Source organism: Semicossyphus pulcher, unplaced genomic scaffold, assembly GCF_022749685.1.
Source record: "Semicossyphus pulcher isolate SPU_LCO1_2020_fin unplaced genomic scaffold, fSemPul1.0.p SCAF_22, whole genome shotgun sequence".
NCBI classification, from domain to species: domain Eukaryota; kingdom Metazoa; phylum Chordata; class Actinopteri; order Labriformes; family Labridae; genus Semicossyphus; species Semicossyphus pulcher.
Genome location: NW_027211696.1, coordinates 17,785,502 through 17,856,995, shown reverse-complemented (window position 1 = coordinate 17,856,995; position 71,494 = coordinate 17,785,502). Strand labels below are relative to the sequence as shown.

The 71,494-nt window shown below is 42.0% G+C and overlaps 4 protein-coding genes across 5 annotated transcripts; all 4 read left to right on the top strand.

The window, feature by feature from the left end:
* The first annotated feature begins 3,058 nt into the window (after positions 1-3,058).
* On the top strand, positions 3,059-7,658 carry LOC138602033 (zinc finger protein 703-like). The gene is made up of 2 exons (XM_069673397.1): positions 3,059-3,614; positions 4,621-7,658. Exons 1-2 carry the CDS (start codon positions 3,381-3,383, stop codon positions 6,142-6,144), a joined length of 1,758 nt encoding a protein of 585 aa, XP_069529498.1. The 5' UTR covers positions 3,059-3,380; the 3' UTR covers positions 6,145-7,658.
* A 12,545-nt stretch (positions 7,659-20,203) lies between these two features.
* LOC138601952 (GRAM domain-containing protein 2B-like) lies at positions 20,204-30,335 on the top strand. Of its 2 annotated transcripts, XM_069673292.1 has the most exons (14): positions 20,204-20,382; positions 20,763-20,888; positions 22,281-22,368; positions 22,470-22,539; positions 22,613-22,716; positions 22,792-22,887; positions 22,966-23,037; positions 23,706-23,786; positions 23,933-24,044; positions 24,422-24,529; positions 26,760-26,841; positions 26,963-27,067; positions 28,091-28,175; positions 29,550-30,335. In XM_069673292.1, exons 1-14 carry the CDS (start codon positions 20,288-20,290, stop codon positions 29,586-29,588), a joined length of 1,263 nt encoding a protein of 420 aa, XP_069529393.1. In that variant the 5' UTR covers positions 20,204-20,287; the 3' UTR covers positions 29,589-30,335. The 2 variants fall into 2 exon arrangements, with proteins under 2 accessions (XP_069529393.1, XP_069529395.1); XM_069673294.1 differs by lacking the exon at positions 24,422-24,529.
* Positions 30,336-33,447: 3,112 nt separating this feature from the next.
* On the top strand, positions 33,448-44,941 carry LOC138601953 (TNF receptor-associated factor 2-like). Its single transcript, XM_069673295.1, has 10 exons — positions 33,448-33,638; positions 33,807-33,885; positions 36,455-36,553; positions 38,369-38,530; positions 38,642-38,716; positions 39,262-39,336; positions 39,831-40,400; positions 40,938-41,115; positions 41,372-41,520; positions 42,139-44,941. The coding sequence occupies exons 1-10, from the start codon at positions 33,451-33,453 to the stop codon at positions 42,355-42,357; spliced, it is 1,794 nt and encodes a 597-aa protein (XP_069529396.1). The 5' UTR covers positions 33,448-33,450; the 3' UTR covers positions 42,358-44,941.
* Positions 44,942-47,846: 2,905 nt separating this feature from the next.
* LOC138602411 (coiled-coil domain-containing protein 42 homolog) lies at positions 47,847-49,671 on the top strand. The gene is given in 5 exon segments (XM_069673884.1): positions 47,847-47,945; positions 48,052-48,243; positions 48,979-49,200; positions 49,305-49,463; positions 49,543-49,671. Coding segments are annotated over 5 exon segments (801 nt in total).
* Positions 49,672-71,494: the final 21,823 nt, after the last annotated feature.

Below are 71,494 nucleotides of genomic sequence, written 5' to 3'. Positions count from 1 at the left end.
CCGGCTTCCTCCCACAGTCCAAAGACATGCTTGAAAGGTTAACTGGTGACTCTAAATTGCCCATAGGTGTGAGTGCGAAAGGTTGTCTGTCTCTGTGTGTCAGCCCTGTGATTAACTGGCGACCAGTCCAGGGTGTTCTCCCGCCCTTCGCCCAATGACAGCTGGGACAGGCTCCAGCCCCCCGCGACCCTGAAGCGGTATAGATAATGGATGGATGGATTATGCTCTAACTTTTAGTTCCCTTCTTTTTGGGGGCTTTGGAGGATGTAAGCAGGAAGCAATGCTAAAGTAGTCAGCTAACTTTGGGCTACAGCTTGTGCCCTGTTTTTTAAGCCTGTGACTGAGTACGTGTTGCCCAGTTCGCACCATTAAAAGTATGCAGAATTAGCAGATATATATTTGCTAAGTGCCCATGAATGTACAGAAAACTTAACACTGGATTACTTTTATGATGAAGCAGTTCTGTACCATAAGAAGTTGAAATTATTTATGGTTTTGTTTGCGATGGATATTTGAGAAGATGATTATTTCCTATGAAAGTCACACTGAATCTATAAATAAATGCTCGATTTGATTTATTTGCATATCAAACCGTCAGAGCTGTTTGCTGCTCGAGGGGCATTTCTCTTTGTTCTCTATGAAAACAATCATGTGGACTTGAAAAACCCCTGATGAGTATTTGCCCTGCGTCTACTTATCTGCTTGTTGACTCGCGATCGTGTCTCCACTGCTCGCTGACTTTGTTCTCTGGGCTATTACGTTCACAAAAGTGCATTTTTAGTTTTTAATAAGGGGTTCATGCACCGCATCCCAGCACACTCATAGTATCCCTCTCTGTGGAGATGTCAGGGGACTCCTCTTTGGGGAAAGTTCCTCCTCATGTCTTAGATCTTTGTTTCATGAGCTGGAAATTATACGATTCAATCCATCATTCTGAGTATGGTTCAGTTTTCCACATTTTCATGATTGTGTGGTTTCATTTTAGACCAACCTTTGAGTTGAGTAACTGCCTGGTCATATGTCAAACTTTATGCGTCTGTCCTCATAAAACAGCAGTGTCCAGATTGAACCTTATGATTCAGTGCTCATGATTATTTTCTGATCCTGAAGGCAAAAACTGTGTGTGGTTAGACTTCTTCTTTTTATCATGGTTTACAATTTTGAGGGCAAAATACCCACAAATGTTATGCTTTCTGTTTGTGCACCCGCTTATCAACAAAGTACCAGACTGTACAATGGAACGATTTGGCTCGCAGATAAAACTGTTGACAATTTTAGGCTAAATAATTTTAAGAGTTTATAAATAAAAGATGCACATTGATAAATTTCTTGGAAATGTTTTGGACTGTTTTGTGTAAAATTAGATTAAAGAGATTATTTTTGAGCACTTCACGGTTAACATCAGACTCATTTATCTGCCACTGGGGCTTCAACTCAGCCTGTTTTATTCTGCGGTTCCGCCTCAGCGCGGACCACTCAAAGCTGCTTTTACACTACATATCACATTCACCCATTCACACACTGATGGCAGAGGCTGCTACGTAAAGTGCCCAACTGTCAATCAGATATCACATTCATACCCGTTGGCTATGCCACCGGGAGCAACTTGCCCAAGGACACTTCGACATGTAGCCTGAGGGAGCTGGGGATCAGACCTCCGACCTTCCGATTGAAAGACGACCGACTCTACCACTGAGCCACAGCCGCCCCAATAGCGTTCCGGCGTTCCCGAGGCAAAATGTGCGTGAGGTGTAAACAAATAGCACACACACAGCGCTGTTCCGCCCTGCCTCCGTTACTACCTCTGATGCCGGCTCACCGTAACGCCTCCGTGTGTTCTACATAGAAGACGGAACCTAACAGAGGCGTAATAATCCTCCAACACATACAGCTATGCATGTTGTTTCTCCCGTTCCAATATTGTGACGCACACAAGTGTTTTCAGAAATATGCACTCCAACCAACGGCGGGCAACACGTCGTCATAGCAACACAAAGCAGCGCTGGACAAACAAGTGGGACACGTGGTTAACCTCAGGAAAAGGTCGACATTTGGTTTGGTTTAGTCATAAAAACAACTCGGTTAAGTTTAGAAAAAAAGGTCATAGTTTGGATTAAACTAAGTACGCATGTTATGATACTTAAATGTACCACCTTGGTTACATTATTTAAGCCATGTAAGCGACAACACTTGTGTATCTTAAGAATAGTCAATGGCGACTTTTGGTAGTTGAATCCCCGTCTCCTGCGTGATAGTCTTGTGTTGGTTAAACCCATCCAACGGCCTCTACCATCACCAAAAAAACAAACTTTATTGTTGATACCGATTCCCTTGACTTCCTCCTGTCCTCCTGTAAGTCTTAACCGAGGTCACCATCTCACTACAGACTTAAATATTGGTCGTAATGAACTGTTGCTATTTTTTGTTAATGCATCAATAACTTTAATTCAATGATAAAATGAATCTGACATGTTTGTGCTGTTATTTCTGCTTTTTTATAATGTGCAATTTTCACCCACGATATATTAATAACAGCAAAATGCTACACACCATGTTTGTGTTAAAATGAACCGTGCTGTTTTCTGTGCATCCAGGTGTACATAATGGATGATTTATTATTAGCATTAATATCATTTTTGTATCTATGTATCACTAATTACCCCTTTTCCTTTCCTCTGACTATTTGAGCTGTTGTAATAGGTGAATTTCACCCAATAGGGGATCAATAAAGTTAATATAACTTTTCTTATCCCATCTTAAATGAGCCGTTCTTTTGGTACTTTGAAGTTTAGTTTGATGCAAGCCCTTTTGTGCTTTAACTCTACGTAAATGTATTACTTCTACACTGTGGTATACCTGCTTTTTCTCTTAATACTTCCTCCACCTCTAAATATATCAAAGTAGAGGAGGGCGTGTCTCTTGGAGGATGCCCCGCCTTCTTGCTCCTCCTCCCCGCCCACCTCATTACCCATGCGGCCACCCAGCGGACACTTTGAAGTCTGCCTGTTGTGATCAGTGAGCTGCTGAAGTCCGGAGCGAAGACACGCACTGGGACGTTTCCTCCTCTCATACTTGGGATCTACAAAGTACAATCTGGTCTTTCTTGCCTTTAAAAGAGGAGACTGAGTCCATTTTGCGCGCTGAATCTCACACTGTTGGACTTTTTGTGTTTAAAACTGGAGTAGGAGTCGTGTGTGAGAATGAAGATGCTTCACACGGACTGAGAGGCTTCTCCGTCCTTCGGGACATTTCAGGACGTCCAGCTGTGTTTTTTCTGGGGGACATGATTCATGTCTGCATGGATTACATTTAAACACCACCTGCGAAACATTTCGGACTAACAGTAACGCACGTCCTCAGAGCGCAGCGCCCTCTCTCCAATGAAATATCTCCCCGCTGCGGATCGACAAAGTACGCGGATCGAGCTCAGTGAGACCAGCAACGGTACAAAGTCTCGTCCCGGTGCCGTGGTCTCGTTGTTGACCCCTCTGGACCCTCTCCGGCAGGCAAAGCGGCTTCCTATCCGAGTGATCAAGATGTTGACTGCGCACACTGGACACTTGCTACACCCGGAATATTTACAGCCTTTGACGTCCGCACCAGTCAGCATCGAGGTATTTATTGACTTTTAAATATACTGCTCTTTATTAATTTGCAATGTAGTGTTTCTGATTTCACAGCAGTGCGGTGGAAATGTAAAGATAGCTCTAAATTTATCGCACTGTCATCCGGTGTGACAGCAGAGATAAATCTTTAAATTCCTAATTATAAAAGTATTATACTTTATTGACCGTCACTTTAAGGATATATAGGGCATACTCTCTTCCTCACTGTGTTATTATCACACTAAATTACATGGTAGGTTCTGGTGTGTCGTTAAGACGACAACGGAAACGAACGAAAGGGACAACTTAGTTATGTGTTTAAATTCGATCTGGAGATGTTAACGGTCAAATAATCGAATAGTCATTTTACGAGAAATGAACACTTTTACGAAAATCTATTAATTGTTAACTTGTGTTAGATGTTTTAACTCGACTTTATTGGTTGTCTACAGTTTGTTAGACATTACAGTCATAATAATATTTTTTTTACGTTATGAAATGTAGAATAATTACCCCTCACTTCGACAGCACAGAGCCTACGGGGATGTTGTCAAATGTCTCCTTTGTTTAACCAAAACTCTACATTCCCACTGACTGACTATATTGTTGAAATCCTCTTGTTTTAGAAGCTGGAAGCAAAGATTTTTTTTGCGATTTTTAATGTTTTCTTTTGCTTAGAAAATGATTGAAACCGTTGTTTTGCTGTGGATTCATCTGGACAATTCTGCAATCAATCATTTGAGCTAAAAAAAAACAGCCATTTGCAGACTATCCTTTTAATTCAGGGAACAAAATGTGGGCATTTTGGATTATTTTCATAGAAAATATATCATATTAATAGCTTAATAAACTAAAAGTTATGGGCAGCTCGTATTATATCTACACTTAACAGGCCTACAGATGACCTCATCCTATTGGTTCATGTTGTCAGGGACTTTTTGCCAAAAATGTCTCTGGGCAGAATACAGTATAGAGAATACTCACAAAGCTAATCAGAATCTCTATTTTCTTGCAGCTGGATGCCAAGAAGAGTCCACTGGCCCTGCTGGCTCAGACCTGCTCTCAGATCGGTAAACCAGACCCTCCATCCTCCTCCAAGCTGGGCTCCTCTAGCGGCCAAGGGGACAAGGAGGCCGGCAGTCGCTCATCCAGCCTGAAGCATGGCGAGCGCCGCCCCTCCCTGGATGATAAATGTAGCTTCAAGCCTTACAACAAAGGCAGCGGAGACTCTCGCAGAGACGGAGTAACCAGCAGCAGCAGCTCCAACAGCGATAAAGTCGGGTTTAGGGTGCCAAGCAATAATGTTAATTCCAGCACTAATGGAAATTCAACTACAGGCCAGCAGTCCTATCCGCCCCACGCTGCTTCACCCAGCTCTAGAGCCGGCAGCAGCACTCCGCCGGGACACTCTGAGCCCCACAAACAGAGCCAGTCTCCAGGTGGACAGCAGATTTCACACTCCCAGACTCAAAATGGAGACTCTGCACATGAGCAAGGCAGTCCTACGAGCACGAGCAGCAATAATAATCATCTGAAAAAGGATGGTGATGTAAGCAAGAGGAACTCAGACAGCCCGCATGATGCAAACTCCAGCCACACTCGAGCCAGCACAAACTGCAGTAACGGCAGCTCTGACGGTGGCTCCAACCATGACGGAGGTAAAGCAGATTCTTCCCAGCCTAACCTCGGCCCTGGACGCATTACTCCCATTTCTCCTTACAAGACGAGCACGCCTCTCTTCTCTCTGCCCTCCTCTAACATGGGCTACCACGGATCTGTAGTGGGGGCGTACGCAGGATACCCGTCTCAGTTTGTTCCTGGGCTTGATCCGACAAAATCCAGCCTCGGCGTGGGAAGCATGGGAGTCCCGGGAAAGCACCCTAGCTCCAGCCCTCTCACAGGTGCCTCCCCTCCCTCCTTCATGCAGGGTTTATGCAGGGACCCCTACTGTCTAAGCTATCCAAGTGTGTCCCATCTGGGAGGAAGCAACTGCAACTCCTGCATCCACGACCCCTCCTCCTCCCTCAAATCAAACTTCCCATTGGTTTATCCTTCCCATCCGCTCCACTCCCTCCACCAAAGCTCCAGCGTGTCCTCCTCCCTCTCACACCCCCTCTACACGTACGGCTTTATGCTCCCAAACGATCCCCTTCCCCACGCCTGTAACTGGGTCTCAGCCGCGGGGCCATGCGACAAACGCTTCACCACGTCAGACGAGCTCCTGGCTCACCTCCGCACACACACGGCCCTGCCTGTGGGGATGGACAGCAAGCTGCTCGCTGTTTCCTCCTCTGGACCTGCCTCCTGCCACCTTCACCTCCCACACCAGAGCAGTCCGGGCTCCATGCCCGGCTCCCTCTCTCTTAGGCCTCCTCCAAGCCTGGGATTAGCTCGCTATCACCCTTACAGTAAAGTCCATCTGCCCCCCGGACCTTCCTCACTCTCCCTGCACTCTCTGCCCACCACAGGCCCGTATTACCCGCACTATGCCCTCTACAGTCAAAGACTTGGATCTGCATCTGCTCTGGGCTACCAGTGATGCACTATTTACTGACATGTTTAAAGGACTGGTTTGATATTTTGTGAAATGAACTTGTAAGCTTTCCTCAGCAGAGACAGGCGAGAAGATTGATACCACACTCTTATATCTTTCTCTTAAATATAAAAAGTTAAACCAGCAGCCAGTTAGCTTAGCTTAGCACAAACACTAGCAACAAGGGGAAACAGCTAGCCTGGATTGATACAAAAGTAGCTAAATCTACCTGCCGGAACCTCTGAAGCTTTTTATTTACACAATATGCCTTTTTTGTGAAATACATACAAGTGCAGATTGTTTGTTACGACTTTGTTATTTTAAGAAGACAACAAGAATCCCGGCCAAAAAATATTTCAGCACAAATACTCCCGATAGTGTCATTGTTACCACCGACTATAGATAAGGCATGCTGTCGCCCATTGGTTTGTGAACCTTTTGAAGCCTTGAGTTTTGGCTGTTGCCATCTTGGTAGGTCTTGGTGACTTCTCTTTACAACTAGTGGTATCGCCCCCTGCTGGCCATTGGAAAAAATGCAGGTCTAAGGTTTTTCTGTTTCTCAGAGCCAGGCTAGCAGTATCCCCCTGTTTCAAGTCTTTGTGCCAAGCTAGGCTAACTGTCGTACCATTCCATCTTACTTTTTGCGGAAAAGGCCGATAAGCATATTTTCCAAAATGTCAAACCTTTCCTTTAAGCTTGAACTTAATTGTGGCAAGTTGCCGCCTCCTCTTGACTTGAGACTGGATTCAAGTGGAACTAGGATGAAAGTGCAAGTCCTGGATTTTGACTTGAGTGCATCTTCACCCTTTCTTTACACATTATATTTGAGAAGTGGTGTTTCTGAACAGGCTCCTCCTAAAGATCATAGGACTCTCGCATGTCTGCACATTGCTGGGATACTTTTGCAACAGACATGACTGGCCCTTCGGTGACTCCTGCCGCCCTGTGGGCTCGGCAAATTGACGGTTGGACGCTGAGTAATAGCACCTGGATGTTCAGGGTGTTCGCTGCAAATGATGATGATCCAGTGCAGGAAAATGTAGAGCTGTGGGGACGGCAATAAGCTACTGCCGTGGACCGATGTAAGTCCGGCCACAGTCGCTTTCTCCCTGCAAGAGATGCATGTAAGCTTGACACACCTAACTGTTTATTCAGCCCCATGGTTTGTGATGATTTGTTTTGGTTCCTTATGTTTTAGTATATTCCTACTGAGAAGTTGTATTTATTTTTCACTGGGAATCTGGCTTTTCCTGTTTACCATATAAATCTATTCTCATTTTACAATCCGCTCAGCTGACATGTGGGAAGCCGGATGACAGATGCTGAATGTGTCGTGTCTTAACTCTTCTTTCAAGAATGAATGTTGAAATCACGTCTCTCTCTCTCTGAACTCTTTGGCTTTTTGGAATTTTTTATTTCAACAGCGATGAAAACTGAGATGTGATATTTTATATGTAAATTGGAACACCCTGTGGTGGTGTCACGTTAAAGGGGAGGTCATATTTTGTTAAATAAATCAAACTGAAGATGTATTTTTCTGTTGTCTTCATTTCTTTTCTCCTTTGACGTCGTCAGTTTCTCCTCACGACGCCTCGATCCGAGTACATTATCAGCAACTAACTTTTTTGAGTGCTATGTTTCCGCTGTAAACATGATTTTGATTATCTAAGGGGAGTCTGTTGCTTTTAATTTGTCCACTTCTCATTGAAACCGGTGTGAAGAGAACTTTACCGTGATGGAAATACTCCAATCACAAGCTGGTATACTTCTTGATTCAGACATATTACTTGATTACTTGGTACAGAAACCAGGGAAGCAACTACCTACTTTCTGAGGGGCATGCAGACACATTACAGGCCACTTTTATTACAGACTTTAAGTTTAAGTTACATATTACAGCAGGTGATCAGTTACTGATTGGACACTGCATCTGATCAGACTTATCAGATACATCACAACAGCACTGTCGTGTTAAATCTGAGTGAAGACATTTAAACTCAAGTGTATCACTCCCAAGGTGAAGGAGCGGACGGGCGCCTAATCAGTGACGTGCCTCTGTTATTGATCTTATCATTTACACATGCACGAACAGCTGTTAAATACAGGAAATGCCCACTCGAAATAATTTTCCCACCATTGCTTTGGCGCCCCCTCTAGCGCAGCGCCCCTATGCGCCGCATATAGTGCATACCCACTTTTTGCGCCACTGACAGAAACTACACGTCGTTAGCTTGAGAACAAAACCTCTAAATAACAAATGCCTCTGATATCTGTTCTCTGCAACATCTGACATTCAACAAAGCTCTACCTTTGGGCTTAAAAGGTCTCTTTTTACACCATTATATCTGCTTCTTTAAACACATACAACCAATCACAAGACTAAGGGTGATCTCCAAAATCGTCCCCATCTCTATCTTGGCTTGCTTTTCTCTCCACTTTACCATTTACGCTGTTGGGTGAAATCGAACAAACCAAACAACATGTGAAAACTTCTGACGGTGGATTTGGGAGCTCTGTTATACTCTGGGCAGCCCTTTTGCTGGCATGGTTTGAGTCCAATGTCTGCCTCGAGGGTGGAGAGTCGGTGCAAATCAATACAAAGTTGTTCTGAGCAACAAACTTCTACAAACTATCTCTTCAGGGTGACAATGTCCCCATCCAGAGGCCACGAGGGGTCACTGATTGGTTTCATAAGTGTAATAATGATGTCAATCACACGCTTTGGCCGTCACGGTCTTCAGACCCCATCTTTTGGAGATTTTGGACCCACATTTCAGAGAGTGCATCATCAAAACACCAAATGAGGGAACATATTTTGGTGTTTCGTCTGCCCTCCGGCAAAAGCGGTGAGAGGAAGGTGTAAACTTTTGTCAGTAAACATGTCAGAGCAGCTCTGGTGCTTCGTGTATTCATAACAGAGGCTATTTTTACTGCAGAAGCTCATGATTGACCACTTTGGGTGTGCTTTACTTCGCCGTGTCGACAGGCGCTCATAAGCAGGCCACAGGGATACAGCAGCTCGCGTTTCTTTGTCCTGGAGTAATTTCAGCGTCAACTTAAAGAACATCATCCTTATTTAAAGCTCATAGATTTAGTGTCTTCTACAAACCAATCGGGACGTAACGTATACTTTCTGTAGGATCCTGATAAACATCGCAGCCAGTGTGCAGCTTCCCGTACGTGCTCAAGATGAAGACCTGACAGTCGCTCAAGTTACTGCGACTTGCCACATGATTGGCAGCGGTAATATGCCATTTCCTAGCAACATGACACTGTGACACCCTTGGCGAAGTATAGATGACCCACGCTGGTCAATCACAACTCTGACAAGGGAGCCACAGGGGTCAAAAACAGCCTGTCCCGGCTGTAACAGGAGAAAGCACTCCTGTTTCAGAGGTCTGAGATGCTGTGATGGGGTGTCCGAGTTCGGCAGGAGGGCATGAGATGGTGAAGGCCCTCTCCGGAGGTTTCAGGTTGCGAGATATGGCCCAGAAAACCGACACACTTAGTTTATTAAGCATAATAAATGAGTTGGCTGCTGTCACACAGATCATGCCAGCCTTAACTTAGAGATTCGATCGTGTATTTAAGTGCACTTTTGCTTTCAAGTATTCACAGTCAGCTGTGTTTACTGTACTAAAGGTGTAGTGGGAAGTACAGTGTTGGATTGGGATGCCACCTAATGGTGACTCACATTTCTGTTTGTCATCTTTGTTTAATCAGGTGGAAACATCATCTGATTATGGTCTTGGTTGTTTCTATTCATTTATAACAGCAACCTGCCGAGGTAGGTTTAAATCATACCGCCATTAATGATTGAGAGGAAGGATTATATCTTTAGTCTTTTTGCAGAAGGGAGGGAAGTATAGATTTATTGTTTCCATACTTCTTTCCTTCTGAAATTTGGCCAATTTGAGGATCTGGCTACAAAAATACGATGATTGAATTCACACGTTTGACGAGACAAAAGTTGCAGGTCCCTCAGCAGAAGCTAATTCAGTGACAGTGGCTAATTTTAAATGCACCATTTTTATATTTTTGTCAGAGGTTTGGTGATTTATAACTCCACTTTAACCGACAACTTGGTGACTTGGGAAAGTGATTATATGATCGCCATGTTAGCGTGTAAAATGGGACAATTTTTAGTCAACAACAGATTATATTATGTTGGGCCATGCTAGCCACATGTTGCGGCCAGTCTTCTCACCAACTGTCACTAGCTTCGGTGTCCAAACTAAAATATTTCGACAACAACTGAATTGACTCCCATCCAATTTTGTACAAACACAGTTCAAAGGCAATGATGCCGGTCGCCTCAGGATAACTGATGTTCCACAGACTTTTAATTTAGCACCAACATCAGGTCAGAATTTTCATTTGTTCAAGATAATTTATAAACAAATATCTGAAAAACGAATACATTTCACATCCGCCTTAGCTGTACTAGTTTCCAAATGTCAACATGCCAAAGATGGTAAACATAACCTGTTAAAATGCAGCATGTTAGCATTTAGCTCAAAAGTGCAGCCTCACAGAGCTGCTAGCATAGCAGTGCGCTTCCTGTCTTATTAAAAAGCGAAACATAAAGCTAAGCCTCCCTCCCCACAGCGACCATTTTCATACAGTCCCTTACTTTTGCTTTTGTTGTTCTGTGTAAAGCACTTTGAATTGTCTTGTTGCTGAAATGTGCTACATAAATAAACTTGCCTTGCCTTACTCATTGCTCATTGGTGCAGCCAATATCTACAATTTCCTTCTTTTCAGGCCTCAATTATTCCCTTCAATTCTTTCTGGTCTTTTTCACCCCGAAACCATTATTTACTTAAGTGTTAAACTGACTCATCATTCAAGCTGTTTTCCTTCAGTTAGATTAGTTACACTCCTCAGAGAGGCCCCGCACAACTTATAAAGAAACTGGGGGCTGAATATCCAGCTCAAAGGCGACTTAAGGGAGGGGGCGGAGGTTACTTAGTCACCATTCACACCCACGTTTCTCCCAGTTATCCTTCACAGAAAACAACCCTGCTTCCCTAATCTCTCCTTAACCACAGCTTTATTTTATTTACCGCTCTAAATGAAACCCAGAGCGTTGTGGAAATATTTTTGCTGTGATATTTAAAAAGTCCGAGGGTATTGTTCTTGGAGAGGAGAGCTCGTCTCCCCGGTTGGTCTGAGAGCGTCCTGGGTGCAGCTTGACAGCCCCGGTGATTAATGATGACAGACTGTGGAGCTGCTCTTTCATCACATGACAAGCCTTTAACCTCTCTATCAGGCTAAATCAGAGCGAAAAAGGGCCCGAAGAAAGAAGCAGAAATCTCTTTCTTTTTGCCCCCAGAGATACTGACATCGTCTTTTGCATTAAAATCATTAAACAAAGTCACAAATTAAGAACATCTGCTCCGATGCTTCCTCTGAATCGTCTTTAGATAGAAGACCGCTTCCCAGAAATAGACTCCTCTGCTTTCATTTTGCCTTCTCTCCAACTTTATCACTTCATCCATCATCCTACTATGTGGGCTTTTCAAGTGGTCCAAAAATAAAAAGGACACAGATGTCAGCCACGCTATACTGATGTTTCTCAACCGCCATAAAACCCCATAACTTACATCCACCCACAGACTGGGGGAGAATACCGAAAGTACGCTTTTCTCGCTTCCAGAAAAACACTCCAAACTTTCAAACGGAGAACATGTTGAGACATAACAGCGCTCATGTGCTAAATTACCCGAATCCAACATGAAATGAGTAAAATAGCACTTCTCTTTCCTCTGGTCCCAAACCCTGTCTGTTAAACAATAAAAAAAACGTCGACAGAGAGAGTTTAGCGGTGTACAAGAGGGCAAACGCAATTATGGTTTCCTTGCTAATGTTCATGGCCCCAGCTGGTTTTGATCTGGCTGTTCTCTGAGGGCTCCCAGCTAAGTTGTCAGCTCTCATGCATCACAGACCCGGTGCTTAACGGAAAAACGTGCTTTGGCAGCGACCAGCCAGAGGCCTGGAGGCCAGCGGGTGGATGGCGGGTTAGCCACATGCATGAGGCGGCGTAGGAGTCAGGGGGGGTGACACCATCCTCTGCCTTCCGCATCTGGATCCTCACGGTCACATTCTCTCATTCCTCATGGTTTTTCACCCTCTTCATGAATGTAACCGCTATAATTGGCCAACGTGACCCAGAGCAGACGCCACTCCACGCCACAGACTTGGGAGGTCACAGAAAAGGTTTCCAAAGTACACACACATGGATGGCAACAGAAAGAAATGGAGGGAGAGAAAGTACAAAGCAAGAATGAGAAAGAGATGCTTGCATGGAAATAAGCAGACATGATTACTCAAATACAGTCATTAAGGAGGAAATGTTGTTTTTCAGGCTGTCAGGATGATTAATGAGGGGCGGCAAATCCACTCAAACGCTGTTGTTTAGTCTAACCAGAAGACCTGATCTCTGCCACTAAGTTACAACAGACAGGATGTGTGTTTGTGTTCAGTGTGTGCATGTGTTGAACGGGTAAAAAAAATATGTTAAAAACTAAAAGAACATAAAAGGTTGCAGAGAAAAAGTGGAGAAGAAAAACTGACGTGTTGTAATGTGTCAGCTAGTCATGGAGCTAAAGCTAGCTTTATAAGCTAGCTAGCTACAGTAGATAAAACAGGAGCATACAGTTTCTATCCTCATTAAAAAGTTTTATGTTCTATCCAGTGTTTTCGGCTCAAATGATCAGTGCAGGTTTCCCTGGGTCAACATGTTTAATCCATCAAACTGCTCTTTATAGCTAACTGATGCTATTCTTAAGATAGTGTTCTTGACTTTAGACATTTATAGATCCACATTCTTTAGTGCTCAAGCTATATTTGAAACTCTCTTACAGTTCTAACAGCGGAGCAGCACTAACCAATCTTTTACAATGTAAGCAAACCTCTGGGAAAACTGTTATGGCTAACCTGGTAGCTAACAGTTGTATATTTAATGCTTGCATTGAATTGGAGTTGTGTTTCTGTTAAATTAAGTAAATGCGAGTCTTACACTGGGGCTATTTTGTGGCTGTTTTTAGCTTGTAGCTAGTCAGTAGTTAAATCTAAACTAGCTAAAACTTGTTGCTAACTTATCCGTCTGACATGTGTTGCTGGGCTGGTAGCGTACACTCGAGTCGAATAGCAGGGGCCTTCGGAGAAAAACAGCCTGTGTCTAGTTGTTATTCTGAGCTAAGCTAACACGCTGCTGGCAGTAGCTTTACATTAATATGCAAAACTTTAAACTGCATCTTTGTCTGGCCAACAAACAAAAGATATCCAATTTACTGTGATTGAAGTTGGAAAGATAGCCACCATAGCCATTATCAAGCTCTTATAAAAGTAGTTACGGTGACTATGACAACATAACGATAAGGCCTGCTAGAGATGGTTGTCATATCAGCTAACAATAGCTACAGTCTTTTTCCGTCTCCGTCTTAATACAAGGACCCATTGTCTCAAACAATCCAAGAACTTGGAGTGGGGAACCCATCACTATTATCATGGTAGATGGAAGCTTGACTGATATAGAACAGAAACTAAGGGGGTCAGGCTTTAACGAATGGTCAATATCAAAACTAATTTAATTTATATGCTCAATTAAAGTCAATAATGAGAAACATTTCCTGTATTTTTTAAAATGTCAGTTACAGATGAGAAGCAGTCTGAGACATCTTTTTCTGGTTTCCTTCGTTTGGACGGAAATCACTCCGTAACTAATTTAATGCTGCCGTAGATCACATGTCCAAGAGTGTGAGTGTCAGCACGTTCTAGAAAATTAGACCTCTTTGTGAGTTTTAAAGCCCGTACAGCGCCAAAGTCCTCAGAAACTCCAGATGTTCCCCACATCATGCTGGAAGGCCGATAAGGACTCGGCTCTCAGCAGATGTCTTGGACGAAGTGATTTAGTAGCTGAGAATGACAAAACAGTGTTTTAGTGTCTCAAGGCCTGACTGGCTTTAATCATTATGCAAGCAGCTGCAAATCTGGATAACATCAAGCTAGCTGATGGGAACCAGAATTAGACTGTATATTAGTTTTTACATTTTTGTGTCTTTTGAGTAATTGATATATTTGGATGTGTTTGCTAAAGCGTGACAAGCAAGAGATCTGTACCAAATTACATGACAATCAATCCAATATTTTTGGAGACCTTTCCCTCAAATCCAGCCCCTACAGTTAACCCCATAATGTTGCAAGATGAAAAGCCAGAGATTAATCGGGATTAATCTTCTGGGGAACGTGAATGTCTACACCAAATTTAGTAAATGTTGACATATTTTGCTGGACAAATGACAAACTTTGACCTGCTTGTTGTGTTAGATGAATAGTCAGGGGATCACCAAAGCCAATGTGGTTGATCTACTTGGCAACATGATTGTCAGCATACAATTTTATTGCAATCAAACTAATAGTTGTCATGAAATTACAGCCAAAACCACAACACGGTGGAGCTAGGTGGAAAGTCGAGGAGCACCAAATGATTGGGGGAAATGAATGTCTGTGTGTAATTGTGTTTCAATTCATTGAGTAGATGTTGAGATATTTTACCGGATAAAGAGAAATCTTTGACCTGCTGGTGATGTTAGACAAAAAGTCAGGAGAGTACCAAAGTCATTCGGGTTAATCTTCTGGGGGGCATGAAAGTTTTTAGGAGTTGTTTCAATGCATTTGGTAAATGTTGAGATATTTTCCTCGACAAAAGAATAACTTACACTTAATGGTGGTGTTAAAGTCGAGGTGAAACGGCATTTCGAGAGTATCTAGCTTCCGTATCGTGACGTATTTCCGAGTGAAACAGGACGTGCAGGCGGGACATATCATTAGAGGGATTTGATTTGATCGTTGAGAAGTGGGTGTAGACAGACGTTCTCCACAGCGCAGTAGCTAGCTAACTGACCGAGTGTTCTTGGTGCTCTGCGGCTAAATGTTGCAGATTGATTGGTTGAAATTGTTTGGTGCTAACTTACATAAGCACGCTAGAAATTTAGTTTTACAGGAAGAAAAAATGATCGGATTTTCATATAAGAAAAGAAGAAATGGATTTTCTGTATTTTTTTTGGCCTATATTGTCAAATAGATGCACAATATTACCGGGGATGTGATCTGAAAGGATTAAAATTACATGTTTCATTTCACCTCAACTTTAAATGAAAAGTCAGGCAATTCTGGGCACTAAATTCTAATACAAACCATCCAATATTTGTCAGGACGTTGTAATCAAAAGCTCAAAGTGTCATGAAAGTAAGAATCATGGGGTTACCAAAGTCATTGTGGTTATGATGAACCAAATTTCTTTGCAATGCATCCTAGTTGTCAAGACACTCTAAGCACCAAAGACAACCTAATAGTGGGGTTAGGAAAAAGTTCAGATGATCAGCAAAGTCATTAAGATTAATCTTCCGGGGAACATGTAAGTCTGTACCAGATTTGCTCCAACCATTTGCAAGATGTTCATATGTTTAACTGGACAATTGAAAAACACTTACCTGCCGCTGTTTTAGATTAAAATAAGGGGATTACCAAAATCCTTAGGATTAATCTTCTGGAGAAAATGATTGTCGGCACCAAATCTCATTGCAATCCTTCCAATAGTTATGGAGACAACTGCTCAAAACCATCAAAGTCAGTCAACCCAATAGTGGCACAAAAGGAAAAGCCAGAGAGATCGCCAAAGTCACTAGGATTTATCTTCTGGGGAACATGAATTTTAATCCCAAATTTCATTGGAATCTTCTGAGGAGCTAGAAAGTCTGTACTCAATCTGGTTCCAATAACCGTTGAGATATATCACTGGACGAATGAAAGCTTCTACCTGCTGGTGGTGTTTAAAAAGGAAGTCAAGGGATTACCATCCCATCAGGATTGATCCTGACATTTGGTGCATGAATATTGGCACCAAATCTAACTGCAATCCATCCAGTAGTTGTCACGTAATTTCCTTGAAAACCACCAAAGTCAATCTTTTGGTACCGCGAGGGGAAAAGTCAGAGCATCACCAAAGTCATTGGGTTTAATTTTCTGGGGTTACATGAAAGTCTGTACCAAACAGTGTTCCAATCCATTGAGTAGATGTTGACATATTTCACTGGACATTAAAAAACTTCTGGGGAACATGAATGTTTGTACCAAATGTCACTGCAATCAATCCAATAGTTTTGGAGACACTATCTGGACCAAAGTGGTGGACCTGCTTACATCCCTCGAGTCGGATAGCCTTGAGCTAGCGGTGCTTAAAATGTAATAAATCATCAGACTGTTTGTATTCACTCATAATCTAATCAGGGTGACACGAAAAGTAAAAACCTGTGAAAACACCGTCTGAGCTGTAAGAAGAGTCGGCATGAAGGGAGTTGCGGTTGGTCCGGAGGAGGAGGTGTCTGACAGCACACATGACTGACACAAACAGTGAGGGAGTTGGACAGATGAGAGCCACAGGCGCTGGGAGTAGGGTGGGGGGGGGGCGTTTGAGGGTCAACACATCGCCTGTGCATTGAGTGTGGCCCAGCAGCTGTATGCATAGGGGAGCCTTGGCCTCCTGCTCTGCATGTCAGGGGCCGTGATTAATGACCTGCAGGCCTTGCTCTTCAACCCCCCCTCCGCCCCACAGAAGTCGCTGCAGCCACCGCTCATTTAGCTAATGGACACAGGCGGCTAAGACAGGCAGGCTTGGGGCACGAGAGGGTTACACCGGAGGGCTCATACAAGTGAAATAAAGTAATTTCCCCTCTTACAAAACAGCACTTTTCCAGGCTTGTGTAATTCCAGGGCGATGATTTCTTAGATTACTGTGTGCACGGCTGTGTGCCTGTGCAGTGTCAAGGCAGAGAGTGGTGCCCGTGCCTCTGTACTGGTTCCCAGCTTGTCAGGCAGCTGTCGAGGAGTGATTTATGACCACTAGACTCCAACCTGTCTTCACTGCCAGCTCAGTATTGTTACAACTGACAGCTAATGAGGCCAGACATGCTTTCAAGCAGAGCACTTAACAGGACTTCAATCTTCCCCCGTCACAAGTACCATTTTTGCACTCTCGCACACAGCAGCCTCCTTTCTCTATGCCTTCCTTGTTCTCTCTCTTTCTGTTGCTGGAATATCTGACAGGCACTGAAAAGGCTTCTGCCAACCGGAGGAGATGTTTCTCAGAAGGCAAAGGCATCTTTCACGCACACACATATAATCTAATAATCAAAGCTTTTCACAAGACTTTAAAGAAACGGTTACAGAAATACGCCTTTTCGCTTTCTTACTTAAAGAGCGATACATCTCTCATGTCTAAAGCCAGCCAGGAGAAGGTTAGCTTAGCTTAGCATAAAGTGTGGAAACAGCTAGTCTAGCTTTGTCCAAAGGTGACAAAACTCACCTACCATCGCCTTCAAAGCTTTCCACATGTTACCCTTTTGATGCAGCTACATTTTTTTGACATCTATAGTTACTTTTCAGATTAAAATAGTTTCGTTTACAGCATGTCGTTTCCAAGGAACGGCCTTGCAAAGAAGTGTAATGTGGAAGTAAAAACAGCAATGTCCCTGAAAGAAAAGCTGAATTTAAACCCAGGTTATTATTCATCTTTAAACATTGTTCTAAAATATGTTGTTGCTCCAAATAGAGCATGTTGCCTGTAGATACATTTCACATTTCTACATGTTCATCTGACAGAAAGTTGAACTCTTCTAAATTACAATAAAGTATTGAACACAAAGTGTTGAATATAAAAATGCCCACCACATATAAAGTCCTACCAGTTTGGTCCAGATCAACCACCTGCAACAGCAACAAGCTACTCATGTTAATGCATCAATAATATGTGTTGTATTATGAACTAAACCTTTGAAAGGAGTCATACCGGGTACTTGAGATACATCACTGTTACATCTGTACTTCCATATGTAAGAATCAAACCTGTAACGCAGCATTATTTAAGAGTAGAATCACTACTTGGACTAATGTAAAATATATGTGTGCTCCTTCCACGACTGTTAATCGTAATCAAACACTGTCTCCACGTCTCCCAGCTCTCCTGCTCTGTGAACAAGCAGGCGGAATGAAAACAGAGTCTCTGGCAGCTCTACGACCTTTAACCCCTGGTTCCTTGTCAGCCATGATTAATGGCAGACTAACTAGCTGCTAGCTTACATTGGCGGCTGCAGCAGTATTGTCTCCTGGATACTTCATGAACTCTGACAAGTCTTTTCCTCCTGCAATGATGTTTGGATAAATGCTGCAGCAGCGCCTCCTGGTGGTGAATGAAGGGAGCTACAACAACAACAAGAGCTGTGATATTATAGAAGTGTCATTCAACTGCATAATAAAGGCACCTGTTCAAGTCTTAGTCTGGCTTGTTTAAGACATTTAAAACGTATTCTTCACGTCAACCTTTCCTTCTTTTAGCCAAGTCTTCTAGCTGTATACACGGATCAGCCATGACACTATGACCTGACAGGTGACGTGAACATCTTTTACATCATGTCGATGATCGGGGGTGTCTGCTGCTTGCAAGGTAAAGACATGGCGCCAGGATGCACTATGGGAAGAAGCAAGATAATGCGCCCTTCCATATTGCAGACATGATTCAGGAAAGGTTTGGGGAACACGACAAGTTCAAGGTGTGACTTGGCCTCCAAATTCCCCATGATCTCAATCCAATCGAGTTTTTCGTGACCTGAGAAGTCAGCAATGATGTAGCCTACTTAAAGGTATAATAGGAAGGATTTTCCTAGAAAAATCAAATATACACTTTTACAAATAAAATATATAAATCATCACTTCTGGGCCTCTATACGTGTGTTGGTGCGTGTGTGTGCAGACCCTTGTGAGACCCTTCCCTCTGCATCTATTCTGTTGTTTTGCTCTGCACGGGACGTTTTCAGGAGGGGCGCTGTTGTGGTTCCCTGAGCCAATCACAGCGTACAGGTGAGTGTGGGAGTGGTTCAAATTAGCAACTGGGCCCCATTCAGACCGGCGAACATGGCAAAAGAGCGATGCAGAGTCGGCCTTCTTTCTGTTGGACAGGTAGGTGCCTCAAATCGAGTGGGACAAGCTAGCTGACAGTTAGCATCCTATGTATGAATACAGCAGTAGTAGCGCGCACAACTCCAAACTTTGTTTCAAAATAGCGTTTCGGGTGCCCGGTAGAAAATCAAATCTAGAAAAACAAAAGCTCCGGCATGATGCTGAAGACGGCCTAGAGCCGAAGCGCGTTTGTTCACTTATGTCACTCATGATTCTGTGAGTACCAGAGCTTTTGTTTTTCTAGCATGCTAGGTAACCATGATGCTGTCGGTGTTAGCTCGACAGGGTGGGCGTGAGTGAGGGTGAGCTACCGTTGACAAAGAACCCAGGAGGAGGGGCCCAGTTTGAATGTGTTGTTGACAAAATGCTGCTTATTATACCTTTAACCTGGAAAATTTCCAGTTGTTATAGTAATGCAGCTATAAAAACACCTTAGGGGGAAACTGTATTATAAAGTTGTAATATTTCAACATAACGTTCTACCTACCTGCAACTGATAAGCTAATAACTCGCCTCTGTGAATGCAGGCCTTCCATTAGATATTTTACATTGTGGTGTTTCTATAGTTAAGGATCTGGATACTTCCTCTAGCTCTTAAACAGGGTCACGTGAGGGTAAAACACACCTGAGAGTACAGACATTACATCAGCTACACTTTGCTGCCCCCTGCTGGAGATCTATTTCAAATGCACTCTGTTATAAAAAAAAGTTTTATGAGTGAGACAGCTTTACACTCGCAGGACTAACAACAGTAAACCCGATAGAAACCATCTATTTAAGTCGTGTGAGACTTTTAACGCGCTACGTTCAACCATGTAAGCGTTTTCTTTCTCCGTGTGTGTTAGAAGACTTCCCCCTCCATGTTGTTATTATAATATATAAAGGTGGAGTAAAGTACCTCTGCGTGATTCAAACCTTGTGAGCTGCAGCAGGATCCGGCTGGCCTCTTCCCTGTTGTTCCCTGCTGCTCCCTCCCCTTTCCCGGCTCCTCCTCTGCCGTGCTTCTCGGTCCATCGAGCGATCCTTCCCAAACTTTCCGTGCCAGGGCTTCCTGAAGCTTCTGTATTGTATGTGGCTCCAGGGAGACAGTTGCAACCGATGGAGAAGACGTGTTAGATATGAAATATAAAACATGGTACTGGTGACCGAGCAGGCGGACGGACTTCTGACTCCGTTATCCTCATCGGAGCAAGTTTTTAACAAGGACTCCCGAGGGGCTCGATCGGTGTAAGTTTGGATGAGATGGAGAGGAAGGGCCCGATTTGCTTTCCAGCTTTAAAGAAGGCGATTCAGGCCCAATGCATTGTGGTTATTTCCATGCAATATCCTGCTTTTTTTAATTAAAGGGCTGTGTTGACTTTTGAGTCGCGTACGTGGCACTGAACAGGAGCAGAGAGGGTTAATTTGCAATTCAGAAACTGCAGAAAACTTTTCATATGTTCTGCTTGTGAATGTTATCTGATCTCCTTTTGCTGTTCGTGCGTTACCTGCAGATATAATGTGTGTCTAAAGGCCACTCAGAGCCAAAGTGTCATGACACGTTGGACAGTTCTGTGCAGGTTATTGATGTTGCAGAGATAACAGTGTCAGTTTGTGATGTTTTTCAGGTCTGAGGGGGAGAATGGAGGAGAGAAGAAACAGGGGAGGCAGGGAGGGTCACCTGCAGGCCTCCAGCTGTGTCTGGACACAGAGTCAGAGACCTCAGAGAGCAGGAAGAAAGCAGCCGGCATGAGGTAAACAAGGTTTTATTGTTGTCTGAGCAGCCTCTGCATGTAATAAACTTAATATAACAACAGCAGCTGAAAGGATCAGTGTTGCATTCTGTCTTTAAAGTCATTTTACAAGCAAAAAAAGGAAAAAAATTCATGCTGTGGCGTCTCCATAACAGGATTTACTACTTTTCTCTGTTTCATATCTCAGTTAATGTCACATTTTGAAGGGTTGGACTGTCGGTGGGACGAAACAAAACAGCTGAACTCATAAATTCTGAGAGACTAAGATCGACTTGTTCCCCCGTTTCTAGCAATTAATCAAGAAAATACTTGGTAACCTTTTAGTTCTTGTTTGTTTAATCCTTTATTGGAACAGGAAGTCTCATGAGAGCATGTGAACAAGAATAAACATACACCGTGTAACCACAGAAAGACGCAAGTCAGACAGTTGTTTCAAATTAAAGGTCATCACAAAAGTGTAGTTATACATCTTTAACACAGCGCTTTAAGAACTAAATAGATCAAATGTAATAATTAATGAAACTAATCAATATTTCCAGGTTCCAAAACAACTCAATGTTAATATTTTAGGCTCTAAAACAAGTGGATTAAATGTAGATTCTTTTATTCTTACTAAATCTTAAGTTTAGTCTTTTAACTGGGTCAATCCTCTCATAAAAATCTGATAAAATTGTGGTCATTTAAAAGCTACAATAATAACTTAGTTACGTGCTAAAGATATCTTAAGAATGTGGGAATTATTTGCTTGAAAATTAAGTCCCAAACTTGTTTCATTTCACTTTAATTCTCATTAGACATTAACTGTATTTCTAAGAGTTACAAAACTCAACCGAACTTTATTTAAACGGCACCGTCAAGACAAACATGCAGCCAGAAGTGCTTCAAAGGGCGAGCTTAAAACAACTCAGGCAAAAAGGAAAGACAAAAATAGACGACTTTAAATAGAAGTTTGTGAGAATAAACATGAAAACAATACACAAAACAACATTAAACTCATGATGACGTTTTAAAAACGAATAAAATAACACATTTAGTAAAAGCCATGATATAAGAATATGTCTTAAAGATGTTGTTTAAATGTCTAAAGAGGAGGAGCTCTGTAATTCCACCTAACTGCTGTCTCTACCTGCATCACCAAAGTGCTGTTTACAGATTTCCCTGTTGCTGTGTAAGCAGTCCTCGCATAACCGCAGCTGACACACAGCTAAATAAAGGCTGTGAACTTCTGACTAATAAGATCCTCTGTGTGGATCACTTTATTAATTCTACATGTGTTTTTATGGCCTTATAACGCTTTACTAATAGCTCGCTAATAGCTCATATATGTCACCAGTCCTCACCGCGGGTGTTACGTTGCTACTTAAACATTAACACGGACCTTTTATTTGCCAGATTAAAACCTGTGGAGCAGCTTTCCCCGACGCAGAGCCCCAGCGACTGCGAGGCCAAGTCTGACAGGAAGAAAACACAGCCCAGCCACGTAGGGACTAATCTGATCCAACGCTTCACACCAAACCTCATTCAAATTTTACACGTTTTTTGCCGTTGTCTTCTCACGAGTGTTTATTCTGCTCTTTTCAGCTATCAAAGACAAATGCACAGTATCATAAGTTATTTAAAGAGGTCGGCAAGGATGAGCTCCTCAAGCAAAGTAAGTGTCCGATTCCCTTTTCACATGAACACAAAGAAGGAAGGAGATGTTAATCTACTGTCTGTGCCAACAGGTTACACGTGTGCCCTGCAGAGAGACATTTTATATCAGGGCAAAATGTTCGTCTCTGATAACTGGATCTGCTTCCACTCCAAAGTCTTTGGCAGGGACACCAAGGTAACATACTGTAATGTCTGTGCATGTTTGATAGCTTAGTACTTTTGTACAGCATGTTTTTCTCTTAATCTCCAGATTTGTCTCCCGGTGGTGTCGGTGACCTTTATCAAAAAAACTAAAACTGCTTTATTGGTGCCAAACGCCCTGGTGATAGAAACCACAGGTTATCAGGTGAGAAGACTGTCGACACAAGAAGATATTTTCCCTTTCGTATAAACATGACATTGATCCTGAACGACTGTTTCCCAGCATGTGTTCGTGTCCTTCCTCTCTCGAAACACCACCTACAAACTTCTGAGGTCCGTCTGCGTCCATCTGGAGGTGAGTCGCGTCTTCGGTTTCTTTTTGAGTTTTACCAAACCCTTTTGTTTTTCTGTTGTAAACATTTGGTGAACAAGAGAAAAGAAACACAATTAAACGTCCTCTATTGTCACGTCACTGTCCTGTTAGAGCTTAAAACAAACTCGACACGTCTTGGCTCCCTGAAAAAGGCGTCAGGCCAAAATGCGTCACAGTTTGTTTTAAGTTCTAACAGGACCATGTTGTAACAATAAAGGCATTTTAATTGTTTACGGAAAAAATGCCTCAGAGTTTTCTTGTGATTTATACTGAATGTTTAGCTGTAGCCTGTTCAGAGAGCATTTCCAACTGGAGTCCAGGAAGTGCTGCTACACTTCTATTTTTTAGGTGATCAACTTTAATAAGTGACTGATCATGAAAGCACACAAATTAACCGTTCGCAGCTCCACACATGTCTCTGTTTTCTATCACAGTATTAATATCTTTGTATTCTGAAAAGTTTGTTAGACAAAAATCAGATTTGAATATGTCCCTTCAGGCTCCAGGAAACTGTCAAGGCCTATTTTAGCAGTATTTTCCGATATTTTACGCTCTTAACACTTGCAAATCCTTGGCTGCAAATCCTTAAATAAATTGCTTTAATCTAACTTTGACATTTATAATATTTCCTTCTGCACTCTGTGTTTCAGGTGGAGAAGACTGGCTGCAGCCCCACCAACTCCTCCTGCGAGAACAGCTTCAGGGTGGAATGCCCGTCGACGCTTCCTCTGGTCAGCCTGTTCTCTGTTCCATGTTTTTGTACTCGGTGTTCTTACATGAGGAGACTTTACAAATATTTTCCATGGAGATGAAAGATCTATAGAACGGCCCTCTGCATGTGGCATCTATTGTATATCTTCCTGTATGTGCACTGCAGGACTTTTCTGGAGACTTCTCTGACCTCGATGGGGTTGTGCAGCAGAGACGGCAGGAGATGATGGAGAGCAGCAGCTCGGGATCTCAGACTCCAGATTATGACAAAATAACAGGTGTGTGCTCCTAATGTATTCCTCCACTCTTTACGAAGCTACTGTATTCTTAATCTAACCTGATTCACACGCTTTTTTTATTCTCTCCAAGTTTGCTCAGGGAGTCCGGTGTCTCTTTGGCGGTCTTTGGTGTGCAAATATTTGGAGAGAAGCCAAAGTGAAATTTGAGCCTTTGAGACTTTGTTCTAGAAAGGACAGTTGGCACGAAAACAGACACTGATGAATGACATCCTCAGCTTGTTGTTCATCAAGACAGCTTTTAACCTTAGCAGCTAACGAACAGTACCCGTCGCTCTGCAGGGATATTCGTGCTTCTGTTAATGATAATATTTACTCGGCAGTTAGAGTCACAAGTTCTTTCTGTTTATCCGAGGCAGACTTCCCGGACACATTTCTGAGTGCGGTGAAGAGCGGAGAGGTTTCAGTCCACGCAGACATCCACCTCCAGACTCCAAGCCAAATACACGGAGCTGCTCTGAAGAACGGTACTTCAATACTGGATCCCTCTAAAAGAAGCTTTGTTAAAACTTCTGAAGAGTCGTGGAAATGTTACATATTTAAAGGAATAGTTTGACAAATTTGGCAAATATTCCCTTTCTTCCTAAGAGTCATTTTACAATTACAGTGCTTTTGTCCAAAGCAACGTACATCTCAGAGTTAGTACAGCACAAGCAACAATTTTAGACAGGAGGGAACAACGTGAGTAAGGGCCAACAAACAGCTTCAAGTGCGATCGGACACAGGTGCTGAAAGAGGCAATGCACAGGGTGGATAGAAGCAGCATCATCATCATCAAGCTTAAGTCTTTAGCTTCTTCTTAAAAGGGACTCTGTGGGCCGAATAGAGTTTGGTAACTCCAGCATCAGGGGACTACAGAGGTGAAGAGTCTAGTTAGCAGTTTTTTCAGACCCGGGAAGACCCGCTTATAGATGCCAATTGTCTCTTTTCCCATTGCCAGTGAAGTATACTCCTGTCGGTCTCTTTTCTGCTGCGTCACCGTCTGACGTCACAAACGCGCCGGAGACAGGGTTAGTAAACAGTGAAGATGTTACGGTCTTTATTGTATCTATTCCTCATTCAGTCTGTTTATCAAACTCGGCGCCAACAAATTTGGACCGATGTTCAAGCGCTCCTCGGACGGAGACGGGCGGAATTTGGAGCTGAGATGACGAGGAGTCGCAGAAGTTACCGACGGAGCATAGCATCGTTCCGGAAAGGGGGCGGAGATTAGCGTGTCGACACAGGTTTTGTGTTCCCATCAATGCCGATCGGAGCCGACGCGATAATTAACCGGGTCTACTGCAGAGTCATTTGACCCGGGTCTGCATGCCGATTGTAGCCTTTCCAAGTAAGCAAAAAAAGCCGGGTGTTAGCAGGTTTTTTGACCAGTAGGAAAACGGCTTTGGAGGGAGGGAGTGTAGACCTGGATGAGGGCTTTCAGGTAGGCAGGAGCCGTCTTTGTTGCCGTTTGGTAAGCGAGCGACAGGGTTTTGAATTTGACGCGAGCCGACTGTGAGTTGGTTGAAGACGAGTCGCGCTGCTGCGTCCAGGATCATCTGCAGAGGTTTGAATGTGCATGCAGGAAGGCCTGCCAGAACGGAGTCGCAGTAGTCAATGCGTGTTATCACGAGAGCCTGTACCAGCAGTTTTGCATGCTGTGACAGGCAGGGTCAACAGGGCAAATCAACACAAGGCCACGTGTTTAAAGGTTAGCTGGTTGTCAGTTATGACGCCCAGGCTCCGGGCAGACTTAGTGGGTATGAGTTCAGTTTGTCCAGATGTTGATCTGTGGTTGCTTAGAGGGACTGGCTGCGATGACAAGGAGCTCAGTCTTGGACAGGTTGAGCTGAAGGTGCTCTTCTCGTTATTTAAAGGAATAGTCTGACAAATTTGGCAAATATTCTCCTTCTTCCTAAGATGGGGTGATCAATAATACTCTCATGTCTGTACAGTAAATGTACTGCCTACAACTGGTTAGCTTAGCTTAGCATAGACACAGGAAACAAGAGGAAAAACCCCACCAAAGTGTGTTATTTCATACTTTGTTGAGATTAGTTAAATATAAAGTTCCTGGTTCGAGTCCCGGTTTTGATGTAGTGGAATTTGCATGTTCTCCCCGTGCATTTGTGTGTTCGCTCCGTGTACTCCAGCTTCCTCCGACAGTCTAAAGACCTCCTCTAAAACTGCCTGTAGGTGTGAGTGTGAGCGTGAGCGTGAAAGGTTGTCTGTCTCTATGTGATTAACTGCCGTTCAGTCCAGGGTGTAACCCCCTCCTCTCGCCCAATGACAGCTGGGATTGGCTCCAGATTCTGTCCATACGACCTTCATCTAACAAAATATCTTCATCCACACGAGCTGCAAAAACGATTCTAAAACAAGCGTCAGAAGGTGGCTGTGACGTCTGTGTCAGCTGTGCTTTAAATACCACAGAGGATCATGCTGAACATGCTTAATGAGCTTAGTTTCCTTCGGCTGTATGAGCTTAAAAACACAAACAAAAGTGTGTGCAGTTATTTAATTATGAAAAATGATTTGACAACTTTTATTAGACAGAGCAGCAACAAAGCAACATGAACAATTTGTGACCTTAGACTGTGTCTGCATGTGGATGTGAGGCCAAACTAAGAGGAAATATGTGTACATTTTTGCAGCTCATTTTATGGTTTCCTTTATCATCTACTGAACAGCATCTTTCTCCTTTGCTTCTCCTCGTAGGGTCCGCAAAGCCAGCAGCCAAAGACAAACCCCCCTCACAGCCCATGTCGCTACACACCATCCTCCTCATCTACTTGTTTCTGTGAGTAACCTTTCATTATGTGGAACATGAGACGCCCGAGCGCTCTGACAAGACAATAGTTAGACTTCTCTTTGAAAATGCATTGATGTTCATGTGTCGCTGTGTTTGTGCGTCCTCTCAGAGTTACTGTCCTCGTCATGTCCTCCTGTTACATGGCGTTCAAGATCGTGGCTCTGGAGCAGCGTTTGAACTCGCTGGTGAACATGGGGGAGCACATCCGGACAGAGTAAGAGATTATTGAGCACTTCCTTTGACGTGATCATTTATGTCAGATTGGTTTCTCTAAATCTTTAATTCAAACTTTCTAAAGATTTTGAAGTTTATCAGCTGAACAAAACTAACAGTAAGAAGATGAAAAGTAAACATTTTCTGCAAAATTCAACACAAAGAAAAGTTTGAAAAGCAGCAGGATGAAGAATATGCTTACCTATTCCTACTTATTTACTTTAAACTATAACACCTGAGTTTTATTAGAAATTTCAGTTGTTTTTAAAACCTCAAATATTCAACCAGTGTCATTAGCAAAGCTTTTACAGCCTTTCCTCCTCTCTATACCAGTGCCTGTATGTAAAGATGGACGAAGCGTCTCCACCTCCTCCATCTGTACAAAAGTGAAGCCAAAATACCTCCAGAGCGAGCGCCGCCATCTTGCACATTTGTATCCAGAGTCTGTAGTATTGCGGTATTGACGTCCAGCTCCGAAAATTTGTCTTGGAGCGTTCAGGCGGGCTCAGTCTGCAGCAGAGCAGCTTCTTGTGTTGGTCTGAAGCAGATATTCACAGTTATGTAAAGTTCAATGACGATAGTGTTAGTGTTAGTTACGTCTCATCTCGCCGTTCCTCCTCTAGAACGCTGCAGGAGCCCCATTTGTCAACAGAGCTGTCAATCATGAGGCCACACCCCCTTTTTATAGCATCAAATAGCTAATTAAAAGTAAACTTCTCAGAAGAACTAACTATAATGACAGAAACCATGTTTGAGAAAAATGTATTTTGATTTTATAGTTTGACTCATGTCCCATCTGTTAACATGGAGGAGGCGGGCTTTATGAGCTGTACTGCAGCCAGTCAGCAGGGGGCGATAGAGAGGGTTTGGCTTCACTTTTAGGGAGCTGTCATGTCGGCCATCTTTTTATACAGTCGATGGTTTGTTAAACAGAATAAAGTTTGTGCTTCACTCAAACTGTTTTATTTCTCTTGGTGGTGCAACACGACATTATGTGGTTCATTTTGTGCTTATCTTGTTGCAGTAACGCCGTGAGCCAAAGGTCGCAGAGCGAAGTGAATGCTGAGATATACGGGGAGCTCTCCAACAACTTGTTCAAGTTAGAAAAGGTTTGTAGAGCTGAGTGTTGATAATGTTTTCTGTCGGCTCTTCAAAGTCCTCCCAAACTTTAGTCATCTCCGCTTCTGTCTCATGCAGGTTTATTAACGGTTCAAACTTTTCCACTCGTAATGTTGACTTTGGTCTATATTTACCTCAGTTTTATCGACCAGATGTGTGGGGTCAAAGTTCGTGGAGCTGAATCCACAAATTTTGTGTAATAGTTTGAGTAATACCCGAGAGTTCAGAGCTCAAATCACATTTTAAAAGGGTTTAACAGTGTGTGACAGAGCTCTGGGTCTCTAACGAACAAGCTATAACATATTAATTTGCAAGCTTTAGAAGAGCTAGTTCACTCTGGTTACAATTTGCTTAGCTTATCTTAGCATTAAGCTTGGAAACATCTGTTCTGTTGTAGTGATATCTTGTGGATTTAATCTATATGAACGTTGGTCTTTTACAGGGAGGATGTACATATTTGGACAGAGCCAGGCTAGCTGTTTCCCCTTGTTTACAGTCTTTATGCTAAGCTAGGCTAACCGGCTGTAGCTTTTTATTGAACAAACGGACGTAAAAGTGGTTTATTTATCTAATTCTCACAACTAAAGCGAATAAGTGAATGCATCTTCCCTGGTTTATAACATGCATTTATATTTGCTTAAAGTTATAATCTTGAAGATCTCAGTTTTGTTCTCTTTGGCGCCACCTGTGGTGATAAACGGTAATTGCAGGAGCACACTTCCCAGATATCCAGACAGTGTTGCATGTGTGACGTCCACGGTTGGCTCCGGTTGTAACTCTTGATTTTCCTGGCTGACGGTCGCTTTCCTTTTCAGACTGTTTGCTTCATCTGAGCGTCGAGTTTGTTTCTTCTTCTTTGGATTTTCACTTCTTGTTGAAGTTGTATCTGTAGTCATCCATCTTTTCTTTGTTTGATCAGCCATAGTAGATTACTGTTTACTCGCAACACTTGCAGAGAGCGGAAAAGCAGCCACTTAGCTCCGCCTACCCTCTCTGGGAGACCAACCACTGCTGGCTGAAAACGCGTCACTAACTGGGCGCTGCTTGTGATTTTTCCCGAGAATATCGCCACCAGACACCCAGTCTGTAATACTGCAACGTCACGTTGGTCTCCTACAGGGAGGATGTACATATTTGGACAAGACCAGGCTAGCTGTTTCCCCCTGTTTACAGTCTTTATGCTAAGCTAGGCTAATCGGCTGTAGCTTTTTGTTGGACAAACCTTTAAAAGTGGTATCAGTCTTTTTGTCTTTTGTATTTCCCCAAAAAGTTGAACTGAACCTTTAACAATACATGTAAAATGCATTATCCCTGGCAATCTATAACATGTATAAGATATTTACTTTATTTTGACTGTGTTTCAGATTCAAAGAAACCTCCGGAAGCTACTTGAAGAGACTTGAAAGAAGACTCAAAAGAAGAAGCTTTACCTGTTATAGAGTTGTCGGATCAGGTTTGGTGATTGACTTGTTGCCAAAGCGTGGACACCTTTCTTAAACTTAAATTGTGCAATATTAGCTTCTTCCTCCTTTTCCCACTCAGGACTCTTTCTACACAGATGTTGTGTCAGAGGGTTAACTGCAGCAGCCTGTTAGTGTGTCAGTGTTAGTGAAGACAGAGTGTGTAGTATTTATCTCAGAGCTTTTATTTTGCATTTCACAGTAGTGGGATTTTTACGGTCCGAAGGGCTTTATTTCAATGTTTCCAAACATTTCCTGAAAGGTCAACTTGTGCTGTTCTTGTGTTTTTATGTTAGAATTAAATTACCAATGATTTATATTTATGTCTTGTATATAGCACAAATTGCTTGGGAGTTTTGTATGATAACTTTTAACATTTATAGGCAACATCTTCTTAGAGTGTGTGCTATTTAAAGATAAAACTGGGGCTGCTTTAGTCGAGGTTTCTAAGTGAAAACGTGAGGTGTTTGTAGTGTAAACGTAGCCGTATCTGTGCATTTTTAAGTGCAGTTTGATTCACTAATATAACTAAAGAGCTTCTGTGTATGTTTCCTTGTGTTCACTTTAATAGTTTCCACCGTTCTCGTGTCTTAAAAGAGCTGTCAATCATTTCAGGAGACAAAGTAGAAGCTTGAGTTTGTTTCTGCTGGCGTGTCGAACCCTGTCCTGAATTAAACGTCTCTCACACGGTGTCTGTTGTCACAAGCGTTTTTGTACTTTTTGTGGGAGCAGCCAGCGAGGCCACACAAAGCACAAACAAATTTATGCAAAGTAGTCTGACATAATCAAATTTCACTAACTACAGAGGCGGGTCGCACAAGGTTAAATGCCAACACACCGCAGTGGAACGAGTATTTGGTTCAGGTGAACTGAAGTAGAAATGTGAGGATTCATTTTTTCTACTCCACGACATCTCAGAGGCAAATATACTTTTTAAGTCACTGTATTATCTGACAGCTATAGCTGCTTTACAAAATACATTTCACATATAAAACATGATTTTTCTTAAAGGGCCAGTTCGCTGATTTATTAGGCTTAGTCCTAGCATGCTATTATGGAAGAAAAATAATGCAATTTCGCTCTGTGCCTTTGGAGGACACTATCCGCTTCTCCAACGGGCCCTGGAAAACCTCCACCAGACTACGTAAAACATGTCATCTAGTGGAGGCCAGGGAGCTCGCTAAACTACACTTCCTCAATCTAGGACGCCCGCCTCCGACGTCATGTCTTGTTCAAACTCATCAGGTTTGAAATGTAGACTGCAGACCTGAAGATGTTTTAGACGATCCATTAGTATATTCTCGGTGTACTTCAGATTCTGTACCGCTCTGAGCCGTTGCTTGCAGCGAAAAACGGTAGCATTTCACTCCAGCGTCTCTCGCTGGGCCGTTCCTTTCAGAGGGAGGGGCGCAATGCATTCTGGGTGGAATGGGTGAAACCACGAGCTGTTTGTACAACTTTCTCCACAGCTATGGCGCCAATTTCAAATATTGCTTCCACTGATTACAGAGAACACCAGCTTTGACTGACAGTGGCTTCTTCCAGGGGAGAACTGCTCCTTTAAATTACATGATGCCTTTTAAGAAATTAAACTCTGTCAATCTTATTTGGTAACTGATTAATTATCTAAGACACATTTTATGCCAGATTGACAATTTGTTGTGTATTTGTCTTACATCTGAGTAAACGGAAAAATTGTTCAATTTTGAGTGACAGTAATATGTACGGAAGCCCTAAGCGGACATGCAACCATACATTTTATTTCCTCCGTTTTCCCGCAATAACGCATTTTTTCCGGTTGTTTTCTCAAGATCTCGACTTTTTTATCTTGAGATAACAACTCTGCATCACATCCGATGAACATAACTTGTATCCCCAGAGCGGCAAGAGCACCAAACAAACATAGAAACTTAACTTCCCTCATTAGTGTGGGCGATGGCAGCATGGCATGTCCTGCTCTGTAACATCACATCGAGCAGCCTGTTAAAATGATCCCGTTATCACGAGAAAACCAGCTTTGTTATCTCAAGATAGGCAAGATAAATAAATCTAGAAAACAACCGGAAATGACTCGTTATCACAGGAAAACACAGTAAATAAAAAGTATGGATGCATGTCCACTTCGGGCTTCCGTACATTTCGATGCATTAAATACTTCTACTTTTAAAACTTTCTGTACATGTGCGTCATGATAAATTTGTATTTTTAGTGTTTAAGAACCTGATTTCTTCTTAGATCACGTTTAATTTTCAGTAGTAACTAAAGCTGTCAAATTTAGCAGATAAAGTAAAAAGTAAAACATTTGAAATGCAGTGGAGTAGGAGTACAAAGTAAAATGGACATACTCAGGTAAAGCACAAATAAATCAACGTTTGAGTCTAAGTGTGGTTCGTGAGCGGCTCTTCTTCAGCCTCCAAACATAAACATGCTCTGTGCTGCTTCCCTCTCTGCTCCTCTCTCTCCTCTCTCACTCCCACTCCGCTCTGACTCATTTCATGTGTTTGCAGCTCCGGATTTTTTTTCCCTTTACGTTTCAATTTAGAAAATGTTTGAACGAGATAACAATCAAACAATGCAACACGAAGTTTGCCGTGCAGTTTTCAAGCAAGACTTCACCTGTTAATGCATGCAGTATAATAAAAGCCAGTGCTTCAATACTCAAAGTGCAGTAATATTTATTCTAACGACTACTTTCACTTTAGGTAAGTACTGCTTTAGAAAGGGTAACTCATTGTGCCCTTTTAGCCTTTGTATGAACAGTGCTGTGACGTAGCTAACTATATTTACTAAAGTAAGAACAATTAACAGGTTATTGTAATAAACTATTGCGCAATTATACATAAATATATACAGATATTAGGACATTTCATGAAGAAACATGTGCAGCAAAAACGCTGACAAACACGCACATGCATTAAATACTGTACACATTTCTCGACGCAGCTCTCTGGATGTTTATTGTGCTCCCTGCACGCAGCATCCCGCCCACTCCTCAGCTCTGAACCAATGACATGCGCGCCTCCACATCCCGTCTGCCCATCAACCCGTGTCCAGCCCCCCCTGCATGACGTAACACCCAGTCTGAAAGTGCAATGGCGATATTGGACAATAACAGCCATCGCTTTTGGGCACCACATCTGTATTATGTGGCTAACGTTGAAGAAAACACCTCCAGACGGCTGCAGAAACACGTGTAATATCTACACAGCGCGCGAGCGACAACCTGCGACCGGGAAGGAGGATCTCACGAGCTGTGCACGCGATGACAGTTTAGACTAAAAACGCTGGTAAGTGCAAACTCTGGTGATTGCAACAGCATTTGCAGAAAGCCAGTAAATGGTCTCGAGCAGGCTTCAGATTTCAAAGGGGCGTGGCGGCGTGCTGGGTACCACTTCTGACTAAAGGATGCTGATAGCTTAGCAACAGCGACAAGGAAGGAGGGAAAGGGGATGGAGAGAGGATGGAGGGAGACAATGGATGTGCGATCTGTCAGCGTCGTTACTGGGTAGGCTGAGCAGAGTGGATTGTGTGAGTAGAAGGAGATCAGTGTGTGCAAAAAGGAGCCCTGGATGCAGACTGGAAATGTAAACAAAGGGTGTGGGCCTTCAGCTGGCCTGTGATGCTCTGCCTGAGAGAGAGAGAGGAACCATTACTGCTGCTGCTTTAACATTTCACTCTCATGAGCTACACTGAATTAGTCACTATTTTCTGATTTGTCACTCTAACTGTTGCATCAGACTGATGCTTCTGCATGTCTTGACGTGTTTCTTCCTTCTCCTCCAGGTGTGACGTGTGAACAGACACCATGGCCACGCAGGAACCGTCCCCTCCGTCCTCCATGGAGAGCAACAAGCCCGGCTTCCCCAAGAAGATCCTGGGCAACAAGCTGGAGGACAAACACCTGTGCAACTGCTGCCACAACATACTGAGGCGACCGTTTCAAGCCCAGTGTGGACATCGCTTCTGTTCCTACTGCTTCAACAGGACTGTCAGGTCAGCGTCTAAACTGTACGATGTGTGTTTGTGAGGTTAGCTGCAGGGATGAACGGAGTATTAGGATGTACAACAGTACTTGGGTAGGAGTTATTAGTTACATTCCATCACTGGGTGTCTGATGTGTGCATGTGTGTAGGAGTTTTACTGTATGTTGTTTTGTTGCAGTAATGGACCCCAGAAATGCAGCGCCTGCATCAAAGAGGATATTTTTGAGGATCCTACGTCGATATTGAAACAAGGATGTGTGAGTATGAATGCTTTTACTCCGGTTTGGAAAAAAAAAATTTTGAATTGGAATTTTGTTCAACTTAAAGTTCCAATCTCGAAGATCTGAGTTTTGTTCTCTTTGGCTGCACCTATGGTGATAAACGGTAATTGCAGGAGCACAGATATCCAGACAGTGCTGCATGTGTGACGTCCACGGTTGGCTCCGGTTGTAACTCTTGATTTTCCTGGCTGACGGTCGCTTTCCTTTTTAGACTGTTTGCTTCATCTGAGCGTCGAGTTTGTTTCTTCTTCTTTGGATTTTCACTTCTTGTTAAAGTTGTATCTGTAGTCATCCATCTTTTCTTTGTTTGTTCTGCCGTAGTAGATTACTGTTTACTCGCAACACTTCTAGAGAGCGGAAAAGCAGCCGCTTAGCTCCGCCTACCCTCTCTGGCAGACCAACCACTGCTGGCTGATGGAAAACGCGTCACTAACTGGGCGCCGCTTGGGATTTTTTCAGTGAAAGTCGCACCAGACACCCAGTCTGTAATACTGCAAATGCAAACGCTTTCATCAGCGGGCCATAGGGATTATTACTATTATGAGATTATCACTTTAAAGAACATTTTTGGATTTTATTGCCCACATATTTGTATATGTATATGTATGCGTTGGAATAACGGCTATTTCTCGATTAATAAATTAATTGTTTGCTCAGAAAGTAGTAAAAAATTAAATCAAGAATTTCTCAAGCCCAAGCGAACATCTTGAGTTGGCTTGATTTGTCCAGCCAACAGTCAAAAACACAAAATATTTAGTTTTCTATCACAAAAAAGTACGGGAGCCTGAAGCAGACATGCCTCCAAACTGTAGCGAGCAGCAGTGATGTGTCGACCACACACAGAAAGACAGTTAAGATGCTTTGCAAAGCACTTCAACAGCCATCAACACAGAAACATGTTAACACACGTTACAACAGTCTCCACCCCCATATGACTGCCTGTGCACCCAGACACACTCATGGTAACCCTCCACAAGGGAATAACTGGATGTTATAACTGCATGGCAACTATTAGAACAATAACAGAACACGTCATTTTAACACTGCAGCCTTTTTTACTCTGCGGTTCCGCCTCAGCGCCATAACGAAGCTCCGTCTTCATGCCACCTTTGTCATTCTACATTGGACCAAGCAACGTCGGCGTAAAGCCGCCCCAGTGTGTGTTTTTACATAGCGTTCTGCGGCTCTGCAGTTTACACAGATGCTGTTTCGCCTCTCTTACTACCTCCGATGCCTGCTCAGAGGCGGAACCACCTCGCCCCACCATTACGCCTCTGTGCGTTCTACATAGAAGATGGAATGAAACAGAGGTGTAAAAAGCCCTCATAACTCTTATATAATATTCAGTTTAATCAAACTTTGGTCCATTGTCCCACGATTCCCAGCAGCTGTCCCAATACGCTAGGCCAGGACGCTACAAAACTTTATATTTACTCCGTGATAACGAGTACTTTCCGGTTATTTTCTTAGACTTATTTATCTTGAGATAACAGAGCTGCACCACAGTCGGATGATCATAATGATTTATAACCCCAGAGCTGCAAAAGCACAAACCAAACATAGAAACAGGCTTAACTGACCTCATTAGTTTGGGAAATGGCAGCATGGCATGTCCTGGTCTGTTGTTCTGAAAATGATCCCCTTATCACGATAAAAACCAGCTTTGTTATGTCGAGATAAATAAGTCGAGATCTCGAGAAAGCAACCGGTAATTACTCGTTATCTTAGGAAAACTGAGTAAATCAAATGTGTGGATGCATGTCCGCTTAGGGCTTCCATACAGACAAAGAAATGCTGCAAACACTTAGTACACTGTTTTATTACAATAATAAGTAGTTATAATATCTTCTCAGACAAATTACAGCAGTTTTGTCCTAATAATGATTGAATTTGTAATTTGTAATCGTAAGTAATGAAGACTTTTAACAGCTTGACCCATTTGTTCCTCATCTAAATGGAGTATATGAAAAAAGTACCATAAAATGTATACACTGAGTAAAACACAAGTTCCACTTAGACAGCCTTACCTTTCCACTTCATCTGAGCAGCCATGAACATTCAGCAAATTATACTGTTAACAAGTTATTTAGTCTTTCTGTTTCCCTTTGGCCCCATTTCCTTCACTAACTATCATTTCATCTGTAAACATGCTCAAACTGGACAAGAATCTTCTCTCCTTGTAATAATAGATGAGAAAGAACTCGCCTGTCCTACTTCTCTAAACCTACATTCACGGCTCACTGACCTGCAGTCGCAGTTTTGTCTTCGAGGGCCTGTTTCGGACCAGAAGCGCAAAAAGCTGCCTCATGCTTTATTTGTGAGCAGACATGCAGGACAAATGTTTCTGCTCTCGTCAGCGCACTCCTTAAAAAATCGACATCGTGTAAGGTTCCAGTCTGCGGTCGCTACAGCAGAGAAGGAAAAGACAAATGCAGATATGTAAATAAGACGCGCAGCTTTAATCAACATGAATAAGGTGGGAACAGGGAACAGGGCAGGTGGACAAACACTGCAGAGTGTGACAGCAAGTCTCTTGTTTTTTCAGGCGTTTCCTGACAACGCGGTTCGAAGGGAAGTCGAACACCTTTCAGCTGTGTGTATCAATGAAAGTTGCACGTGGAAAGGAAGCATTAAAGACTACGAGGTGAGGTGACCTTTGACCTACTTTCATTACATTTTTACATTGAATTTTTGATTAATAGCTAGTTCATATTTAGCTTTTATTGTCTTAAAATTTCCAGGCTAATTTTACTATAAGTAGCTGGCTTAGCCGGCCTTTCTGTGTACAGTATAAACCATATATGAACAGAGGAGTGGATGTAATGGTGGTGATGTTGGCGGTTCTTTTATGGACGACAGTTTTGAAGCCCTCGAGTTTGGAATTCACTGTCGCCATCTGGTTTTTTTTTGGTGCCAGAATTGACCATATTAGGACAAGAAGGTGGAGCTTGAGAGCGAACGCTAAGTCATCAATGTTTTATAGTATATCGCCAAGGCTAATTTATTAGCTGGCTATTTAGATAATAATGCTAGTGGATTAGCGCTGTTGCCTCACAGCTAGAAGGTCACCGGTTCAAACCCCGGTTTGGGCAAGGTGGGCCTTTCTGTGCAGAGTTTGCATGTTCTCCTCGTGCATGCGTGGGTTCCCTCCGGGGTCTCCGGGTTCCTCCCACAGTCCAAAGACATGCTTGTAAGGTCATTCGGTCACTCTAAATTGCCCATAGGTGTGAGTGCACAAGGTTGTCTGTCTCTATGTGTCAGTCCAGGGCGTAACCCCGCCCTTCGCCCAGTGACAGCTGGGATAGGCTCCAGCCCCCGCGACCCTGGACAGGATAAGCGGTCTAGATAATGGATGGATGGATAGTTGCTTGAAAAAAATCACCAAAAGGTGCTTATAACACTTATAACACGAATACTGCTCAAGTTCAGTGAACGGGGCGACGTTACGGTATTTTACCCATGGCGCTATCCAGTTAAGTGGTGACTCCACATCTCCGCATTGTCTCCTATTTAAAATATGCTGCTGTGCTGTTCTGTGTTTTACTAACTTGATTGTTGCTAACGCTTCGTCACGGACATGCACTGTCATGATCGCCATTGCAGCCGCCATCCTCACAACAGTCAACGTTACAGTAGGCTGAGCTCAGCTAACGCACCGGTAGCTAGCAGGATTGCAAACTCGACATGATGAAAACAGATGGTAGACTGTAACTTTAATAAAAATAAGTTGAAATAGTGTTGAAATAACTTGTATACACGTTTTTATTAATAAGGGTGTAGAAAACCTTTTTCCCTCTGGCAAACCCCCCAAAATAGATTGCGTCTTATATTCTGGTGCGACTTGTATTCCAGATATTACGGTAAAGCTGCAAGATGTCCTGTCTCTCCCTCTGCTCTGTCGTTGCCACCGCTGCCCTGCGGCAGTACTGCGCTCATACTTTCAGCCCCAGCATCCACCTGCAGGCTCCGACGAGTGGAGTTTAAGATATTATCTCATCGCTCCTCAAATTTCTGCATGTTAAATAAACCTGTGAGGAGGTCGGAGCCTCGACGCCAAACACAAACTATGTTCTGCTGCTGCAACAAACATGTCAAACTATCACAAACGTGGGTTGTTTGACACGTGACACCGAGCAGACAGGTAGCAACACCCACATGTCACTCAATGCAGCTTAAAGCAAAGTAAGCTATGGAGACCAAAACAGGTTTTTGTACCAGGCTGTAAACATGTTTTATTCTGCTGTTAAGTCGGTCATTTTAACATGAGGCTTTATGAGGATTGACTCATTTTTGAGCGAGCCTCAAGTGGCCACTCGAGGAACTGCAGTTTTAAACCACCTTTATGTTGTCTTTATTTTTTAAGCCTTGGTGTTTGCGGCTTGCTTTTAACAATCAAGCCTCCACAGAGGTTTCCATACTGTAAAGAAGGCCATAACAACTTAACCTCTTCTTTTCACAGATGAACCACGAGGGTAAGTGTGAGTTCATGATCATCCCCTGCCCCTCCTGTAAAGAACGAATCCGCTTCAACGAACAGGAGCGCCATAATGAGCGAGAGTGCCCGGAGAGGACGCTCAACTGCAAGTACTGCAAGGAGCCATTTCACTTCAAAAACATCAAGGTAACAGAGGATTTATTTAGGCCTGCTCTGATGCTGAGATGAGTCCGTCTGGGCTGCTACATGACATCACAGCAGCTCGCTGAGTCAAAGAAACATTGTCCTTATTTGCAGGCACATGATGAGATCTGCCCCAAGTACCCGATGATCTGTGAGGGCTGTGCGAAGAAGAAAATACCCAGAGAAAAGGTACATATGGAGACACAATGCCAACATTTTGTTGCAAGAAAAGGTCACAGTCTCGTGTTCAGTAGCTACCTGTAGCCAGTTTCTACCTCAAGGCAAAGGTTGGAGTTTTTTTAAACCGAATCTTTGAGGACATTTATAACAGCAGTGAGTGTTTTTCAAAGTCTTTCCTAAACAGACGGATGAAAAATATCCTGTCAAGATATGACACATATCCTGGCTATAAGGATGTTAGTTTGCTTGACAATAGAAAATACCAGGAAGTTACCAGAGTAAAACATCATTTCAGGCGACCATCTTCAGGACGCAGACTTGGCAAACTGGTTAAAGTAGTTTATTAGATTCTGTAGATTTCTTCAAAACAGTATTTAAGTTGTTAATTAATCTTCTGGGGACTCTGTAAAAAGGTATTTTTCAGCACAACTAAACCTCAGCTCTCTGACTCAAACCTCTTCTCTGAATCTGAATTAAAAGACGATTCATCCGAGTGGCTGATAGCCTTTATGCTAATTTTGCTAATAACACATTTTTATTGTTTTGTTTTTCAGTATGTGGACCACATTAAGTTCTGCAGCAAATTCAGAACTCCGTGTCGGTTTCATGTGGTGGGATGTGACATGTCTGTAAGTATCCTGATTGTTCCAATAATAACTTCTGGGTCAACACACACACGTGTAGAAATTAGAGACTGAACAAAAATCAAGGGGAGGAACTTTAATTCTTCCTGTTCAAGATTTATTGTCGAATCATGATGAAAAGATCCAATAGTTACGTCACAAAGATAGATTTTGATTTGATATTTAACACTGGGCTTTTTGGAGGATATTTGTAACGAACCTTGCTAACGCGCCTTCCCATGCATCATCTGATCTCACATTCTCCATACTTTTTAGCGAGGGAGGGAAATACTGTGGTGTATTCAGTCTGGCAGAAATTATTGTTTACAGCAGATTTTGTTTTCATCTTTATGTTATTTTGTGAGATATATAGTTTTTTTTTTCTAAACCAGTAAACGCTGGGGAAAGTCTTAAGATTTAACCCTCCTCCCAGCCCCCAAAAGTCCCTTAAGCAGCCGGTCAGAGTGCATGCTTTTATTGTTTTTTGTTTCTTCTTGTAGGTGGAAAAAGAAAAGATTCATGACCACGAGCGCGCCTACGCCTACGAACACCTCAACCTGCTGCTGCACTACATCATGGGCATGAAAGTGAGCATGGAGGGCCTGCAGCCCCAGGGACTGGAAGTCGCCGGACACAAACTGGTGGAACTCCAACAGTCCCTCCGGGAGCTCGAGGCCAGAGTCTCCCAGCTCAGCACCACCTCCTCTGGGCCTCCCGTGCAGGGAGCAGCCGCCGCCTCCTCTTCATCCTCCAGCTCCGGCCCCCCTGGTCCCCCTGCTTCAGCTCCTCTCCCTCCACCTCCCACACTGGCTCCCACCCTGTCTGTGTCCACCTCATTCACCCCCCTGCCCAGCTCAGTGGGAGCGGCGCTGGAGCTCCAGCTCCACAGTGAGAAGACGAAGGTGGCCGAGCTGGGACGCAGGTGTACGGAGCTTGAAGTGAAATCAGGCACGTTTGAGAATGTGGTGTGTGTCCTGAACAGAGAGGTGGAGAGGTTTGCCACCACCATGGAGGCCAGCAACCGGCAGCACAAACTGGACCAGGACAAGATCGAGGCTCTGAGTAATAAGGTAGGACTGAACGGATCTTTGATTAGCATAAAAAGCTCACACTCTTTTGTCTTTGAGCCGTGACTCAGTCAAATCTGAGCACACTGCCATGATACGTATATTTTTAGATTCAGTATTTCTTACGTTTCCGGGGGATAAATATAACTTCAATATCCATCACGAATAAATGTCCATAAGTCTGCTTGGAAATCAAAGAAAATTCTCCTCAAAACATTCAGAACTTGCCTTAGAAATGTCACATTTTAAGGTTTTCTGCATTATTAAAGTAATTCAGTGACAGTTGTCTGTACATCCATGGGTACACTGCAAACAAGAAGTGGTAGTAGCTAATTCGGCGTACTTTTAATGTTGCCAAAATGTAAACAAACATGTGGCTCATGTTGAAGCCTGCAACTCCATAGCAAAATTATACCTTCTGTTTACATCCACCAAAGCATTATGGGTAACATAGTTCCAAAACCTAGAGCATGATTATTAGACAAAATCCATTAAACAATAACTTTCTATGTTGCACAAAACAATTCCTCTTTTCTCCAGGTGCGACAGCTGGAGAGGACGGTCGGGCTGAAGGACCTAACCGTGGCCGAGATGGAGGGCCGGCTGAGGGAAATGTCTGCCACCACCTTCGATGGCGTCTTCGTCTGGAGGATCTCTGATTTCGCCAAAAAGAGGCAGGATGCCATCGCAGGTCGAGCCCCGGCCATGTTCTCGCCAGGTAACAGTGTGCGTTATGACGGATTAAGGGGCCTCGACGGTCTAAATCCAATCCAAAACAAAAATCCAATCTGTTTTTCTCCTGCAATGATGATGTAACACCAGGCTTTCAGACCTCATTGTAAGCACACATAGGCAACACGCAATCTTTAGACCTGAAGCCACACAGAAGGACCCCAAATGAACCCGTTTAGACCTCCATCAGAGACGCCTTCCTGTCCTCAGATGACTAAAGTTAAGCTTCTGTTTCCTTCCAGCCTTCTACACGAGTAAGTACGGCTATAAGATGTGTCTGCGGATCTACCTGAATGGAGATGGGACGGGGCGTGGCAGCCACCTGTCCCTGTTCTTTGTGGTGATGAGGGGACTGAGTGACGCGCTGCTCAAATGGCCTTTCAACCAGAAGGTAAAACACCTACAGACAAGAGTAGCAAGAGTTTGTGTCTCCTTTTTCGGCGCAAATTTTACATGTTTGTATGTAAAAAAGGACGCCAACGATGTTAAAGAGGGAGTATTATGCTGTTTCACATGTTAAGACATTTATATAATGTTACAACGTTGGATGTCCAGACTAAACGTGGGTGAAGTTTCAGATCTGTAGGTAAAAGTATGTTCCCTCAGCTCAGTCTGCAGGCTGCTGTGAACGACAGGTTTCAGACTTTTTCTACAGCCTCAGCAGGCTCCGGAGAGCCGGCCAATCAGAAGACAGCAGGCTTGTAGGGGCGGGGTTTCTTAAAGGGACAGAGCTGACTGAGTGGTTTCAGGCGGAGGCTGTATGAGGGCCTGCACAGAGCACCAGTGTGAGAAACATGAAGAGTTTTTTTAACTGTAAACAATGCTAAGCTACTCCACAGGTATCACAGAGAGAAATATGAAGCTTGAAATTAGCACAATACCCCTTTTAAGTTCCTTATGTAACATAGCAGAAAAGATGCTGAAAATGCTGAAATGACCTTGTAAATATCCTCCAAACTTATTTACAGCTGCATGTAAACATGACGTCTCTTACCTTTCTTATTCCCAGGTGACTCTGATGCTGCTGGACCAGAGCAACAGGGAGCACATCATCGACGCCTTCCGCCCCGACGTCACCTCCTCTTCCTTCCAGAGACCCGTGAGCGAGATGAACATCGCCAGCGGCTGTCCGCTCTTCTGCCCGCTCTCCAAGCTCGACGCCAAGAACTCTTACATCCGCGACGACACCATCTTCATCAAGGCCATCGTGGACCTCACCGGCCTCTAGGGGGCTCCACTGAGGTGGCACAGTTTGGCAACATGGCAGCTCTTTGACCATTGCGGCTTCATTTCGGCTCGATCGTGGTCCCTTTAGGGCTCTGTTCAGGCATCTTACTGTCCCCTGCAGATTGAGGGAGACAGACATGCTTGTGACTGCGTGTGGCTGCAGTCCAGACGGCGCTGGCATCATACCCGGTGGTTTCTACGCGAGAACCACCGTCACTGCTGTACATTTCAGGTGCAAAACTTTTTTCTTTTGACATCGCGGTGATAAAAAACGTCACTTCACAGTTTTCAGTTGAAAGACACAGAAGCGAGCACCGGTGCAGCGTGGTCAGTGCAGGGTTGAGCAGACATCGCAGAATGAACAGGAGGTAAAAGAATTAACAGCGTCTTTTATTTTGAAATCTCCTTTGTTTGAGGTGAAACAGGAAGTGCAGATTTTTGGAGGATTGTAGATTACAGATATTTGGTGTGATCATTCTGAGTGTAGAAAGCTGGCAGTAGATTTATAGTAGAGTTAGAGCATGGCTTTTGCTTTTTTCTTGCAGATTGTGGATATTGTGAGCTTCTCAAATCCAGTGTCGAGTGAATTTGCATAGACAAACGTGGAGTTATGTTATGAATAAGATTACAGGCATTTCTTTGCCGTTTTTATTTTTACGCAAAGTGCATGCCGCTGGCGTTTTTTAAGTATAAAAATCTCCTTATTTCGACTCAGCTTCACGAAAGTTCCTCGTTTGTTGTTAGTGAATTAGCCATCCGTGATGGTGGACATTGCCTGCATGTCTTTGGAGCCAGGCTATTTTACGTGTAAAGTTAGTGTTGCGTATTCGTTCCTATTAGGGGTTTTCTGATTGGTGGTTTGGTACATCTGTGGAAGATAACAGTGGAGTTTACCAAGGAGTCAGGGCAGCTTGCCGGACGAGCCTGAGGCATGAAACTCTCCGACAAACATACATAGCTGGAGTTTTCCCCCCCAGGAAGTGCTCACTCGCTCACATCTCAACACATAGTGCCGTGCCCCACCACAGATGAGGTCAACACAGATTCCACGAAATGAAGGAATTGTCCGTTCCTTGTTTTCTGTCCATACAGTATACAGTGCATATGTGTTTCTGCTGCTCTAACATAGAATAACGATGTGATCTAATATATATGTTGGTGAGGTAAATGTACGTGGAGGCTGACGGGCTGTTTGTTGTCGGCCGTTTTTGACACTTTTTAATCGCAGATTGATGTTCAGTGCAGCCCCACAATAACTCTTAATGTTTCAATGTGCTCTCACTGATTTCCAATAAGGCACCGACACAGTATCTACATTATTAGCTGACATGTAATTTTCCTACGTGTCCACCAGAGGTTGCTGTTGTTCTTACTTAGCATGCATGCTGAGGTTTTTTAAGCTTCACGCTGGCCTGTTTGAAAACCAGTCTCGACCTGTATTGAACCCTCTCTGTGCATGGGAGGCTTCAATTCATATTCACTATGGAGTTTCGCGCTGGTTTACCCCCCGTGAGCCGCGTGTGAAGGCGTTTATTTGTATTTGTTTGGATGAAAAACCATAGAATAGATATTATGTTATATCCGGCGCTGCGTCTGTCCAACAGAAGGCAGCCGCCTATATTCATAGCAATTTATAAATATGTATCTTTCATATCATAATGTTGAAATAATCTATATATCAATGTTAATATACAGGAGATCTTATAATAAACATAGTATTACTGAATACCTTATTAATTCTATATCTATATACCAGCTTTTTGTTTGTCAAGATGGTTTGAACAGGCCAGGACGCCCCCCCTCTTTGTGCAGTAAGGATCCTTCTAGAGTGCAATATATGATTATGTCTGTTTGGCTTTAAGGGTTAACAGAGGTCATACTGTTTACATTACTCATCGTGGCGCTGAAAAAACTGCAACCAATTTTTAACTTTTCAAGGTGCTTTCCTTGTCATTGAGCATTCGCTACTTTGTACCGCTAACATCTGTCAGTGGCTAACCATGAAGCTAACCGGCGAAACGAGCTGATGATTTTTTTAGAAAGTCCATTTTAATGTCGAGGAGTTTATGCTATACACAGTGAGTGGGTTTCTATTCTTAACTTAAAGTAACGTTTTCAAAGCAGAGCGAGCATGTAAGAAGTACATGAACTTTTTTAAACCTTGAGTGTTCTTGTAATGTGCCAAAATCAAATATTACCTCCATATTATACTAACAATGTCGTATTGCAAGGTGTGTTTTATGTTCTATGCTAACATATGGTGCCAAATATCTTTATATTTCAGTTTGTGCTGCGTGAATGTGATGATTGATGCATTGGTCACTATTTAACACCGGAGGAGATAACGGTCCCATGAAGCTGTCCTCTCATTACAGACGCTCCCGAGGTTTTTTTGAATGTAAGCTTTAACTCTTTATTCAGCAGTTCTGTCATGTGATGCAGTCGACTTGAACCAACTTTATTTGTGCACTTTGTATCGGTTGTTTGTCCAAACAGGGTATTTTGTTGAGTGATTTATGTACCTTGAAATCAGAGCCATATATATTCTGATGTTGATAATTGATGTATTATGCTAAAAAAGGACATGCAGTATGTAATAAAGTTTGCTGGGTTCAGCTTGTTGATTATTTCAGACTCATTTTTAAGTCATACTGACTGACAGAAAAAACTCCTGAACAACAATATAAAAATACTCTATTAATAATCATACTTAAGCGAAATAACAGAGCTATTAAAATCAAAATATAATAATGTATTGAGAGTAAAAGTAGGCTGCTGATTGAGCAGATAAATTTACCATATTCACACTGTGGCCATTTTCTTCTGATGTCACACTTAGGGTGTGAAGCTCAATAGCTGCTATGTAGTCTGTTGCAGGTCTGTATATTGTTTAAACTTAGAAAATGTGTCAAAAGTATGTATTTAAAAACTCCCCAACTGATGAGCAAAATAAAAGGAAAACGAGAATCTGGAGAGACAGGGCCACATTTTAAGATTTATCAACATATTGGGTAAAAAATTAAGAACAAAAAAGCTAAGTCACAACCACTAACATTAGCATTCAACCACCTCCTAGCTTACATCACCGTTAGCTCAGTTTCTAGGCCTTCGCTATCATAAAGCGTTACACTATTAAATGGTAATGCTAGCCGGGATTTGGTTGAACGCTAACATAAGTAAAATCTTAGCTTTTGAGTTATCAGAAATGTTGGTTTGTCTTGAGATATGTCCCTCCAGGTTTTCACTTTCCATTGTCAGTTCTGATGCTAATCAATCAGGAAGAAGGGAAATAATCACCTACATTTATAAGACTTCCAACAGAAAAGACAACTTTATAACATAATTTGAGCTTCCCATGTGTGGTATAAAAGAAAATGACCCTTTAGACTAATAAGTTATGACATGTGACATTATTAGAATTGCTGACTATGGGGCCAAGTCGGCTCTGAAAGAAGTAATATTGGACAGTTTATTAAACATAAAACCAGAAAAAGGGGATTACTGCCCTTTTATGAGACAGACAAATTCTAATATAGACTTTCCATAACCAGAGTAAACTTTTTGGACATCTTTATAACAGAACAAAGTAGACAGAGAATTTGACCCGATGAAAATGCTGCGTTGTATTCAGCCAACTGCTACCCAGATACTCATTTAAAACTAAATGTTTTTCAACTTTTGACAGAACTGCTGCTCTGCAATTATTTGATCTTGCTTAAAAGACTTTGGTTTGCCTTGAAATGCCGGTGTTTGAGCCTTTGCACTGCTTAGTTTATGTGTTACCATGGCAACGAGGGAGAGGAACTCTGGAGGAAAACGCTTAGAGACAGTTTGGAAACAACTCTATCCAACGATAGCAGGACGACGAGCAAAACGTTTTTATCTCTGTGTGAAAGACAACAAATAGTCATGAGCAGAAGGACCTCCGGGAACGAGGAGAAGTATTCACAGTGAGTTTATCTGTGGTTTAAATCCAGAGTAAATCCGAGCGACATCAGTGCGTGTAACTTTCTTCCTTGCGTGTGTGTGAACAGGAAGATGCCTGCGGGGGTGAGCACTGTGAAACCTGGAGGCGTCCACTTTGACAGGGCCACTGTCCTCCTTGATATACAGAAGAAAACCAAGGACAATGAAGAACTTGGGGCAAAGATAGAGGAGCGGAAAAAAGTGAGGAATAGTTCAGACTCAGACTACAGGAATACCAAACGATTTTAGAACGTGGTTGCTTTAGGATTAACTTCATACATGTTCTTCTCACTTATCCAAAACATCCACAAAATACCAGATTTTCAAATATTACCGTTAACGCATGTTTTAAAGAGTATGGAGTACGCCAAGGGGGATCCCACGTGACCTCATGCGGAAGCAGATGTAAACAAAACAGAGACTTGCGTGGATCAACAGTTAATGCTTTAACGTGAGGCTAAAAGGAGGAGGCTAATGAGGTCTGGATGAGAAAATATCATTGGATAAGCTGTCAACACGGGGTTTCTATTCTACAGCATGAACTGGAGGTCAGTAGAAGCTAACGTTAGCCTCAAGCGCTTCAATGTTTGTATCACATGGTGCTTTTCATTCTGCGAACATAACAATTGTATTCAATTCAATTAAATATGCGTTATTAGCATTAATGTAATAGAGACAATATTGTCAAAGCGTCAAGTGATAATGAGCTTAAAAGAAAAAGAGGGGAAAAGTCTCGTTCATAAACATGAACAAAATAGGAAAATAAACACTTGATGTGTGTGTGGTGATTGGTGTCTCCTACATCAGACCCTCCATCACAGCAAGTTTCTCCAAAAGCAAAGAATTTTTAAAATGTTTTAAATATTTACGGAATTATTTAAAGCAACATATTTGAAGAGTAAAGTGTACCCATTACATTATGTACAACTTAGCATCGTTTTAATCGATTTGGGCCCTCTCAGGACTATTTAACGCAGAAATACATTTTGCGCACGTATATTTATGTGGAAGAATTGTTTCTGTAAAAAAAAGACAAATTAAATAAATGTTTTTTTAACTGTTTCTGTCCATCCTTGGGATCCTTGGGGTCCTTGGGGTAGGGTCGGTATGTGGGGTTGATGGGCCGGGTGGGATGGTGGGGATTTTGTTTAACTGGGAAGGGGGAGTAAGATAGGATTTTTGACACGACTTGTGTGTGTTGTTTATGTCTATTATTCTTGTTTATTTGTTTTCTCTCTGACCTGGGATAGAATGACATAGAATACAATTGTTGTTCTGCTCTATTGTACCTCTCAGGACTGCTGTAATGTATGTGGGGTTGTGCGATCTCTATCCACATTCCTGTATCATGTTTGTAAATACCAATGAAAAATGTATCAAAAATGTATGTACATAAATATTTTTTATTCACCACTGCTCAAATGCCATCTTCTTTTGAAGTGACCTTTGACCCTGATCTGATAGCTACCTATGCCTGATATAGTTTAGAAGCTAATTTAAATGTTTTCCTTCTGTGTGTTTTTTATGTAGCTGCTGGAGAGTTTGCAGGCTCAGGTAGAAGAGTCGCGGAAGAAGTTTAAAAGAGTGACACAGTTCCAATTAGACTTTAAGGCGCTGCACAAGGTACAGTAAGAAAACATTTAAGACTTCAGCATTGAACTTCATGTTGGATTTCAGTCTCTCTGGACAGCAGCAGTGTAACCACATCTTTCTATCTCATTGTATGTAGGAAGAAGATGGTCATAGAGGTGCTGAGAGGGCCGAAAGGGTGAAAAGAGAGGCGCTTCGGATGGAGGAGGAGGGGAAGAGGTTGAAAGACGAATATGCCAAACTTCTGGAGAGGAAAGTGGAGCTGCAGCGTGAAGTCGAGACACACGCCGTGTATCATACGTACATGGAGCAGGCTGTCAAAATGACAAAGGTACTGCAAAGAAACACACGACGCAGTCTAAATGTTTACATTGTACAGGAATAGTCTGTAAAAAAACCTAAATCATCGTCCACCAGACTCTATTGACAAAACAGTCATTTCACCTCCTACATAACACAGGAGTATCGTGTCTAATCTTGCCTAGATTTTGTCTGTTATTGTGAGCCAAGAAAACATTTTGTTGGATCTTAACGAACCAATTTAATTACCAAAGTCACACAATAACTCAAACAAGCTAACTGATGGAGGTAGCAGTAAACCAGCAGCTCACTTGTTCTGCGAGGTAAAATCATTGTTTTTTAAATGGAGCCTGGTGGCTCTACAGAGAGCAATGTTATAACTATTTCTAGTTAAAAAAGGAAAGGATTTTCATTTCCAAAAAGTTCTATCCCTGTAGGGACCCTTTCTGTAATGTTGTCAGACACTTGCAGCCAATCATGTCCCCCCTTATCACGATGTACCCCACCATTACGAGGGGCAAGGAGCGTGATGTAACACGACTGCGGTGTCTATTACAACGAGGCCTCATTGCACTGATGTTCATTAAAACAACTAAAGAAATTTGTAGGGTCTGCAAGGCGTCAGCTGGGCCCTTTATCTAAATTTCGGTTATGATAAACAGTAGCTGTACTCGTTGAATTTATGGCATCGCGGTTTAAAATAGCATCTCTGACTCCACCAGCCTACAGGTGTGAAGTCTAAGCCTTATGTATATGTGTGTTATAGTTTGAAGATGTGTCGCAGCTCACCAACCACTTAGAGAGTCTCCTCCACTTCAAAGAGCAGCTGTGTCAGAAGGAAGCGGAGTCTGAGCAGCAGGTCGACGAGATGAAAAAAGCACTTGCGACGATGAAGGACCAGCATCACCTGGAGCAGCTGCAGAGGAACAGCCAGCTGTCCCAGCTCCAGACCGAGCTAGCCAGGACGCTCTCTGAAGCTGTAACATGGGTACCAAACACCATCCTGAAGCCTCAGTGCACAGACCAGAGCATTACTTTAAGATTCAACAACCCTCTTCTGTATGAAACTCAGTTGTCCCTGTCTACATACAGGAACGGAAATGGAACCACATACTGGAAACCGCTGCAAAGAAAACAATCCGACTGACCCAGATCAAGATGGCCGCCCTCAACATCTTTGAAATGATAGGTGGAAATGAAGAGGAAACGGAAGCTGTGGACATCAACGACACGGAGCAGCAGCTGGACAAGGTATGAACCCTTACAGAGCAGAGATGGTGACAAACAGTTGGAGCGACAGAAAATGATTAAAACACTGTTTTTTTTCTAGGTAACAGAGTTCTTCCTGGACCACGTTGAGTTCCTCAAACATCATCAGTCTGCCGCACAGAGACAGAAAGATGGAAAAGGAAAGAAGCAAGTTAAAAAGCCTGATGCGGCTCACCTTAAGATAAACTAAGTGCTACTTCATGCCAAAGTGTGACCCTGTCGGGGAAATGCTAAAAAGTGGACAAATGGAATAAACAATCTTTTTTAAATTAAATTTCATGACAAAGATAAATCCCAACCAGCCACCTAAATGTCCTTATTTGCTCTGCAAGTTTCACAGCTGATTTAAAACAGAAAGTTTGACTTATGTTCAACTCATGACATGCCAACCTCCTGTCAATATTAGCAAAAGACTTCATGTGTTTTAAAACAGCACAGTTTTTTCCTTTAGTGCACAGCTCAAAAACATGTTTACATGTGTAGCACCTCCATAAAATTGTCTGTGTTTAACTCGTTTCAACTGTTTCCATGAAACACAGTTCATTAGTTGTTTTAATGTAAAACTTAGTTTATGAAGTTGGAAAAACAAGGACTCCTAGTTAATAATACTATGTATATATATTCTGACACAAATGAAGATGTATCAGCGTATGGTGTAAAATTACCAGCCATTTTTGCTCATAGACTGTATATAATAAGTGTCAGAAGGTTTCAAAAGGTAAGCCGATGCAGAGGTGCCTTAAGCCTGCATTCTTTCTAATGGCCAGCAGGAGGCGACTGGAAGCAAATAAGTTAGTCTCAAATCAATCTCGGATCCCATTGGCTATAGTCTGATGACTATATAGCCTCTTGGGACAAAGGTGAACCTGCCGGGCGTGTAGCCTGCGGTTAGCGTCTTCCAGAGTTCCAGTCAGGATGTCCTTTCCTGCGTGCTGTATTGTTTACAGAAAAAGAACCAGTTTTTCTTGAGATTTACTTTAATTAACGGGTCTTACCTTTGCCGAAATTTCAACAGCATGATGCAGATTTGTAAAAAGTAATCGGCTCGATCATTTCTGATGCATTCAAGGAAGTCAGGAAATCGAATGCTGAACGGTTTTCGTGACACAGCGTCGGGGAATTTGTCTCAAGTTGAATTTTTGATCTAGAACAGATTGTTAGCTGTTAGCATGCAGATGAGATTAATAAGAAGCTAAATGGGAGCCGGGATGTCATTACGACGCATTACCTTCCGCCTGCTTTTGCTCTCCACACCGACTGTTTTTCCTGCAGCCTGCTGATATGTGATTGGTCAATATTACTCGGACTACAAGTGTAGTACAAACGGAAACCAGAACACTTGCCGTCCCTAACATCCATGTCCCTGCCGACAGAATCAACATTTCTATGTAGAATCTGTAAATAGAGATTAGTCTCAAATTAAAGAAATGAAGCCAAATGAACACTTTAAATACCTCCAACATTTCTTAGTGTGTAACTAGAGGACATACAGTACTCTTACCACTGCTTCCCTCCCTTTGAGTACTTTTAGTCAGAACATTAATTTTCCATCTGCTCTCCTGTAAGCCGTGGGGGACTTTATTTGTGTATCAAAGCAGCGAACAACCACACCAGAGAGAAATACAGTTATATTCCAGTTGCTCCAAAAGCATGTCCAAGTGATTTATCTACAATGTGCGCTACAGTTGTCTGAAAGTCACACACAGGAAGTGTGCAGCTTTTGGCTGACCCAAACAACAGTCAGCCTCCTCCAACACTGGAACATCTCTGTGGAGATTCATTTAACAAGAGAGGAGCTGAAAGAGACAGACATGTGCAGGAGTGTGTTATCTATTCCCCTCAGTCTTTTAAAGTGTTGGAAAGAGAAGTCTAATGTTTATCATGTGCTTCCTCCACCGTCAAAGTCTCCAATCATTCATTTTAGCACAAGCTAAGTCCTCTAAATGAAACTATAAAATCTGTTGCTTTAATCTTCCTATTAAAGATTTGTTCTTACATTTTTAGGGTCCTACTATTCCAAAATAGCTTGGTGATAGTAAATCTACAAACCAAACAAACACTTTGGTCTCAGGAAGTTACATTAACTGAATTGGGTTAGAAGTGTTAAATGCATTTTCTCTCCTATAAATCATTTGCAAAGTTAATATGAGAATAAAATCTGACTTAGTTTTCATTCATTTTTACTGGTGCATTATTTTCTTACCACCCCCTGAAGTCTAGGAGGGTCATGTGTAACCACAGTTATTATAATAGACCTGTAGTGACGCAATGCAGCGTTTTATTCCTCCAACAACAGGTGGCAGTAACGTGCCAATATACAGTGTAATGCACCAGGAAACTGCAAGCTAGTGAGCATGGGTGTAAACTTGTTTTAAACTTGTTTCACCTTGAGGATACACACAATGCATTTTTGTAAGGTTTAAATATAACTTTTTTAACAAGGAAACTCCACATTGCACCTTTAAGTTATCATTGATAAGAATAAGGACCATCCAGGAGATCAAACTTAATATATTTTACATTTTTGAAAAAGCAGAACACTGTCCCTTTAAGTTTTACATGTATACTCATAGGCCGAGTTTGTGTTGGTTTAAGAGGCTCCTTTAAATGTCTAGTGGCCTCAGACATAAGAACGTGGGGATTTAAAAATCAAATAGAACTAATAATGTCTTACTTAATCACTAACTGTAAAAGAATTAGACTCATACTTTTGGGTTCACAGCCTTGACACAGTTCACAGTGGTAGTTTTACATCTGGATTTAAAGCTGATTTATGAGGGGGAGTCAGTGAAACTGGTGTAATAACAAGACTTAGCATGTAATTAAAGTAGTTCAGCTGTGACCTGTCAAAGACCACTCAGAGAAGGCAGCTGTTTGATGTTCTTATGAGAGGACAGCAATGCAGTTGGTGTAAGATACCTCAGACAGTATGTTGTGCCGTGTGCTGCTCAATGTGATGCATTCAGGTGTCTTGTTTTGTGGGACTAACAGTGCTTACAACTAAATCTATGCGGTCTGCTGTCATTAAAGATGAGGGGGAAAAAGCACATTTTGAAATTTGAGAAGCTGGGCATTTTACATGAATTAAAGAATTCAGCGGCTAATACATATTTTGATAACTGGCCAATCAACTTAATTAAGACTTACAGCTTGAGTACAATACTCTGCACACACACCTTGGCCTTTTTACACTCTTTGCATGAGAGTTATGTTTTGGACTTGGCTTGGTTGAAACAAACAAGAATGACAAAGCAGTAATACAAACATAAGCCAGATGTTGAATGATGTCTGCATAATCAGAATATCCTGAACACCTCACCACTTTTGTATTGCTCTCTTTAAGTCAGACATGAAGCACTGATGCCAGCAGCGTCCCCTCAGACTAAACAGCCAGAGTTATGAATGCGTTGTTTGGTTTCATGGGACTGCAGCTATTGCCCCATGTGGTGTTGCAGGCATTTTTGATGAGTTTGGTAAGAGGTATGTTTTAAACATTGTGTGCCTGTATTTACTTCAGACTTGCATTTAATCTCTGCAGAGGTCTGTTGTTATACTTGTACACAGATTGTCCATGGATTCATGATGACCTTTGAGTCCCCCCCCCACAGTAATTGTCATTATCATCTTAGTAGCAAGAGCTACCATACTCAGAGTAATAATTACAGAAGCAAAAGCTGACGTGTGAAGAGGTCAACATTTAAAGAGAATCTTTCACTGTGAAGTGCAAGTTGAATCTGTTAATTTGCTGAAATCTGTATTTTGTCAAAAGTTGTATCTATATTTGATCTTCTGTTGATTTCTGTGTTTCTTTTCTGTTAATATTTTCTGATTAGTTTGTTTTTCTCTCAAATATTGCCCGTGTTGTCGTGTATTTGGTTAAAATTGTATTGTAAATAAAGTTATGAAAAAAAAGTCGCTCTGTCAGGTTGTTAAACGTTCACGCATGCGCCATACAAATACGGCGCGAATAGTTACGCGCAAGTGCAGATGGGATCGTCGACAGCCAGGTAGGTTCGGCAAAAGAGGTCGCAAGTAAACGCTTTATGGTTTGTTGCTGAACGGTGAGAAAAGCAGTCATTGTTTTTAAAACGTGAATATGAAGCGTAATTAGTCATAAACATTATTTTGTACCAGCTAAGATTAAGAGCATTTTCTCAGTCTGCTTGTTTAGCCCTCTGGCTCGCTAGCTAACGGTAGCTGTGACTTGTTTTGATAGCATAGCATCCTATTTAGTATTGGAAAGGAGATCTGAGAGCTGCGTGAATTTTATGGCGGTAAGTGAGCTGATAGTTAAAGTTAAAGTTATCAAACGGCTGAATTAATTTGTTATCTCCTGGTCAGGATGCAGAAGAAATCTCTTCAGCCCAGCCCTGAACTCAGTCAGGAGGAGGCTTTGGCACAACAGGTAGGTTATCTTTGGTGAGATGCAACTAAGTGATAATACCTTATTAAGTTTTGACTGGTGGGATATGTAGGCTTGTGGATATATTTGTAATTTGTAATAGTGCGCTGTCTTTTCCAGGTCCTCCTTAAAAATGAGATTTTAATCTGAGGGTTTTTGTAGTTAAAGTAAGGATAGAGATTATGGCATTTGTATAGGATGCAAGCTAAATCGCAGTAAATGAAGTAGAGGAAATCAGCCCCACATTTGCCTGCTGAAACATTAAAGTGATGATTGCATATTATTCATCCTAAATTACAAATCCATTGATATTATGAAGTATAATTTGCTGGAGTTTTACTTGTAACAGAGTATTTCTATACTGTGGTATTTCTCCTTTTATTTAAAGGGGCCATATCTTTTAAAAGGATATTCTCATATTTTAATGGGTTTCACAGTTTTGGGTGTTTATTGTTCACAATGAAAAAGTGAAAACTGCATAAGTCCATGTTTTTCCAGAATCACATTGAAATGGGCCATTCAGAACAGCTGCAGGTTTCTACGTAGAACCTTGCTCTCGCTGAAATCAACCAATTGTCATTCACCGTTATTCAACGTCATTCACCTCAGGCTGCCTTCTTGCACTAGCTTGACATGGTCAAGATTTCTGGCGATTCTGGCTCGTACTTATAAGACCGAATAACCGATCTTGGAGCAGCCATGTTTTCTACAACTTTGCCCTGACTTTACACGTCAGGGAGGGGCTATGCGGTCACTTCAAATACTGTCAGCCAATCGGGGCCAAGGTCCAACCTTTGAATGGCAAAACAGCTTGTTCGTTTCAGGAGGAAGGAGAGGCTCCAAAAAATAGTTAAGTTTAAATATGTATATCATTTTTAAAACGAAACAAACTTCACCAACGTGATTCAAAAACACATTAGATTTATAGACAGATGATTGCATAGCTAGAATATGTCCCCTTTAAGTAACCTCCCACCAGCCTTTTTAATGTTTGTCATCAAAGATCCCTATTCTTTGTGAATTGGCTGATGTAACCTTCCATGCATTATTGTATCATGTTCTTGTTTGATTACCACGTCCCACATTGGCTAAATGCTGGTTAGCAGTAAAATTAGGTCACTCCCTCGGGTCTTGTCAATACATAATTAAAACTACAGGATACACTTCTGTGACTCTCTCTGCACAGAATGAAGCAATGTGGTGTGTCAGGGGGCTCTGCTGTAGTATACAATAGTTATGTTAAAAGCATTACATTTATATTTGGGACTTTGTACAAGAGGTGTAATTATAAACCGGGTTAAGATGTATAACTGCTCATATTTTCTAAGTAATATCTGGTACACTCAGTTAATCAAATCCCCATTACACATAAAGTCTAAAGTATAAATGCTGAATAATGACAGGCCGGCTTGTGTTTCACAGACAGTCAGACGTCAGCGGCTCCAGCGTCGAGAATGTGACGTTTGTATGACCAGCTCATCTGCAGCTGATTCATCCTCCACCTGGACAGCAGTAAGATCAGTTACTTTATACTCTATTGCTCTGTCTCTCTCTCGCTGTGAAATTGAACTTAGATTTGCTTGTAAAACTTGTCTGCACAGATTTAATACTTCATACTAGGGAGTTTTATAAGAGGACACACAGAACACAGACATACTTCAGCTTCTTCTGATCTCTTTTATTCACAATTCTTGCTTTTTGGAAAGGATATTTTCACATGTATGTAAAAAAAAATCCTGAAAGACTCCCCATGTGTGACCGTGGCTACAAAGTCCTGATTAGTTGACTGTTCCTCTAACCAGCGGAAACAGTCGACAGAGGCCAAAACACCAGACCTATTTGAATCTTTGAATGAATTAGAAGTTCGCGTCAATTCCAAATTCTGTAACCGGGCTAACAGTATGCAGAGGTTTGTGTAACACTGCTCAGTTTAGGTCAACAATGCCATGGAAATGGTGGAGATTTTTAAGCCTGCAGTGTAGTTGTAATTAGTCTAATTTGTGACTCATCTGCCCAGCCTTGAGTGAACCCATTGGCACTGTGGGCTTGATAGTTGGCAGTAATTGGGCAACTAATGTAGTCACTGCTATGATGAATCAGATCAGCCTCTGATCAATAGAGTTAGAATGTGCTGCAATCAAATAATGTAGGATTTAAAAGCTCCTGTAAGGACTTTTTAAGTGGTTATGAAACAAAATGAAGACTGATGCCTCTACATGATCCACATAAGCAAACAAGACCATCAGGAAGAAGTTAGACTAACTGCTGCCACCAGGTCGCTGGAAGATGAGGCGAACTGCACGCTGCCAAAACCGCCTTTGTTTCCATTGACTCCATTGTCCTGTGTGACTTGCGCATGTACAGGACAAGATCAGCAGTAAGAGGTACTACTTCGGCCACAGAGGTCGCCAAAATCAACACAGAGTTCCTCACAGTAACTTTGAATATGATTTGGCTCTACAAATAATCCCTTCTATTTAAGAAATCATCGTCTTTATATAACCAATATTTGTGACATTACACATTCCTAATGTCAGCAGTAAGCAGCAAACAGCAGTCTTAACTGAAAACAAAAAGCTCCTGGGAGGGGAGTGTGTTTTATTTGTGTTCTTGGATCAAGCAGCCTCGTTAAACAACTTCCTGAGAGATATCTGAAATCTTCCAAAGCCTCTGGGTCCTTCTTAATTCTTTCTGGAAATCCTCCTGGAGGAAGACGGCAAATGTTTATAGTGTTTGTTTTTTTATTCATTACACAGTCAGACAGAGGTGTCTTGGTAGCTTGATAAATGTCCGTCCAGGTGTTTTAGCAGACAAACAATTTAATTGCACACATAAATATTTATTTCTTCCAGTAAAGAGTCTGTTGAAGCCTCTGGCAGTGTTTTTACGTCTGTAAACCTTTCACACAGTGGTGCTCATAAACTTGTACAAACAGCTGAAGAACATCAGTAACAGGTAGTCATCCAATGGCAACACATAAACGAACGTGCACAGCGATGTTACTGCAGTATATTGTTAAAATGTGTAAAATAAAACACCTGCATCTGCTTTCACATAAGGCACCTTTTATTAGTGCTAATAAGTTGTAGCAAATCTCCTTTTAAAGTCACTAAATAAATTAAGATAACGACTGTACTGATGTTTAATTCATTAGGAAGATTGTAATCAACTGTGTGACTATCGATTTAATGGAAAACAAAAATTCAACTCATTGACAGCTTTGAATATTTGCAGACTTGATTGAGTGTTTTTAAATGTTTAATTATTTAAAATGAAAAATCAAAAGGAGAAATATCTGTCGAAGGCATTTACACAACGTTGTAACCCATACGTTTTTCTTGTGAATGGCTTTTAACTTAAAAAAACTTAAAAAAATATTGCTGAGTGCATAGACACAGAACAGAGGTAGAGACAGTTAGTAAGAAGATAGGTCAAGGACCAGACGTAACCGAATAATTGTGTGTGTATATCAAAAAAAGACATGAAAACACAGGCTCCTTATTGCGGTTCCTGCTGAAGTATATATGTTAGAAAAAATAAATAAATAACATCATGTTACAGACGTAACTTGGGTGCGATCTCTCCCTCTCTTCTCCTCGCTCGCTCTCCGCGTCTTCATCTCGGCTCATACGGTTGTTTTCGCTGTGGGTTAATTATGGTAAATGGACTGTACTTATAAAGCGCTTTTCTAGTCTTTGCGACCACTCAAAGCTGCTTTTACACTACATATCACATTCACCCATTCACACACTGATGGCAGAGGCTGCTACGTAAAGTGCCCAACTGTCAATCAGATATCACATTCATACCTGTTGGCTATGCCACCGGGAGCAATTTGGGGTTGGTTTGGTTCAGTGTCTTGCCCAAGGACACTTCGACATGTAGCCTGAGGGAGCTGGGGATCGAACCTCCGACCTTACGATTGAAAGACGACCGACTCTACCACTAAGCCACAGCCGCCCGTTTCTAATGTAAATAAGATCGTTCTCTGTTAAGACCAACCCACGGAAACCTTTAAAACAAAGACCTGACACTACCCCTGGATATGCGCGCTGCTAACGTACTGTAGGTGAGGACGGCCATGTCTGCAGACGAGCAGCGGAGGAACAGCCCCGCCTACTCCCCGAACAAAGTATCCAGAGCCATTCTAGAGTCTCGTCAGTGAAGGTCAAATATGCTTCATGATTCGCCATTGCGATGTGGCAACTCTCTCTCTCTCTCTATGGCTCTGAAAGTACCGTCATTCACTCACTCAGTCAGTCAGCCAATCACATACAGACACGTGTAGGGCCGACTCAGGTGGTCAGCTAAAAACACTGAGAAAGATTAAAGGAAGGGAAAAACTAGAATGAAAATCAATTAAATCGAGGTAATCAAGGTAAGCAGGACTGTGTTTTTTTTTCTTTTGGAATAAAATCCCATTTAATCAATATTCAACAATCAATCAGGCTTCTCACGCACGACCTGACCTGTTGTCTCAGCTCACTGTAGTTCATCATATTGTTTTCATTGTGAGGAGATTTTGGCCGTGGTTTTCTTTTAAGAAAACTTACACTGTGGCTTTGTCTGCCCTGGTTTATTGCCTCATAAAGTAAAAGTCTGGTGATGCATCTACAGTTACAGATTACACTTTCAGAGCCAACATACACATCTGCAAAATGATACAGATGAAGCCTGCACATGGGACGAGAGATATTTGAGAACAAACTCTGCTACCGATGACATCCAGCCGTGGATGACTTATTAGAACAGTGCAGAGAGTTTAGCGTCATCTGCTGCAATGTTGTTCATCTCACCCATAACTTGCAGCACTGATATTGTTAGACTGAGTGTTTAATCAGAGGAAGATGTCAGCTAGTTTAAAAACAGTTCAAAAACTCTTTCAGAGGTTTCCCTAGGAACCAAATATTTAAAGAAGATGGAAAAGTCAGCCTTTGACAAAAGACGAATCTGGATCACTTTTACAATAAGCCAAAACTAGCATGCCAGTGTCACTTAAAATTGACATGGTTATTAAAGGCCCTTTTTAAACTGCGGTTCCGCCACAGCGCCGTAACAAAGCTCCGGCTTCATGCAGCCTTTGCCATTTTACATTGGACCAAGCAACACCGGGGTAAAGCTGCCCGAATGTTTGTTTTTACAGCTTTCCGGCGTTGCGGAAGCAAAACGTGCGTGAAGTGTAAACAAAAAGCTCGTGCCTCAAATACAACACACGCTGTTTCGGCCAGACGTCATTTCTCCTCTGTTACTCCTCTTAATAGGGTCTTGAAGCAGCGACGATTAAAGGGACGGCTACGGCATTCGAAAAAGAAAATTCAACTTTGCGCACTTCCTGTGGTTGTAGCACAGCTGTCTACAACAGGAGAAAGGCTGGTTGTCCGTAGTCATTACAACGTCAGAGTGTAAGCAGGTAAAAAAGTTTTTTTTATCATATTTGACTCTGTAATTTTGTTTATATTCGATTCTACCTTTAGTTTGGATTATTAGTATATTTGTTAAAGATAACGGCTAATTTAACAGTTCTTCCTGTTTGTTATAGACATGTCATCCATTGCCAGCAGAAGTCACAAACAAATTGTTGCTTAGTGACATTACTTTTCTACCACTACGGCAACCCATTGGAACTTTTCACATATGCTGTAGCTGTCTCTCAGCTGTCTCTGCTTAAAGTCCCTACTATCTCCGATGCCGGCTCAGAGCGGAACGACTTCGCCCCACCATTCTGCCTCCGTGTGTTTTACACAGAAGATGAGGCGTGAATTTTTGATTGAGTTATAATCCTGCATTGAACTGGCAGTGTAGAAGGGACTGTAAATTGTGTATTGGGCTCCAAATGTTCACAGTGCTTCATAATACAACGTCACTTAAATGACAGCAACACAAACACACAATTCAGTTCTCTTCTTCTTTTTTTTTGCCATAATGACCATGATGTGAATTTTTAAGTTGAAAAGTTTCAACTTGCCTGTTGCAAAATTGCATCTTTGACTTTTGTAGGTAATTATGCAGGTCGAACAATGAGTTTTGAATGTTGTCTGAGCACACCTCTACTTCTATCCTTTTTTTATGTCCTTTGGGAATCTACAGAGATGTGATTCTGGCTGTTTTAAATATTAATATTTTAGTGGTAATATTTTTCAGTTACTTTAGTTTTTCTACCATTTTATTTTTTATTTATGACCTTTTTTTTAACCATACTAATTTCTGTCCCTGCACCTGCAATAACAGATTCTTATTTCATGTCATCCTGTCTGTCTGAGCTGTTGGACCTTTCAGAGCCTCTTCAGCATCAACTGCAGTGATAAAGAAATCATTTGGAATTAAGGTGGTTGTTATACTGTAGCCACATCAGTCCCATGACTACTGCTGCAGAAAAAAAGGTTGAAAACCAGCCAGACGTTCCTTTTTGGAACATGAAGTCATCTGACGGCGCTCAGAGGTAACATTTAACATCCTCAGACTCCAGCAGAGAGAAGAAAAGTCCTGATTTACTCGTCACCTCCCTGTCTTCAGTCCAGATAACCAATGAGGTGGAAAAACATCCAAGAGGGAAATTCTTATTTCGGTTCCGGACATTACATAACTATAGAGGATTCCCCAAAGCCTGTTGTTTGTCAGGACCATAATAAATCAGAGGGGCGGCCATTTGTTGTCCTCAGGACTCCATCACACAGCCTCTTAAAGAAACACATCAAAGACACTGAGAGAGTATCCCTGTCACCTTTACCTCTGACCTGCTAACAACTCAACACTGATTATTTACAACAGGTTTAACACAGGACCTCATACACCTATATTTCAATTACTTTTCTTCAGCGTAACAAGAGTTATGTGTTACATGTTAAAGGTCGGAAGTCAAGTCAAAGGTCAGATGGGGCAGTAAAAGTATTTTTCTTAGGCCATCATTTTCTTTCCTTGTCTTTGCCCATAAATCTTTTTTTTTTATTTAAAAACATATTTGTTTAATTATAGCCTTTATTGTGACTTTTTTGTCTGAAGGATTTTTTAAATCAGAATAAAAAAACCCCTCCAGTGAAAATGAAGTCCTTAACCTTGTAAACATCTCCATGTGGTGTTCTTCGTGTGCTACAAGACATATCAGGGACAGCATAAGCAGTCATCTCCATGGCTGGGCCTGTCTGCTTTTTAACTGCAGTGTACCAAGGACAGGCTGAACAACACGTTTTCAGATGGGCAGGTTTGAGACGTCACAAACCTAAGGAGCCAATCCCGTTAATGGACGGGGTGACGCTTGCATATCATTATGTGTAACCTATGGCAACCACTTCGGCGATGTGCGAGCCAGCTGTAACCATCATCGTAACTTTTGCAAACTGACTACTAACGTTAACGTTACTACTACTAATTACTACATTTCAAGCTAGCTAAGTTTCAACAAGTTGCCACTAAACAATGGCAGAGACGTGTTTTGTTTTTGTGAGTGGGCGTGGTGGGCGGGGCCTATGCTGATTTAAGGAATTTTTAATGAGGCAGAAGGAGGAGATGACTTGGGAGGATTTTTAAAAAGGTAATTCAACGTATTTTGCAGAAAAAACATATCAGACACAATTTATGATTTCAAGTAGAGTATTTAATATGTCTTACAACATGACTGGAGCTGCTCTTTAATATGCATTCAATGAATTTCTAAAGAAAAGGAATTCTATTGCAAATAAATCTACACATATTGTTTATAGGAGATCGATGAATTTCCATTTTGCTGATAGGCCGAAAACAAAGCAGAACCCATGTTTAACCCAAATGTTTGACACTGATGCCTTTCTTTGTAGATGATAAAATATATTTGTTTCCACTTGTAGTATCTGTATTGTAACGCATCAATGTTGCTTCAATAAAAACAGCAGTTTTTTTTGTAAAAACAAGAAAACATTCTTTTTTTTTTTTCATCCTTGTCCACTGAAGTGTAGGACAGCAGCGATCAGACCGTTGTACCCAGACGAGCACGCCAGCTCTAATCTCTCTCTGTCTGGAAGCACTGACCTCTTTTGTTCACTTGATGGCTTATTACCGGTATTGATTTTGGCTCCTTTATTTTCACAGACTTCCTGCAGGGCGGCAGATGACCCATGCACATATCAGCTACTGTTGGCAACTGTCAACACCAACAAACATTACAGATCTGTTCTGCTCAGGATACATATTTTACTTCTTTATATAAAGATATACGTTACTTTTTACAAAGATCAGACAACAGAATGAGTTCTCTACTGGAGGATTAAATCGTCCCTGGTTTGGATGCTGGATCATGTGTGGATCTCTGGGATTTAACTAGTTCAGATTCTTCCAGATGACTTAATTTCATCTGCTCCGGTTGAGCTAAAGGCGACAAAGCTGCTGATGCTGTAAGTGCTAGAAACGACTGACTTGTTTTGCTCTGATTTGTTGACATCAATTGACAAAATTCTTATAATTAACTTTAATCACTGGTCTTTTTTTGAATATATTCTGCACTGCTGTGTCAAATGGGATGGCATTGAAAAAGTAAGAAGTAGTAATTAGTAGTTTATATTGTCTGTCTGCTGACTTTGTGCTTTAGTTTAGCATTTATTTGCACACCATATTTGGGGCTGTTTAGTTTTGTTTTCCAACTGTACGGTGATATTGATGCAATGGACAACTGATCTCCTGTTATGTGGAAAAATGTCTTATACAGTTTACACAAGGGCTGGGCGATATGGCAAAAATGAGGTAATGAGATAATTGTTATGTAATGTAATTTGGTAATGCGATCAAGTTGAGAAGTGTCGTGATAATGACTGAGGCCAGAAGAAACTAGACGGTTCATTAGTTAAATGTTAGTTTATTCAAAGTAGAGAAACACTTTGCACATCTATGTCATTGGACAGGTGCGCAGGAGAGGAAAAAATCCGTCATCCGGCAAACCAAATGTATTTTTTGCAAATTAGACAGAATGAAGTTCATTAACATAAAATTGACCCTTCGCTAAGCCCCTCCCTTGAACGGCCAATGTCTAATTCTACGTTAGCAACCGTAACTAGGCACGGGAGGCCTGTCAAGCTTTCAGATGCTGTAACGGCGTGCATATTGAATCTGTAAGTCCGACAGCAGATATCCTCAAAGTTTGGGGGGGTGTCATATTTTTAGCTTTTCCGAAGCCAAAAACTCGAAAGGAGAGATGTCGGACGTGAATTATAAATTGTGGAAGACCGCAGCTTAATCCATCGAAGATCAACAAAAACTCCTTTGTTTATGCGCCAAGTTAAGACACTAACTAACTTGGCTAGGTTAGCATGTTAGTAAAGAAAGACGGTTGAATATTAATTATAAGTTAATCCAGATCCAGTGTACGGATCAAGCCCACGATATGTCCTGACGCGCTTTAAACAACATGAAAAAGTGGAATAATTTAGTTTTGCTAGCAGTGGGCTAAAACATATCAGATAATGAAAGTTAAAGGGAGTCATAACTAAACATCAGCTTAAAATAAAACAATATATTGACTGACCCTGCTGTGGAAGAACATTGTTGCTCCTGTATTATTGTCTTAAACATGAGTTGTCAAGACGTGGGGTGCCTGACGCTTGCATTGGGACCGGTGAGCTGTTGCCTTGATTTTTACATCCTCTTCATTCACAACAGTCCGCTGACAAATTATCCTCTGGACGTAGCTTTCCAAATCGTGTCGTCGTCCTTCCTGTCGACTTCTCTCTGATATTTGGGAACTATGTTTCCAGAAATTTGCTATTATTTCTGTTGGAACCTCTCACTGTTATAGTTGAAAACGCCATAATATTTACATGCCGGTGCGAAAGCTTGACAAGCGTAGCAACAGTAACCAAGGGGGGCGGGACTTAGCAAAGGGTCAATTGTCTTCAACTCATTTTTAAGGATGTATTCTATTTTTTTAAAGTTAAGATGATTAAAACAGAACAGTTTAGCTCACCATGTTTCGAGGAGCTTAGCTTGTTGGTTAGGGAATCCTTCAGTGTTTATTGTTCACAATGTTTTCAGAGGTCTCCTCCTCTTTTAAACCATCCCACCAGGTGTTTAAAACCAGTAAAAGAGGCTGCTAGTCGATCTGTCACCAACATCCACATAATTGACGTGATGTTACCATATTGTGTAAGAATCTTCCTCATCTTTGGAAGATAACAGAAGTTCACTATCCACATAAATCAAACTGTATCCCACGTCTTTAGGGAGCTAGATTATGGAAAACAAAGAAAATATTGTGCTTAGCAGCGTTACAAGACAACAGGAGAAAACCACATGCGGCTGTACTGTAACTTTGTCTATTTTTAGGAGCTGTTTAAAAAAAACTGCTTCTGGCTGATTTGTCAGCACATCTGGTTTACACAGAGGACATCCACTGTTCAGGCTCCCTGCTTCACACAGCTTTCCCACATCACTCTCACTGTCTGAGATGTTTGTGTTTTCCTCACCATGGTTTTAGAGACAGGAGTCACGTACGGAGGTTTGAGGCAAACAGACGAATGCTAAAAACAACCCAGAAGGTCTGTGAGGATGAAAACTGTAGGGGTCGTATGTAGGTACAATCAGCATTGGAAATATTATGAAAACAGAAGGAAGTTTCTCACGGTGACTATTTAGAATGACAGCTTGTAGTTGTAGACTATTAAATTGTAATAATTGAAACCACATTCAACCAATATTCAGTGTGCGATGGTAGATAACCAAGAAATGGGAAATCTTTATATTTGAGAGGCTGACAACAGCATTTTTTCTTACTGGAAAAGGGTTTTAATATAAATATTTTCCTTCCAAATGACCAACTAATGAATCAGTTAATGAAAGTTAACCGTTATTATTAGGAAAAACAAAGTCACCACCCCCTCTTAAGCAGCTGAACCCTCCGTACCGCACCTGAAACGTTTTGCTGAAAGTCCAAATTATCGGGAGAACGACTGAAGAGCTTGAACCATGTGAAAATCATCTATGACTAACTTATACTGTACGGAAATGTTCCACCACCCACAGTCTCCCACATCAAAGGGCAGACAGTAGAGTCTTCATGGTAACGGCAGATTGTTTTGGTTGGTTTGGGCGGATGAGCCTGAGGCTTTTGATGAGGGACTCTTCTCCACTTAGTCATCAGAAATGGCTCATAAAATTAAGAAATAGAGCTCTCTAATTGAAATGTCTTCAGTCAAGTTAAACAGGCATTCAGTGCATTATTGCAGACATCATTAAGACCATCTGCCTCTAATACAAACTTAATTATACTGGTAAAGTATGGGTGTTGTGTTAGTATACTGAATTTGCATTTAGTTTATTATATTTGTTGTCATACTTTTACTTTTAAACATTTCAACTTCATGTTCTGAGTTTTAAGTTTAAGTTAGATTTCTTGCATCTCCTGCTGAGTCTTACTTTTCGTGCAGTTCTGGAGTACAGATCTCAACCATGGGGACTTCAAACCACTTCACGTGTGACTTCATAGCTGGAAGAAGTTCACTCGTGTGCAGCAGGACGACTGAATGGTTTGCTGCTTCCCACAGTCTATGGCATGTTCACTGAGCGTGGTTGACTGCGTTTCCATCCTTTCAACATCGCTCGATTTCACCCAGAGAAATGTAGAAATGAGAACTTTCAGGTTTTTTGATACTGGCAGGTTGACCTTTGTTGAAGTCAATAAATCACTTGCCTGTCTCTACATGAAGGAATGTGAAGTTCATCTGAAGCTGATATAAGGCCTCAGTTGGAGATACCGCCTCTGTTTTTCCAAAAATTACAGCCATTGCAGTGCAAGATTCTGCTAACAAGAATAGGAGTTTAGCATTTGGCTTATTGTCTGTAAAGCTTGTGGTTATGTTTATAATTTTGCAACAGTTGACCATAAACAAAAGTATTGGACAAGGAATGTCTTCATCAACTAGTTGAGACATTTCACTCAAAACCAAAAACATCAACTTTAAGGTGATGCAGTTCTAAAAGTCAAAGGATCATAACAGTTATTGGGATTCATCATCTGAGGACCATGAGTATCTGAGTATCTGTACAGATTGTTTACAGTTTATCTGGATGGGAACAGGAAAACTGTATGACAAATCTTATGACAAAAAGTTTCAACAAGGTGGTGCTAGAGGAAAAAGTCTCCGAAGTCAGAAGGGTTGTTCTTCACGGGACTATGAATGATTTTTACAAACTGTCTCGGCATCCATCCATTAGTCTGCTTCAGCTACGTAGCATAGCTAACAAGAAAGTAACTTTGAACGAGACACCCACGTGATGTTTACTAAATGATACTGCTAAAGTCTGATATTGAATTGGTTAAACTTACATTTCTTTGAACATGGATTTTGTCCAACATCTCTTACACTGGAACAAAATTAGGGAAGAATCTCTTCACTACCTTGATGGACAGGCGGCTTAATTACAGTCGCCATAGTGCTTTTAACGTACATATGGTCATGTATTGCATTTACGATAACACATTTTTAAGTCTATGCTCTTAGCTCTTTCCTTCCTTATTTATCTAAATGACAGCAGAATGACACTTTTTAAAAATTCTATTTGGTTCACAGTAATAAATCTGATAAATAGACACTTGGCACAGTCATGTTTGACTTAAAATATACACTTATCCAGTAGTGGTAGATTTAAAGCAACTTCTCTACAAAGCAGTGTGTGTCTGTGTACGAGGGATGTGCTGACAGTGATGTAGATGGTGTGTAAAGTTGATGGCTGCAAAATATCTCCCGAGTAATGTTTGCCACATGATGAACATTTTCGATTGCCATTCTCAACCATGAGGATGAGTCAAATGTAATTTTACCCAACCGACAGAACATCCCCTTCATGTATCCCCGACCTTCTTTTATCCCACATGAAAGGATCCCAAAAAGATAATGATCGGTTGCAGGCACCTCTGTCCTTCCTGGCAGCATCAGAGAATAATGGTGTGCTGTGCTTTCTCTGGCAGCTAGTTTGAAATATACAGTTTCTACATGATGTATTTATTTTAGGCAGGGTGAACTCTTTGTGCCCGCCGTGCAGCGGAGCAGCAGCGTTGACGGTTATTGATGGCCAGCTGGTTCATCTGCACATCAGTCAGCTTTAAAGGAGATAATTTACCCCTTGTCTGTTCCCAATTGAATGTGGTCCAGTTGTTGTATGTTAGTGCTGCTATATTTCACTCCACCAAGAAGTATTTACTGCCGTACAGAAGAATTTAATAAAAAATACAGTTTGTCTGTGCTAATACGTTCATGCTGGAACAAGGTTGGGTGTCACAGAAGCATTCATCTTTATCCCTTTACTTCAATTGTAGAAATAAGACTCAAACAAGTGTTCCACCACTCTTAGCTTTATCAAAAACTAAGATGAAGTAGATATGAAAAACTAAGGCCCTCACTGTGCACAACGTCACAGAAGCGAGAACAATGACTTCATGCTCCCACACATTTTCCATGTGCCTCTGTCCAAGTAAAGACCGCAGAGTTCCTGCAGCTGTGTGCATGAAAGCGCTGAGTAGCTGCTAACTAAGGCCAGGCTGAGTAGCCGCTGTGAAGACCGGCCATCTCCCACAGTGGGAACATGTCAGCTAGATGGAATGAGGCAGGCCTGGAAACCGGGGAGGCCCTGCGGATCAGCACAGAGTAGCAGCAGTGTTCTAACTTATCCAGGCCTGTTTTCAGATTTATGCCATGACGTTTGAAGGGCAACTTGTCAAACTAACATGTTTGTTGCCGCGATATTAAACTGCCAACACTGTAGAATCAGCCGTGCATGAATAAACAGAAAAATCTGAGAAGGCTTTCTGTAGAGCAACAGAAATGTTTGACTTCCGCCCGGCTTGCACTGCACCCGACTCCATCCCCTATCCCTAGGGCAGGCTCCATGTAATTATTTTGTTGAGGTGTGCCCATTGGCCGGCGACCTTTCCTCCCAGGTCTGGCTTCAAGGGGGAGCCCTGGTTTCCCTTCTCAGGACGAGGTCACGCAGCCCAGTTTTTGCTATTTCATGGAGGTCTTGTGAATCTTTCCTCTAAATTTCTGGAAAACTGTTAGACTATTCAGAAGGGGAAGGCAGGGCTTGACCCAGGCTCTTTTCTGAAGGGGAGAAGAACTTCTGACCCAGTTCAGGGATATTGTCAAGTGTTGGAAAGAACAATTGATGAGGAGGTAAAGTTCAAAGATCAAAGGAAAGCCTCACCCATATACTTAGTAGAAGTTGCAGAGGTCGTCAAGAAATTCCTCAGTGCCAGCTCCCCAGGCTTGGATGAGATGTTGAAGGGTCTGGACACTGTTGGGCTGTCTTTGCTGACACACCTCTCCAGTGCTGTTTGGAGGTCTAAGATGGTGCTTCTGGAGTGGTAGACAGGGGTGGTGGTTCCCATTTTAAGAAAAGCAACCAGAGGCTGGCTCCAATTATCAGAGTATCAGACTGCTCAGCCTCCTCTGGCAAGTGTATTACAGTCTACATGTGTTTTGTGGACTTGGAGGACGCTGTCAGTCGCTTTCCTAGAGAGTCCTTTGTGAGCTGTGTCCGTGACCTGTGCTACGGTTTATCCCTGGTCACCAATTCTGTTTGTCATTTTTATGGTCTTCCACTACTAAAATACAGTGTTGAACATTTGCAGATGTATCTTGTGTATATATTTCTAACAGAACACGGAGACCTAACAGGATTGCTGTTGGCATGAATGTCTTCAACACCAGAGACAGGATTACTGTCCCAGTGCCAGGATGTAAACACCAACAGAGACCTTGGCATGAGTGTTGAAAATGATATCTGAGTTGACACATTTACAGCTTTGTTCTGGTGTTGTGTTTGGGGACTTTGCTGACGTATGTTGGGACAATGCGTTAATCCAAAGTATCTTTGAAAGCCTAAGATGTTTTGATGTTTCAATGTCTTCTTTTGTTGGCAAACTTAAGTAGTATTGTGCACGTGTCTGGACTAATTCAGAATTGGGATTGCCAGAGAAATGGATTGGAGCGGCTATGTAATGTTTTACTTTGTCATCATTTGCAGTCACAATGAGGATGTTTTTAAAGTCGAGCTGAAATGGCATTTCGAGAGTATCTAGCTTCCGTATCGTGGCGTATTTCTGAGTGAAACAGGACGTGCAGGCGGGACATATCATTAGAGGGATTTGATTTGATCGTTGAGAAGTGGGCGTAGACAGACGTTCTCCACAGCGCAGTAGCTAGCTAACTGACCGAGCGTTCTTGGTGCTCTGTGGCTAAATGTTGCAGATTGATTGGTTGAAATTGTTTGGTGCTAACTTACGTAAGCACGCGTGAAATTTAGTTTTACCGGAAGAAAAAATGATCAGATTTTGATATAAGAATCCGAAGAAATGGATTTTCTGTATTTTTTATAGCCTATATTGTCAAATAGATGACATTTTTCATTTCACCTGGACTTAAAAGGATGAGGTAAGCATAGCAAATGCAGTCAGAAGTAATGGGTGTATTTTAATATTCTGACTTCGGCAGACGGTATCTGCTATAGAATTTTTTTTTCTCTGGATTTCAGAAGACTTTGCTTAATAACCCCAGAACACTTTACAACACTGAGTTCATTGGGCCGTGCAGCACCAACAAAAGACTCTCCTCATGCAGTCACTGCATGTCTTGATTTCTTTGTCTGTTTTAATTGACAGTGATAATTTCACTGTCGTTTCAAAAGGACCCTTATGTTGGCAAATTAACCAATCAGAAGGAGAAAATGGAACACTAAGATTCTTTTGGAAAGCTGGAGGCGAATTTGGATTGTGTCGATTAAAACGTCAGACATATTTGAGCTTTGCAGTCTCAATACTGGAGCACCATTTTAAATCTGTTCAGGTGTTCAGTAATAAGTAGTGGGTTATCTTAAGCTTTATGTGGAAGTTCTTATCCCATATGATTTAAGACAACATATTTTATACCCGCCACTTTTGCTCAGACTGAGTTGGAAGGATTGCCATGAAAGTCTGTAGACATTTTTGTTCCCCAGAAGATGAATCCTGCTGACATTTGTGACCACTTTATTGGCTTTTAGGAAATATCAATGTTTACATGCATTGCCTTAAAATCTTGTTCATATATTCATGGTCCTCAGAGGATGAATCGCAATGACTTTAGTGATTCCCCTGAGGATTCATTGTTCGTTAGAGGATCCATGCCAATCACTTCAGTGATCCTGCTAACTTTTCCCATTAGAATGAGGTTGACATCTTTGGATTTGATTGAAATATCTTGACAGCTAGTAGATGTGTTTCCATGAAAATTGGTGCAGACATTCCTTATCCCCTTAGGATGAATTTCAAAAAGCTGCAGCGATGAACGACTGATTGCTGATCTTGTTTAGGATATTGAGCCAAACACAGCTGAAAACAAAGGGTCACATTCAGTACAGCTCACTCACCAGTGTCACACTAATCCGCAAACTAAAGCCTGGAAGTGCAAATCCTCTAATCTGTATAGAGCACAAGCTCATTAGAGCTACCACACTGAGACAACAAAAGGGAAGGGGTTTCGATGCAGAGTTTGCCGTCTGTGGTTTCGGTTGAGACGTCTTTTAGCATTGACTGCAATCAGAAGCTCTCAGCAGATGCTGGCAAGCCTCAGGAGCGACCTGACCGGGATTTGTGATGCATTCAGAGCCATATTAGTTCATGTTTGTGTGAGCCTGGACATCACTGGTCTGCACATGGCCTAATGAGGATGTAACGCCACATGTGAGGATGCTTTGCTCTTCCTCCTGGCATCAACACGATTAGATATATAGAGTACTTTTAAGGCTCCTGACAAACACAGCTACCATCCCTCACCTCTCACTGCCCCCATTATGTCATGTGATTAGTGTATTGAGTATTTAATTTATTCCGGAGTTAAACATTTACTTGTACAGTAGCAAACCTTTATTTAACCTTACTTAACCCCCTAGGCTCATCAAGTTGATGGTTTTTCTGATGTTTGCCAGCCTTTGTCCCGCAGTAATCATGAAACAAGTTGTTAGCGCATCATTTTTTACAAGTGTCTCTGTTATAACGTCACAAGTGTCTTGAAAGTGCCATGGCTTTGCAGGAGTTATAGTGGGTCATTAAAACTAATGAGGTCAGCTTGCCTTTCTGTGTAGCTGTGTTTGTGTTACAGACAGTTTGTTGATAATAAATTTGGAGACCCTCGTTGGAAAAACTTAACAATCTAAAAGTCTATACAGAAACAGATGCAGGTACAAAGGGATCTATCCTGATAACTCTGTTATTATTGAGTTCATCTAAGTGTAAGTCTTGAAAATAGCCCTTACTTTGCCCATAAAACTTATCCCCTCTGCCTGTTTCAGTTGGGTTGAGTATTAAAGCAATTGATAATGAAAGATTCAAATTTTGGCGAGTCAGTGTTGTGGGAAATAGTCATATATTAAAGTCGAGCTGAAACGGCATTTCCAGAGTATCTAGCTTCCGTATCGTGACGTATTTCCGAGTGAAACAGGACGTGCAGGCGGGACATATCGTTAGAGGGATTTGATTTGATCGTTGAGATGTGGGCGTAGACAGACGTTCTCCACAGCGCAGCAGCTAGCTAACTGACCGAGCGTTCTTGGTGCTCTGCGGCTAAATGTTGCAGATTGATCGGTTGAAATTGTTTGGTGCTAACTTACGTAAGCACGCGTG

Bases quoted from the DNA above. Each gene is read 5' to 3' on its own strand.
- LOC138602033 (XM_069673397.1), top strand. From the start codon at position 3,381: ATGAAATATCTCCCCGCTGCGGATCGACAAAGTACGCGGATCGAGCTC. The intron at 3,615-4,620 runs GTATTTATTGAC...ATTTTCTTGCAG, and splicing joins CCGCACCAGTCAGCATCGAG to CTGGATGCCAAGAAGAGTCC.
- LOC138601952 (XM_069673292.1), top strand. From the start codon at position 20,288: ATGGTACTGGTGACCGAGCAGGCGGACGGACTTCTGACTCCGTTATCC. The intron at 22,369-22,469 runs GTAGGGACTAAT...TGCTCTTTTCAG, and splicing joins AGAAAACACAGCCCAGCCAC to CTATCAAAGACAAATGCACA. The intron at 22,540-22,612 runs GTAAGTGTCCGA...CTGTGCCAACAG, and splicing joins GGATGAGCTCCTCAAGCAAA to GTTACACGTGTGCCCTGCAG.
- LOC138601953 (XM_069673295.1), top strand. From the start codon at position 33,451: ATGGCCACGCAGGAACCGTCCCCTCCGTCCTCCATGGAGAGCAACAAG. The intron at 33,639-33,806 runs GTCAGCGTCTAA...GTTTTGTTGCAG, and splicing joins TGCTTCAACAGGACTGTCAG to TAATGGACCCCAGAAATGCA. The intron at 36,554-38,368 runs GTGAGGTGACCT...TTCTTTTCACAG, and splicing joins GAAGCATTAAAGACTACGAG to ATGAACCACGAGGGTAAGTG.